Source organism: Balaenoptera ricei, chromosome X (assembly GCF_028023285.1).
Source record: "Balaenoptera ricei isolate mBalRic1 chromosome X, mBalRic1.hap2, whole genome shotgun sequence".
NCBI lineage: Eukaryota > Metazoa > Chordata > Mammalia > Artiodactyla > Balaenopteridae > Balaenoptera > Balaenoptera ricei.
In genome coordinates, this window is record NC_082660.1 from 32,475,880 (window position 1) to 32,547,968 (window position 72,089).

Genomic DNA, 72,089 nt, shown 5'->3' on the forward strand with positions numbered 1-72,089 from the left:
ACACCCACACACACCACAGAGGAGAGGATTCTAAAGGGGTCATGGAGGGCTTTCAATGATACCCAAGTACATTTTTCAGTTACTCCCACCATATGTCAGAAAGAAATCTCACTTTATATCAATGGCCTAGGTTTCCTGAAATTCATTTTTCACTGTTTGACAGAAAGAAAAAAGGGTAAATAGATGGTTACTACATGTATTTGACATTTGTTCCTTTTTTCCATCTTTATTGAGGTATAACTGATATATAACATTGTGTAAGTTTAGAGCACAAGAATGTGATGATTTGATACGCTTGTATATTGCAAAATAATTACCACGATAAGATTAGTTAACACATCCATCAACTCACATAATTTCCATTTTTGCTGTTGTGACAGCAATTAAGACCTACACTCTTATCAACCTTCAACTATGCAATACAGTATTATTAACTATAGTCACCATGCTGTACATTACATTCCCAGGATTTGTTCATTTTGTAACTGTAAATTTGTACCCTTTGATATCATTTCCCACACACCCCAGCCACCAGCCAATCTACTCTCTGTTACTGTGAGTTTGGCTTTTTAAAATTCCATGTATAAGTGGGTCATACACTATTTTTCATTCTCTGATTTATTTCACTTAGAATAATGCCTTCAAGGTTCATCCATGTTGTCACAAATGGCAGGATTTCCTTCTTTTTTATGACTGAATAATATTCCATTTTATATTTATATACATACAGCTGACCCTTGAACAGCATGGGTTTGAACTGTGCAGGTCCACTTATACTTGGAGTTTTTTCACCATATACATACTATAAGACTATACAATCCATGGTTGGTTGAATCTGCAGAAGTAGAATCGAGTATATGGAGGGCCAACTGTAAACTTATACTTGGATTATCAACTGTGTGAGGGGTCAGCACCCCATCCCTGTGTTGTTCAAGAATCACCCCCCTCTAGATATACATGTATAGATAGATAGATATAGATATAGTGTATATACACACAATTTATAATATATATCAAATTTTCTTTATCCATTTATCTGTTGGTGGACACTTTGATAGTTTTTATGTCTTGGCTATTGTGAATAATGCAATGAACATGGGGTTACAGATATCCTTTCAAGACAGTGATCTTACTTCTTTCAAGTATGTGTCCAGAAGTGGGATTGCTGGATCATATGCTAGTGCTATCTTTAATATTTCGAAGAACCTTCATACTATTTCCATATTTGTTATACCAACTTATATTCCTACCAACAGTGCACAAGGGTTCCCTTTTCTCCACATCTTCACCAACACTTATCTCTTGTCTTTTTTATAATAGCCATTCTAACAGGTATAAGGTGATATCTCACTGTGGTTTTGATTTGAATTTCTCTGATGATTAGCAATATTGAGCACCTTTTCATGTACCTACTGGCCATCTGAATGTTTTCTTAGGAAAAATGTCTAGTGAGCCTCTCTGCCCATTTTTTTAATCAGATTATTATTATTTTCTTTGCTATTAATTGTATGAGCTCCTTAGATATTTTGGATATTAACCTATTATTGGATATATGATTTGCACATATTTTCTCCCATTCTATAGGTTACCTTTTCATTTTGTTGATATTTTCTTTTGCTGTGCAAAAGCTTTTCAGTTTGATATAGCCCCACTTGCTAATTTTTGCTTTTGTTACTTGTGCTTTTGGTGTCAAATCCAAAAAATCATTTCCAAGTCCAATGTTAAAGAGCTTTTCCCTTATGCTTTCTTCAGGAACTTTATGTTTTAAGTCTAAGTTCTTAATTCAGTTCAATTTTTGTGAGTGGTGCAAGATAGAGGGCCAATTTCATTCATTTGCATGTGGATATCTCATTTTCTCAGCACCATTTATTGAATATACTGTCTTTTCCTCAATGAGCATTCTTGGTTCCCTTGTCAAATATTAGTTGATCATATGTACGTCAGTTTATTTCTGTGCTCTTGATTCTGGTCCATTAGTCTATGAGTCTGTTTTTATGTCAGTACCATTTTGCTTTGATTACCATAGATTTGTAATATAGTTTGAAATTGGGATGTATGATTCCTCCAGCTTTGTTCTTTCTAAAGAAACCTTTGGCTATTTGGGGTCTTTTGTGGATCCACACCAATTTGGGGATTGCTTTTTCTATTTCTGTGAAAAAATGCCATTGGAATTTTGATAGGGATTGCATTGAATCTGTAGATGGCTTAGAATAGAATGGATAACTAATCCAATCCATGAACCTGGGAGGTATTTCCGTTTATTTGTGTCTTCTTCAACTTCTTTCATTAATATTTTATAGATTTCAGTATATATGTGTGTGTGTGTGTGTGTGTGTGTGTGTATACACATATACATTTTTTTTATCTCCTTGGTTAAATTTATTTCTAAGTATTTTATTGTGTTTGATGCTATTGTGAATGGGATTATTTCTTTGTTTCTTTTCAGATATTTCATTGTTAGTGTACAGAAATGCAACAGATTTTTGTATGTTGATTTTGGATCCTGAGGTAAACTGTATTTGTTTATTAATTCTTACAGTTTTTTCAGGGAGTCTTTAGGATTTCCTATGTGTAAGATCATGTCATCTGCAAACAGACAATTTTACTTCTTTATTTCCACTTTACATGCTTTGTATTATTATTATTTTTTTACATAATTGTTCTGGCTAGGACTTCCAGTACTATGTTGAATAGGAATGATGATAGTGGGCACACTTGTCTTCTTCCTGATCTTAGAGGAAAGACTTTCAATCTTTCACTGTTGAGTATGATTTGGCTGTAGGTTTGTCACACATGGATGGCCTTTATTGTGTTGTGGTACGTTCCTTCTATATCCAAGTTGTTGGGGATTTTTTTTTTATCATGAAATGGTGTTATATTTTTTTCAAATGCTTTTTCTGCCTCTTGAGATGATCATATGATTTTATCTTTCATTCTGTTAATGTGGTATGTCACATTTATTGATCTGTGTGTTTTGAACCATCCAGGCATCCCAGGGATAAATCCTACTTCATCATGGTGTATGATCCTTTTATATTCTGTTAAATTCAGTTTGCCAATATTTTGTTGAGAATTTTTACATCTGTATTTATTAAGGATATTTGTCAGTAGTTTTCTTGTACTGCCTTTATCTGACTTTGGTATCGAGTTAAAGCTGGCCTCGTAAAATGTGTTTGGGATTGTTCCATCCTCTTACTTTTTTTTTTTTTTTTCTGAAGAGTTTGAGAAGAATTGGCATTAATTCTTCTTTAAAAATTTGGTAGAATTCACTCATGAAGCCATCTGGTTCTTGGATTTTCTTTGTTGGGAGGTTGTTTACTACTGATTAAGTCTCTTTACTCATTATTGATCTGTTCATATTTTCTATTTCTTAATCATTCAGCCTTGATAGGTTGTATATTTCTACAAATTTATCCATTTCTTCTGAGTTATCAAATTTATTGGCATATAATTGTTCATGGAAATCTCTTATGATCCTTTGTATTTCTGTGATATCAGTTGTAATGTCTACTCTTTTATTTCTAATTTTATTTATTTTGAGTCCTCTTTTTTTCTTGGTAAGTCTAGCTAAAATGTTGTCATTTTGTTTATCTTTTCAAAAAACCAAATTTTAGTTTTGTTGAAATTTTCTATTTTTTTCTTATTTCATTTATTTCTGTTCTTATTATTATCTCCTTCCCTCTGCTAACTTTGAGCTTACTTTGTTGTTCTTTTTCTAGTTCCTTCAGGTATAAACTTAGGTTGTTAATTCAATTTGTTTCTTTTTTTTTAATGTATACTATAAGCTTATCACTATAACTTCTTTCCTAGAACTGCTTTTGCTGTATCCTATAAGTCTAGGTGTTTTGTATTTCTGTTTTCATATGTTTCAAAATATTTTTTTAATTTCCCTTTTGATTTCTTCTTTGACCCATTGGTTGTTCAGGGGCATGTTTTTTAATTCCCACATATTTGTGAATTTTTCCAGTTTTCTTCCAGTTATTGATTTCTAGTTTCATACCATTGTGGTCAGAAAAGATACTTGGTATGATTTCAATCTTTTATCTTATTTTATTATTTTTTAAAATTTATTTATTTTATTTATTTCTTTTGGCTGTGTTGGGTCTTCGTTGCTGTGTGAGGGCTTTCTCTAGTTGCGGCAAGTGGGGGCTACTCTTTGCTGCGGTGCGTGGGCTTCCCATTGTGGTGGCTTCTCTTGTTGCAGAGCACGGGCTCTAGGTGCCTGTGCAGGTTTCAGTACTTGTGGCACGTGGGGTCAGTAGTTGTGGCCCGTGGGCTCTAGAGCATAGGATCAGTAGTTGTGGTGCATGGGCTTAGTTGCTCCACGGCATGTGGGATCTTCCCGGACCAGGGCCCGAACCCGTGTCCCCTGCACTGGCAGGCGGATTCTTAATCACTGTGCCACCAGGGAAGCCCTGATTTCAATCTTTTAAAAGATTAAATTAAATTTCTTAAGACTTGTTTTGTGGCCTAAAATATGATCTATTCTGATGACTGTTCCATGTACACTTGAGAAGAATATGTATTCTGCTGCTGTTAGATGGAATGTTCTATATACGTCTGTTATGTCCCTTTGGTCTAAAATATAGTTCAAGTCTGATGTTTCCTTATTGTTTTTCTATCTAGATGATCTATCCTTTGTTGAAAGTGGAGTGCTGAAGTACCCTATTATTGTATTGTTGTCTATTTCTCCCTTCAGATCTGTTGTATTTGCTTCATATATTTAGGAGCTCCGATGTAGGGTACACATATATTTATGATTGTTATATCCTCTTCATATGTCTCCTTTATCATTAGATCATGACCTTTATCTCCTGTTGTTTTTGACTTAAATTCTGTTTTTTCTGATATAAGTATAGCTATCCTTGTTCTCTTTTGGTTTCCACATGTGTGGAATATCTTTTTCCATGCCTTCACTTTTAGCTTATGTGTGTCTTAAGGCTAAAGTGAGTCTCTGTAGGCAGCATATAGTTGGGTCTTGTTTTTTTATCCATTCAGGCACTATGTTTTTTGATTGAAGAATTTAATCTGTTTACATATAGAATACTCATTGATAAGTAAGGATTTTCTAATGGAATTTTATTAATCTTTTTTCTGTCTGTCTCGTAGATCCTTTGTTCTTTTCATCCCCTTTTGCTGTCTTCCTTTGTGAATTGATGATTTTACATAGTGGTATGCTTTGATTCTCTTTTCTTGTAGCTCTCTGAACACCTTTAAAATAATTCTTTTTAGTTCTCTGTCAGGCAATTTGTGGATCTCCATTTCTTTGTGGTCAATTTACTGGAAGTTTTTGTATTCCTTTGGTGGTGTCATACTTCCCTGATTCTTTATGATCCCTGTAGCCTTACATAGGTGTCTGTGCATTTGAAGAAGCAGTGAACTCTTCTAGACTTTATAGACTGACTTCTATAAGGAAAGACCTTCCCCTGTGTGTTGGGCATGCTGGAGGATTCTGTGGCCCTGAATCCAGTGGTATGGAGCTCCAAGTGTGGGGGCCTATGGCAGCTCCAGGCCCTGGAAGACGTGTTGTATTGTCCATTGAGGCCTCTTGGCTCCATGTTATTGACAACTGCATGATCCTTAGAGCTGCAGGAGACCTGCAGTGGCTGAAAATGCTGTTGGGGCCCTCAGTGATACCTCCAGATCCAGTGGCTAGGGACTAGGGCAAGTGGTCCTTGTGGCTAGAGCCAGTGGTATGTATTGGGTTGGCCAAAAAGTTCATTCGGGTTTTCTATAACATCTTACAGAAAAACCTGAATGAACTTTTTGGCCAACCCAATATATGTTAGCCACACGGGCTGGCTGCTGGTACCTGTGTAGTAGCAGGGGCCAGATGTAGACACATGAGTGGCAAGCACCAAGGGCCAATGCCAACCAAGGGCACATGAGTAGCTTCAGGGGCCCTGGCTATTGGCATGCATTCCTGTGGCTACAGAGGTTAGGCATGGGTGTGTAGCAGTGCAGGCCAGTGACGGGAGTAAGCGCCAGATATGGGCCCACAAGCAGCTCTGCGGGCCTTGGCTGCTGGAGTGTCCAGGTGCAGCTATGGGGCAGCCACAGGTGCACACACAGTGGTGGTGATTGGCCACAGGGGCTTAAGCACCTGTACAGCCACAGAGGCTGGGGCTGTCTGCTGATGTGTATCTGGGGCTCTTGCAGGGCAGTACGGAGGGAACAGGGGAAGAACACAGGTGGTGGGCATCTTTGATTGTGAAGCTATGTGGAGAGAAAATCTCAGTGGTGACTTCTGCAGGGGGTCTGCAGCAACTTTGCTGGCCATTGGTTTCCTCAGTGATGAAAGCTGGAGGAGTCTGCAGTATCCCCAGGGGCTTCTGAGGTCCTCTGCAGAGCAGGGAACTGTGGTCCCTCCCGCTGTGTGGCTGATACTGGTGGCCCTACACTTCTTCTTCCTTGTTCCTAGCCACATCTAGATGTCTCAGCTTGTTTGTCTCTGGTTGGAGTGAAACCAAAGTGGGTTCTTCATGCAGTGCCCTGAAAGGCTGGGGATGTTGGTTGTTCACTCCACTGTCCTTTTCCCATTGAGAGGAACTCTCAGGCTGGGAAGTTCCATCTTGGCAATGAAAAATACCATCCTGGTGGATGGGATGATGCAGGCAAAATGAAACTACAGTTGACCCTTGAACAACACAGGTTTGAACTGCATGAGTTCACTTATACATGGATTTTTTTTTCAATAGTAAATACTACAGTACTACATGATCCATCTGCAGTTGTTGAATCTGCAGATATAGTGGAACTGCAGATATAGAGGAACCATGGATATGGAGTGCTAACTATAAGCTGAAGCCTTGCTCCTCCCGGGAAGAAAGTCCTCCAGCTGGGAGCCGGGGTGAGAGGGAGCCCTGCAGCAGTCTGGAGTGGAATCTGTACCTCACTGAACTCAGAGGGTCTAGGAAAGGAGAAGACTTGGTTCAAATATTTCAATCTTACCTCTCTTATGGGAACTATTAGTGATTTTCTTGAATAGATGTTTCTTCATTTGCTGTTTGCCCTTATAACCATTTCACCATTTGGGTATTTTTTTATTATAGTTGTCACCAGTTTCATTGGGGAGTGAGTCTGTGGACGTGCCTCATGCTGGAAGTCAATCTTATCCCACTCTTTCTTAAACTTTTATAACACTATGTTCTTTTCCATCATTGCATTTATGACACTATTTACCGTTGTTTGAGTGGTAAGCAACATTTGATGAATGTTGTTGCGGAAAGAAGACAACAGATTTAATTTTTAAGAAAGAATTGTGGTTTGGTAAAAACTGCATACAATTTAGTGATTACCACCCATTAGCTGGGTTACCTTCATACCTTGGTTTCTTAATGCATCAAAATTTCAGATTGTCTTTTATACATGATACAACCCAAGACACTCTCCAAGAATTGCCTGTTGGTCAGAGGGGAGGAGGAACCTGTGGATAGTCAGGGAGAAGGGAGGAGAGTTGTGCTACTTTTCAGGGAAGGGCAAGGTAGATCATTGAATCTTACAGTCAATCTTATAGGTGGTCCTTGGCTATAAAAGCCATTGTGGGAGTGTGCTTTCAGCTCTTGGCGGGGATCTTGTGGAAAGTAAGACTGTGTACTCATGATATAAAATTAGGTATGATTTACAAGGAATTGCATTGCAACACGGGGGCGGGGGAGGTGCTCAGAAGCCAGTGTCTGGGTGGCCACAACACACCAAATTCTTAATGTATCCAATTATAGTAAATTACTGTAAAACCAAAGAGCCCATCTGTCTTGTACATTTGGGCTGCTGTAACATAACATCACAGACTGGGTGGCTTATAAGCAACAGACATTTATTTCTCAGAGTTCTGGTGGCTGGGAAGTCCAGGATCATGGTGCCGGCAGATCTGGTGTTTGGTGAGGGCATCCTGCTTCACAGATGGCGCCTTTTCACTATGTCCTCATGTGGTGCAAGGGGCAAGGGATCTCCCCGGGCCTCTTTTATAAGGCCACAGATCCCATCCATGAGGGCTCTGCCCTCGTGACCTAATCACCTCCTAAAGGCCCCACCTCCTAATACCATCACCTTGGGCTGAGGAATATTCAGACCATAGCACCATCCAAGAATTGCCTTGTGGTCAGCAGTGAAGTGCAGGAATCATCAGGTCCTCGGGTAGCACAGGGAATCCCTCAGGGAGACCCAGCAGGGCAGTGGTGCATCAGCAGGTCGAAGCTGGCAGCGTGCCGAACAGAGTGACAGCATCTGCTCAGTACAGCCCTGAGTATCTTGGTTTCCACTGAGGCGCGCTTTTTTCCCATAGCCCCTGGCAGAAAGCACAGTCTTTCAGGGAGGGGCTATTTTCTTCAGCAGTGTTTGTTAAGAAGCCTGGCTGTGCCTCTCCTGGACAGCCCCTGTGGCCACCTCTCAGGGATGCTGTGGCTTAATTGTTCTGAGACAGAGGAATTGTTAACATTCAAATATTCATGGATTCCAAGACGGGACTAAACTAATGCCAGCCAGTTAACAAAGTACCCCAGGAGATAGGGATGGGGGCTCATGGTCTCAGAAATTGAAGGGGGTTCCTGAGGGATGTTATTAGAAACATTAGAACTGGATTAGAACGTACTCTCAAAACCAGCCCAGAACGCTCACTGCACTGAAGGTGCCGGGTGGCACCGCGGTGACACTTAGGCCTCCTCCGCCGGGTTTCTCCGCCACAGGGATGAGGCGGGGCCCCTGCTCTCACTGCGTTCACACGCCCTGTCCACCTACACCCCTGCACTGACCGTGTGCGGCTGCTCCTCCGTGCGCTGTTCACATCCCTTCCCCCCACACGCCAGCCCACTGTGCTTGGGAGATGCTCCTTCTCCCGTGTTTCACTTCATCCGCCCGGTCCTTCAGCTGTGCTGACGATGCTGTACTCCCCCTCTTTGTCCATTCACACCACTGCACTGCTGGTGCGGGGTCCTCTTTCCCTGTCCACATTCCCAGCTCGGGAGCACCGGTTCATCGACACCGTTAAGTTCCTCCCCTTCCTACTCTTCTCCTCCTCTTCCCTGTTACACAACGGCGCTACGCGTCGGGACGCGGTCTTTGCCCCATTCACATTCCGCGCCCAGATACCTCGCTGCACGATGGGTAGGACTGCCCTTTTGGTCTTTTCTCTTCTGTCCAGTCTCTCCACTGCACAGGCATTTTGGTGCTCCTTTTCTTTGTCCTGTTCACATCCTTTGTCCCCTTATCTCTTGGCTGATGGAGTATGGCTCGTGCTATAATCTGTGATCACATCGTCTGGCCAGTTCCACCACCGCATGAATGTGTGGGGTTCCTCTCTTCCCCATCCACATGCCCTGGCCGGTTATACCACTGCCACAATAAGCGGGGCTCTTCATCCTTGTTCTCCTCACATCACCTACCCAGCTACACCAGTGCACTGGTGAATGAGAGTTTTGCCCACATTTTGCTCTTCTTTGCTCCCTCCATGTCCTTTGTCCAGTCACACTAAGGCACTGATGGTGCAGGGCCCCTCTTTTCATGTCATTTAATTGCCTGTCTAGTTGTACCACATCACCACTGATGTGGGACTCCTCATGTTTGCCCTGTTCACAGTGGGAAGGTAGGGCTGGTATGGTTGAAGTTTAAAAACCTTATACTTTTATATCTGTTATAACATAAAAAACACTGTAGTATTGGTATAATTATAATATAATCTGGGGGAAAGTGCTTCCCTGGTAGAAATCCACATTAGTGATAAATTCCACTATTTGTCTAGCAGTGTTTCTCCATGCAAGGGCAGAAATGTTATAGAATCTACATCAGGGGCAGCAGCAGATTTTTATCCTTCTTGATAAAGATCATAGGGGTTTTTTTATTCAATTAAAATACTTTCTTTTTTTCACAATATTTAGTTTTGTTCATATTTTACTCTCCTTCATTTCCGACTAATTTCTTTCCAAATTGTACTTTTTTATAACAATTATTTCTTCATCTTCTCTTTGGGCATCTCAGACATACATATCACAAATTCCTTGTCAGGGTCTTCCATCAATTACTTTAATTGGAAATTGCATCATATTCTGAGTTTTTTATTTATATTTAGCATTTGGATTTTATTGTATAACTTTGAATTTTGCTTTTCAGACGTATTTTTGAATGGGATTTTTTTGTTAGTTTGTCTTGTTTTTTTCTTGTTTTCTATCTTGTTGTTTTCTTCCTCTTGCCCTGTGGTAGGCAGAATTTCTATGAATGGCCCTTATAGTGAGTGGGCTTTATGGTGACTCCAAAATATATATGCTCATATCCTAATTCCTGAAACCTGTGAATGTTACTTTATGTGGCAAAATGTACAATTAAGTTAAGGATATTGAAAAGAGGAGCTTATCCTGGATTATCTGCGTGAGTCCTAAATACATTCACATGCAATCTTATTTGTAAGGAAAAGGCAGATGGATTTTGGACAGACACATGCAATAGAGAAGGCAGTGTAAAGGTGAGGAGACAGGGAGGTACCCAGAATGCCAAGGAATCCCAATAGCCTCCAAAAGCTAGAAGAGGCACGGAATAGATTTTCTCTTTGAGCCTCCAGAGAGAGTGCCCTGCTGACACCTTGACTTTAGACTTCTGGCCTCCAGAACTGGGAGACAGTAAATTTTTATTGTTTTAAACCACTCAGCTTGTGGGAATTTGTTATAGCAGCTACAGGAAACTAATACAGCTCCAGAATTTCCGACCATATATCCTGGAACCTGTGCATGTGATGAGATAGCACTTCTGTGTTTGTGTTATGTTATTTGGCAAAGTTGACCTTTAAAAGGGAGATTTTCCAGGTCGGCCTAATCTAATCACCTGAGCTCTGTCTCTAGCGGGTGGCTGAAGAGAAAGGCAAGAGAATAATTCAGAGCGATTTGAAGCATGAGAAAGATCTGACACACTATTCCTAGATTTAACAAGGGAAGGTGCCATGAGTCAAGTAATGCAGGTGGCTTCTGGAATCTGAAAATAACCCCCAGCTAACAAATAGGTATTGTTTTACACTGCTAAGTTTATGGTAATTTGTTAGGCAACAGTAGAAAGTAAACATGCCCCCTCACTGTGTAGCTTCTTGTTCTATTTAGAGATTTTACAGTTGCTTCCGCCTGGTCCACAGAGCCCTAGGGAACCCTCCCTTCTACCACCCTTTCCAGAACAAGATTGGACATGATCATCTTCAGTTTCCAGCCCCAGTGTAATCTTGGTATTGCAAACCCATCTCTCAGCCAGGTGGAAACTTCATGCAGTTCATCAGCACAGCAATAACTCCCCAACAATGCTTTTGGTCTCCTTTTACAAGTGGAGGGAACACTCCTCAGCCTCTGAATTCAAGCATGGGATTTGAAAAATACTCCCATTCCCCAAAATACTTGTGTGATTCACCACCTAGAAACTGAATTGTTTTGCTCTTCCCTTTATGGTCCTTTTTTTTTTTTTTCCCCTGCCCCCATGGGATTTCATTCTAGTTGTGGGTGAGGTTATGCAAGGAGACAAAGGGTAAATAAACAGGTAAATAGATAATGATGCATATGATTAAAATAAAAGAGGGCTATGTGCTGGAGCAAGCCTGGGGGCTTCTCAGAGGAGGTGACATTTGGAGCTAAGATGGAAATGTTGAGAAAAGGCCAACCAAGCAGAAGGCGAGGGGAAAAGCATACCTGGCACTCACGGGAGAGGAAAGCACATGTGTAAAGGCCCTGAGGCAAGAACTGGTTTGATATATTTGAGTCACAGGCCTGTGTTTCAGAAGCCAACGTGGAAAATAGTGTGAGATGGGTGTGGTCTTCCCTTTATGGTCCTTGATGATTTTTATCTTGTTACTTTTGGCCTGACTATACCACTGTTTTCTATTTTAAGCATTATCATTTACTATCTCCTTGGAGTGGAGACATAATGTCGAAGTGTGAATTCACTGTACCATCTTGATGAGAAATCAAGGACTTTTATAAAGGATAAGAAACTCATGTATACCCTCATGGCCAGGTCCAGAGTGTATTACCTGTTTCTTGAGGAATTAAACACAGAATTTGGGCTTGAAACGGGGTCTCTCTAAGGCTATATATAATAGCATATAACATATATAAAATTTTGGGAACATGCAGACACAGGTATGTATATATGTGTGTGTTTACACATATGTATATCATTTGAAATGACTGCAATAATAGTATGAACTCGAATGGAGTGGTCCTGATCTGTGAATAACTCATGGCATCCAAGGCAAGTACAGGAGTCCTTGTAAAAGTTCTGGAAAAGGAGTGTCTTGCTATGGGTATTGCTAGTTGGTATCCTATACAAACATCTTTAGAATGAAGAGGAACAAAATATTTTCAAGAGAGAAGTTCATTTATATTCCAGCTATTATCAGTTCATTTCCCAAGACATCTTAATAACAACATTCATCACCATAATAACAATTTCATTTAATATATGCCCTTGAGTTTTCTATGTATGTTGCAGCATATAATAATGATAACTAAGGGGCCCTGTTCACTAAGAAATAACAGAAACCAAAACATGGCACAAAATCAAGTAGAATTGATGATAGTTGGTTTCTTCCTAGACAAATGAAGTTTAAAAGCTTTTTTATTTGTTTAATATCATATTTAAGTTGTACTTCTATCTATTTACTATTTTTTAACATTAGTAAAAGAAGACTATGCACAGATCAGGGAGACTGAGGATCTAGGGATGACTGAATGGTCTCTTAATGGGAGGAAATTTGTAGGGAGCTCTTTGGCATCCTATTAACTAAATGCCATGGCTGATGAAATTCATGGTTAAAACAGTAGGGAAAACCAGGACTTCTGAGACCAGTCAGGATGCCTCTTACTGTGAAGCAAAGTCTGGGCCTTGGAGGCATGGGTTCTGTACCCACTTACCTCTTATCCAGGTGCCCTGATGTAGAGCACAGCCTTCACACTGACAGGCAGCATCCCTGCCAAAAAGAAGAGGGTAAAATCAGTCACACACATATCTGGAGGAAAAGCATTTCAGATAAAAGGAACAGTCAGTGCCAAATCTCTGATGCAGGAACTTACCTGGGGTGTCTGAAGAGGACACCAAAGTAAGCAGAGAGGAGATAGTGGGAAATTGAGAAATGAGGTTATAAAGGGACCAGATTATATAGGGCCTTGTTAAACATTTTAAATGTTTGAGGTTTTACTCTCAGAGAAATGTGGAAGTGAAGCATTGGCAGATTTTATGCAGAGAAGTGACATGCTCCAATGGACTTTAAGAGGATCATTCTGGCTGCTGTGTTAAGACCAGACTGTAGGGCAGCAAGAGTGGAATCAGTGGGGAAACTGGGGGAGGCTACCATAGTAATCTGGGAGAGCAACAACAGTGACTGAATGGTAATTGTGTTGGAAGTATGTTTGTGACGTAAATTGTGGTGATGGTTTCACAAGTGTATATTTATTTACCCAAATTCATTAAGTTGTGTACATTAAATATGCACAACTTTTGTATGTCAGTTATACCTCAATGAAGTGGTTTTTTAAAAAAGAATTAATCGGATTCTGCATATATTTTGAAAGTAGAACTACTGGATTTCCTGACAGATTGGGAATAGGTGTAAGAGAAAGAGAGGATTGGAGAATAACATCAAGGAATTTGGTCTGAGCAACTGGAAGGATAGAGCTGGCATTAACTGAGACTGGAAAGAGCAGGTGTATGGGAAAGATTAGGAGTTCAATTTCAGACACGTCATTTTAAAAATGTCTGTTAGAGGGCTTCCCTGGTGGCGCAGTGGTTGGGAGTCTGCCTGCCGGTGCGGGGGACGCGGGTTCGAGCCCTGGTCTGGGAGGATCCCGCATGCCGCGGAGCAGCTGGGCCCGTGAGCCACAGTTGCTGAGCCTGCGCGTCTGGAGCCTGTGCTCCGCAGCGGGAGAGGCCGCGACAGTGAGAGGCCTGCGCACCGCGATGAAGAGTGGCCCCCACTTGCCACAGCTGGAGAGGGCCCTCGCACAGAAACGAAGACCCAACACAGCCATAAATAAATAAATAAATAAATAAAATTAAACTTAAAAAAAAAAAAAAATGTCTGTTAGATATCTACACAGGAATCATCAAGTAGGCAGTTGAACATTGTGAGTCTGAAGTTCAGGGGAAATGCCCATACTGGAGATATGATTATGGATTCATTATAATGTAGATGGTGTTCAGAACTCCAACTTGAAATTATATCAGCAAGGGGAGGAATGAAGAGATGAGAAGAGGTGTGAGGACTGATCCTTAGGGTACTCCAATGTTAAAAACGTAAGGGAGAAGAGGAGCAAGCAGCAAGGGGGATTGAGAAGTGATGGCCTGGGAGAATGAAAACCTCAGGACTGTGATGTCCCAAAAGCAAATGCAGAAGGTATTTTCATGAGATGGAAGAGATCAGCTGTAATCAAAACATGCTGACATTTCAAATAAGATTAAGACTAACTGGGACTTCCCTGGTGGCACAGTGGTTGGGAATCTGCCTGCCAATGCAGGGGACACAGGTTTGAGCCCTGGTCCGGGAGGATCCCACGTGCCGCAAAGCAACTAAGCCCGTGCACCACAACTACCGAGCCTGTGCTCTAGGGCCCGCGAGCCACAACTACTGAGCCCGTGAGCCACAACTACTGAGCCCACGTGCCACAACTACTGAGGCCCATGCTCCTAGAGCCTGTGTTCTGCAACAAGAGAGTCCACCGCAATGAGAAGCCTGCGCACCACAATGAAGAGTGGCCCCCACGCACCGCAACTAGAGAAGGCCCGCGCACAGCAACAAAGACCTAACACAGCCAAAAATAAATAAATAAATTTTAAAATAAATAAATAAAACTAAACTTTCTGGAAAAAAAAAAAGACTAACCATTAGCCGTTGGATATAGCAATATGGCAAGCAATAGTGACTGGTGGGGTTGTTCTGATTTGCTAGTTTGTTGATTGGTTCATTTACATAGACTAGAAAAATCATGCGTGAATGACAATGAGACAGTGGGTGTTTGGGCTTAGCTGAAACTACTCGTTTGGAAGTTGGCTGTGTTTTTAGAAAATCCTGACATTCAACAATGTACTCTGAAGGTGACAGTATATTCAGTAGTCCCATAAATGGTCTGCATTTTCTATCTCATGTGTTAAATAAAATGCATGAAAGTAAACTCAGCCATGACAAGTTAAGCATTATATTGGGCTGGCCAAAAAGTTCGTTCGGGTTTTCATACCATCTTATGGAAAACCCAAACGAACTTTTTGGCCAGCCCAATATTACTAGAAGACTGACAAAAGAGCCAATTAAGAGTATTTTCATTTAAATTTTGTTGAAGTCTTTCCTTTTTTGCCTTTATCAATAAAAAGTTGGAAGCAACCCAAATTCATGAACAGATGAATGAATACACAGAATGTGTTGTGTGTATATATATATATATATATATATATATATATATATATATATATATATATATATATATATATATATACAGTCAAGTATTATTCCGTCATAAAAAGAATGAAGTTCTGACACATGCTACAGCATGGATGAACCTTGAAAACATTAAGCTAAGTGAAATAATCCAGACACAAAATGACAAATATTGAATGATTTTACTTACATGAAATATCCAGAATAGGCAAATTCAAAGAGACAGAAAGTAGATTAGAGGTTACAAGGGCTGGGGACAAGGGGGAGTAGGCAGTTATTGCTTAATGGTTACAGAGTTTCTGTTTGGGGTGATGAAATAGATTTGGAAATAGTTACAGCAGTGGTAGTTGCACAAGATGATGAATGTACTTAATGCCACTGAATTGTACACTTAAAATTATGTATTAAAGTCCAGAAGTGCATTAGTCGTTTTTTGAAAAAGTGGCTCAAAACACATCCTAACAGGTGATCAAGTTTAAGAATCAATCAACTTTCATATATGAAAAACTCCACTTAGCAAATATCCCTCAAAATCACCTTCCATTATGGTGAAAGGACCTCCCAGGATGGGAGCCAGAGATGTGAATCAGCTTCCTAAAGCTTATCCGAGGACTGCCCATGACTCTTCAGTTCATCTTCCAACTTCAAGTACACAGTTTCATCATAGGGGTCACCTTGGCACTTGAAGTCCTTACATTCATCCTTGATGCTTTATGTAAAGTGATTCAGTGAAGGAATGTGATATGTTCTGGGAACTACCTATCTTGTAGTTTTTCATATCACTATCTCGTCTTTTTCTTAAAAAGTATCCTGGCTATTGTGGATAAACAGGGTTTTTTTTTTTAATAGCCTAGAGGAAATAACAGTAGAAGTGTCAACCCATGATAAACTCAATGTTATTAAAAGCCCACCAGGAAAAGTGATTTCCTGGTTGTATAAAAGAGTATTCTATCTCTCATAATTGATCACTTTTAACACTGAATCTATTTATGTAGAAGCACCACAAACTTCACTGTGCATCACTCTTATTGCGGATATCATTAATCATGTAATGAGACAACTTGGAGTTCAACCTGTAGAACAATTTGGCCCTGAGGCTGAGGACCAAGTCAGTCTTCCATTTGATGCAAGCAGAAAGTCTGTAGGGACCACAGAGTAAATGCTAGTTTGATTGGTTCCATGATATAATACATTTTCCCTTAAAAAAACCTTGCTTCATAAAGAATCAACCTTTTAAATTCAACAATGTCCAGTCTTTTCACAATTTATTTTTTTTCAAACATATGTAATTTATGGGTTTCAGTCCAAATAGTTATTCCAAAATCAGTGTGTCAGGAAAAAAAAATAAGCACTAGCATAAAAACAAATGCTTCATGTATTTGTTTCATCCTGAATAATATCATTGATAATAATGGGCATAACAACTTTGTGAGCCATTTTGTGGCCTTACAATTGGGAAATTAAATGAAAAACAAATGTGCATTCCTTGGGACTCAGTTTATCTGATGCATCTAATTACACTTTCAGAGTGTACTATTCACTACATAAAGGTTGAATACGATGTATGTAATTTTCATAACTGGCTATTGGAAATAATTTGCTAGAAATTAATCATGTAGAAAACTAAATGTGTAATTCTTACTTGAGGGAATAGAAGTATCTAAATATTTTTAAGATACTATGGACCATGACATAGACCATGAAATATATTATTGGTAAAATGAGCAATGATCATAATGAGAAGGGTTGGATTCTTGATCCCTTTTTAAAGAAACTATGAGAACTAAAGTAGCATCCTCCATAAAAGCACCTCCTGCTGGTTCCTTATGTGTTGTGGGATAAGAAGTGTATTACTCACTTGGGCCAAGTCCAGCTCCAAGTTAGGAAAAAATAAATTGAGTGAGTAGATACATGTGAGAGTGGGCATAAAGTCTTTTACTTTTGCTGGTTCTAATCAGGAAAAAAACCTCAAATTATGAGATAATTCTTCTTATAATATCTACCTCTTTCCCAAATGCAAGGCTGCATCAGATAATATTGCCCTGGTGCTTCTCCATTTGCATTAGAAAATTGGAGAGGTGGAATGACACAGAGGATCTTCTTATTTCTTTTCTGAAAAGACTGCACAAACAGTGCAATTTAGAACTAGAATGTGTGTGACTGCAATTTGGCTTGTTTGTTTAAAATATTACCCCCTTACCCTATAAGCCTTCATTAGGGTTTTGAAATAACTTAACAACTGGGAAAAGACTTACAGGAAGTAGAAACACTTAAGTAAGATAGATCTATCATCCTTTCATTTTTGGTGAAGACCTCCTTGTGTATAAAACTCAAAATGTGTCTAGGTTTTTCATGGCCACATAATATCACAACAAAGGACTCCTCAATACCATAAAAGAATAATATTTGAAGCCTTTATTGTTCTTCTTTCATTTGTTTTATTGGGTTTATTTTCTTTTTAGGTAGGGGATTGGCATCACTAAGTATATCTAGATTTTCCAGGGTAAATAAGTATTTATTATGAACTTACAGGGAAACAAATTTCATCTCTTCTAAATAGTTATTATATCTACTGGGGAATTTCCCTGAACGTTGCTGTAACAGAAGGCTTTTAGCAAGAAGACATTTGTCTTTGAGGAAGATATTAGGAAAAATATTCTGTACTGCTATCTCTACTATATGCAAGTTTAAAGGTTGATCATAAGTATGAGATAAAATTTTCTTCAACTTCAGTAATATATAGTCTTCCTATTCATTATTTCAGATTATAAGTCATTATAATGCCAGATTTTAGTCCCCATACTAATAATGATGATAATAGTATTTAATATATGTCAGGCATTTTGCTAAACATTTTACATGTGTTCTACCAATTAGTACTTCCAGCCCCATTTCACATGTAAGTACCTTGGATTTTAAAAGGCTATGTACTTGGCCAAAATCACATTGGTAAGAAATAGCAGAGCAGATCCTTGCTCTTAACTATGGAGTTACGTGCTAGTCTGCAGTTCACTTAATTTCTGTGGGTCTCCATTTCTTCATCTGTAAAATAGACTGGACTGCCTTTTATTCTAAAATGTCACAATTCTGGGATTTGGGGAAGCCCTCCAAAATTATGCAGAACCAACAACATAGTTTGATTTACAGATGACTCTGATAAGAGAGTTGTCAGTTTGATTTACTGATAACTCTGGATTTTTGTCAGTCTTTTTTGCAATACCTTTTATTCTAAGTGTCTCAAAGCCCTGTTACTTTTTTTGTTAAATTCCCATTAGAAAGTTTTGGTAAAGAATTCTGCTCTCCTGACTTTTCTTTATTTTCATTTTTTCTATCTTTAATGAATTGTCCCGGCCCAGTGAGGAAACAGGCTGCCTCAGCCAGCAGGGATTAATTAATTTATAAAGGAAGCTCAGGCTGAAGAAGTGGACTTTCTAGCTGTGTTCAGACGCCAAGCTTTCTCCTTTCAGCAGGTGCTCTACCTCCCAATTAAGAACTTAAATTCCCCATCCTATCCACAGCTCCTACATCTGATCTAAATTTTCTTAACTCTGGTGGTGTGAGGAAATGGATTCAGACCTCACTTGATTAATTACTATAAAAAGGGTTCATAAGGATCACCAAAAACAAATGTAAACTCAAAGCAATAATCAGGAATAAGTAAGGATCAGAGAGGTTAGGATTAAGCACAGCTGATATTTTGTAATAACCTATAAGGGAAAAGAATCTGAAAAAGAATACATATATAAAACTGAGTCACTTTGCTGTACACCTGAAACTAACACAACGTTGTAAATCAACTATACTTCAATAAAAAGCAAAACAAAACAATAAAAAATAAATAAAAATTAAAAAATAAATTCAAGGAAAAAAAAGAATTAAGCAAGCCTGGGCAGCTAAGCTTCATTTAAACTCCCTTGTTGCAAAACAATTTTAAGATGTCAATTATGAATAAATTGATCATTTCATACAGCATTTTCTAACATTGCTTTGCTATATGTCTCTGTTTGCACAGATCCTGTCTCACTACTTGGAGTATAAACAGTTTAAGCAAAGGCAAAAGAGATCAGCCAGTATTGTTTATTGAGCTACTATGTGTTACATACTTTGCCACTTATTCTAATTTAATTTTCCACACAATGTTGTGAAGACAGTAGTAGTGGACCATTTGCCAGGTGAGAAAACTATGGCTCACAGAAGTCACAGAAAAGCAGAACTTAGATTTGAACGTGGTCTTTTTACTACAAAGTCTATTATCTTTTCCACTGGGTCATGATATCTATTCCTATATATAACCCTTTTTGGTGTTTAGAAAGATCCTGAGCCTATAGCAAATTTGTAAAGGCAACATTAACGTTCAAAGTATCTTAAACATTATCTAGTCCAATACCTTCCTTTAGAAATAGGGATTCTGAAGCACGAATCTAAGTGACTTACTCAAAATGGATATTTAACAAACACTTGGAGGATGACAGGAAAACAGAAAACAAAAACAGAATTTACTTTATCTGCACTGAGACCAGAATTCATGAAACATCACAACTTAGGTGTAAGCCTGTTGGGGGCAACTTAGATGAAAAAAAATCCTTTCAAGTTACTGAATACAAGGATCATTTCATTTCAAGCTGTGAAATAAATGCATTTTTAAGTTTTATTCCCATTCACTTTAACCACAGGTCAGACAGCCTTCATTAAAGCAGAAATGTTACACAAATGAAATCAAATATAAGTGAAAATTTTCTGTCTACTGCTAGAGAGCAAGGACAATATTAAACACAGCAGTTTACAGGGCATTTTTGGAAATCTCTGAGGCATAAAACAAAATAAGTAATAATAGTAAATAGTAATAATAAAAAATAATAGACCTTGTAGACCTCATTTAATATTTCTCTCTCATCCAAAAAATAGATAAATAAAATACCATATTATCAGTCTTTGCTTCACACTCTATGCTAAAGAAGACATATCTTCCAGGTGAGGCTGGTTTGTTTGTGTGCTTGTTTTTTGTTTTTGTTTTTAAGTTGCAGACACTGGAAATTTCATAGTTCAACTATAATTTTCAATCCAGCTGTTTCCACGAGTGGACAACACAGGATAAAGCCAGGCAGTTAAGATTGCTGCCAGCGTCCATGTGCTGTCTTCCAGAGTGGCTATTCATTACCAAACCTCAAAGCTAGACCAGGAAGGAGTGAAGTCTGAGGTCTTGAAATTTCATTTTTCTCATTAAGGAAACAAAAAAAAGTCCGTACTTTTTATTGGAAGGCACTTAAAGCACACTGGCACAAGTTTGTGTGAAATTTTCTCTTAAAAATTCATAAGCAGAACTGTACCTAGTTTGTGTAAAATATTAGTTGAGAAAAGGTACATGTAACCAGACACCTAGGCACAGATCTATGGATTGCACAGATCTGGGAATGCTTGTGTTTTTCTACTTGAAGTAAAATGCCTCTCCTATTATTACTATTGTGAGAAGAATGCACTAAGGATGTCCCTGAATTAGCAAGAGGGCGTGAATGCAACCACAGGACTCTAGTGTAACGGACCTGCTTTGCCTCGGAGTTTTTAGCCTTCTCTTTTGGAAGTGTGCTAATAAAATAAAAACATCCTGCACTGAATCTAAAATAAATAAAGACGTATTTAGAATGGAACAGTCTTCCTGACTTCCTTTCCAACTTTCCTGTCTGTCTAAAAGAGAAATATTTTTCTTTGTCGGTGGCATACAACCATGATTAACTGCTCCTAACCAAGAAAATGGAACAGCAACTCTATGGCTCTCAGACTTTGCAAAACTGGTCTTGTCCAAAAAGTCAGAGGAAGCTCAGAAAATGTCTCAGTATAACCCATGGTCCTGGCAGCAACAATTTTCCATCATAAATCTCAGTAGGAAATACGGCTTTCTGTCCTGTTTCTTTTACTACTCATGTAGCTTGTTGCCAGTGCAACACCCTCCTGTGCAGTCACCCCAGCATGGCCATGAAAATAGTGTTTCTACTTCCCAATTTTGTATGTATGAGGATGTAAAACAAGGTAACTGATGCTACCAATTCCCACCTTGACTCATATCCCACCTGTTTTTATTCCCTGTTTCCTTGACCGGAGCAAGGATGGTGGACAAAAACTGGGAACATGATGTATGTCCAGCATGAGGAATTAGATTGCCTCAACTAAATTATCACGTGATAGAAGCACAGGGCAGCTTGGGGCCCAGCTTAGATAAATGAGTGAGTCTTTTCCATCTATAGTTGGTCTGTCAATATGAATTTTTAGCAGTAAGGAACCTCAGTCTTGGGACAGATGTAATTCACAGATTCCACTTGCAATGCAGCGTGTGTCATGGGGTTCAGAAGCCAAATTCTCCTGTCGAATTCTCTCAGCTGCCAGTACAGGCGCTGTTTACCCCAAATCCATTTCCCCCCAGGATCCCCATAATTAATACTTAGAAGGAAACCTTGCTACTTGGCTCAGATTAACACTTCCAACTTAGAGGTCTGTTTTGTGCAGGATTTATATTTCTTCCTAGTATATTCCTGGCATTTTGGATGAAGTAAAGAGTTCCCCCATGAAGAGCAAGCCTTTCTCTCTAATGCCAGCTCTGAGCCAGTTTTAACCTCTAATTCAGTCCACTGAGACCCCAGTCTGACTTGAGAATTTGCATGTGTGCCTCTTCTGTGAGCCCAACAGCTTCTCATTGCTGACTTCTTTGCCCTCCTGTACTTGGTGCTGCTTCCTTTATCAATTCATGGAGTTTCTCATTCAATCATTACATACCCATATTATAGGCAGGGAAATTGTTTTAACTTATTTGTTAGTGAAAATGACATAATTAGGACTTGTCTAGTGCTCTATTTTTATTGAAAGGGACTGAGCTGCTAAAATAAAGTTGTTTAAAATCTGTCTTTTTAAAAGTAAGTGAAAAGCTTTCTTAAAACGTTTTGCTTTACTGTAAGAACCTCAAACCTCCAATGATTTGTTCAGATTAAGTTAACTCTTCTTTTGTGTCTGAGTCGTCCAAGTGGGGCTTTCAAGTGTTTTCATTGTGCAAACCCTCGTAATGATATTTCACAATAAGTGGTTGTGTCTGCTGGAGTTAGGAGTGAAGAATAGGTCAGTAGGATATCTTGAGAAAGTTACGGAGAGTAAAGAATTTTCTGATTTGTCTGGCTGGGGATGGAGGTTATATTAATTTAAGGAGCAGAGCCTCTGCTCTGTATTTTCATCTTCCCAGGTTTTAAAGTAGGCTGGGCTCCCCAAAGAGAACCATGAGTTCTAATACATACAGACTTTCAAACGTTTTTCTCCTTTTGGAAGCTGGAGCTGAGTCTCTGGCTTCAGATGGCCTGGTGTGAATCCTAGTTTTGCCTTTTCCTAGCTATATGCCCATGGTCAAGTTACTTAACCTCTCTTAGCCTCAGTCGCCCCATTCCTGAAACTGGGATGATTATAGTCTCTAACTCATAGGGTTGTATTGAGAATTAATGAGAAATGAGATGAGATCATCTTCATCACTGCACCATAAGCAAGTTCTCAATAAACGTTTCTTGACATAGGAGGTTGTGAATGTCCCAACTAGGGTCACAGAATAAGTTTGAGAAGCACTATCTTGGAGCCATCAATATCTAAAGAGAAACAAATGACCCATGAATTATAAGAAAGAAGATTTTAGAGCAATCTAATAAAAGGGAATTTTATAAGCTTTTCTGTGGCCTACCAGAGTGAATGTAAGTTAAAATTTCCCTCATAATCAGCAATGAACAATATATTCATAAGCTCTGACTTATCTTACATGGCTTCTCCATTTAAATTTGACCTGGTAGATCAACATTAATTATTTTAAGAAATAAAATAAGCTAATCAAATTTAATTTTTTTTCTTAATACCCTTATGGGGGAAATTAATCAAAGGTCCAGAGTTCAAATCTGCTTGCCAGGATCTGGCTAACTAGAGCAGGAAAATGCCTTAGGCTCTTTCTTTACTAGTGGCAGACTTGCTGCTAAGTCCCCTCAATATACATACATACATAATAGTATACATATATACGTATATATGTATATGATGTGAATTTATGATGTGAAAATTAATCCCAGAGTTAATCCTGGGGTAGAGATAGTTTTTCCAGTAAGATGTGAATTAGAAGCATTCTTCAAGCAAGTGAAGTTGTCTGCAATGAAAAGGGAGAAAAATCAAAATAAAACAGTGAGAATACGTGGCTTTGCCCCCGTTTCTCAAGCTTCAGCTAAGCCCGCGCTGCGTGTCGCCTCAGGGAGCGCTCACCTAGTGAAGAAGCTCAGGGTAAAGGCACGGCCGCCAAAGCAGGAGTGAGAACGACTTGACGCCGGGAGGGAGACCCCAAAGAGGCCGCAGCCGCAGGAGGCCGGAGTCCTGGCCGCTGTCGGCCTTCCCCAAGGACTTCGACCGGGCCCCTCAGGCTGTGCACCAGCTGAGCACTGCACGCCTCATGCCCGTCCTGCCTCGCCAACCCAGTCGCCCTCTTGCCAGAATGAGCTGAAGTCTGAAAATTACTCAGCAGGACAAGGCATAGCACAGGCCTCTTCTCTTGTGGTTTCACTTGCCAATGACCACTATCTTGATAATTCTGAGCTCTTCTCACAAGTGTCCATCCAGTGGCATCTACCCTAGAAGGGGAAACTGAGGCTGAGACTGGTAAAGTAATTTGATGAAGAACTGGTACTTACATTGTGTCTTCCTGAGCTTATTAAAATATGGATTATTATTGTACCCTACTGTAGTCTGAGTCTGGTCATGTAAGCAATCCCAAGACATGGGCACCATCATTACTGTTTTATAGATGGGAGAATGGGAGCTCTGAGAATCAAAGCTTGTACCCAGGTCTGCCTGATGACTTTCTGTGCTCTGAATTCCCTCACGTGGCTGCCTCTTGAAAGAGCCGTGTGGCTGACAGGGTCTTGGGGTTCTGGCCGAGTGTCAGGCCTGTGCCTCTGAGGTGGGAGAGCCGAGTTCAGGATATTGGTCCACCAGAGACCTCCCAGCTCCAGGTAATATCAAATGACAAAAGCTCTCCCAGAGATCTCCATCGCAATACTAAGACCCAGCTCCACTCAAAGACAAGCAAGCTACAGTGCTGGACACCCTATGCCAAACAACTAGCAAGACACGAATACAACCCCACCCGTTAGCAGAGAGGCTGCCTAAAATCATAATAAGGTCACAGACACCCCAAAACACACCACCAGATGTGGTCCTGCCCACCAGAAAGACAAGATCCAGCCTCAGCCACCAGAACACAGGCACCAGTCCCCTCCACCAGGAAGCCTACACAGCCCACTGAACCAACCTTAGCCACTGGGGGCAGACACCAAAACTAACGGGAACTACAAACCTGCAGCCTGCGAAAAGGAAACCCCAAACACAGTAAGTTAAGCAAAATGAGAAGACAGAGAAACACACAGCAGATGAAGGAGCAAGGTAAAAACCCACCAGACCAAACAAATGAAGAGGAAATAGGCAGTCTACCTGAAAAAGAATTCAGAGTAATGATAGTAAAGATGATCCAAAACCTTGGAAATAGAATGGAGAAAATACAAGAAATGTTTAACAAGGACCTAGAAGAACTAAAGAGCAAACAAACAATGATAAACAACACAATAAATGAAATATAAAAATTCTCTAGAAGGAATCAATAGCAGAATAACTGAGGCAGAACGGATAAGTGACCTGGAAGATAAAATAGTGGAAATAACTACCTCAGAACAGAATAAAGAAAAAAGTATGAAAAGAATTGAGGACAGTCTCAGAGACCTCTGGGACAACATTAAACTCACCAACATTCAAATTATAGGGGTCCCAGAAAAAGAAGAGAAAAAGAAAGGGACTGAGAAAATATTTGAAGAGATTATAGTTGAAAACTTCCCTAATATGGGAAAGGAAATACTCAATCAAGTCCAGGAAGCACAGAGGTCCCATACAGGATAAATCCAAGGAGAAACATACCAAGACACATATTAATCAAACTACCAAAAATTAACTACAAAGAAAAAATATTAAAAGCAGCAAGGGAAAAACAACAAATAACATACAAGGGAATCCCCATAAGGTTAGCAGCTGATCTTTCAGCAGAAACTCTGCAAGCCAGAAGGGAGTGGCAGGACATATTTAAAGTGATGAAAAGGAAAAACCCTACAACCAAGATAACTCTACCCAGCGAGCATCTCATTCAGATTCGATGGAGAAATTAAAACTTTTACAGACAAGCAAAAGCTAAGAGAATTCAGCACCACTAAACCAGCTCTACAACAAATGCTAAACGAACTTCTGTAGACAGGAAACACAAGAGAAGGAAAAGACATACAATAACAAACCCAAAACAAGTAAGAAAATGGTAATAAGAACACACATATCGATAACTACCTTAAATGTAAATGGATTAAAGGCTCCAACCAAAAGACACAGACTGGCTGAATGGATACAAAAACAAGACCCATATGTACGCTGCCTACAAGAGACCCACTTCAGACCTAGGGACACATACAGACTGAAAGTGAGGGGATGGAAAAAGATATTCCATGCAAATGGAAATCAAAAGAAAGCTGGAGTAGCAATTCTCATATCAGACAAAATAGACTTTAAAATAAAGACTATTACAAGAGACAAAGAAGGACACTACATAATGATCAAGGGATCCATCCAAGAGGAAGATATAACAACTGTAAATATTTATGCACCCAACATAGGAGCACCTCAATACATAAGGCATATGCTAACAGCCATAACAGGGGAAATCAACAGTAACACAATCATAGTAGGGGACTTTAACACCCCACTTTCACCAATGGACAGATCATCCAAAATGAAAATAAATAAGGAAACACAAGTTTTAAATGATACATTAAACAAGATAGACATCATTGATATTTATAGGACATGCCATCCAAAAACAACAGAATACACTTTCTTCTCAAGTGCTCATGGAACATTCTCCAGGATAGATCATATCTTGGGCCACAAATCAAGCCTTGGTAAATTTAAGAAAATTGAAATTGTATCAAGTATCTTTTCCGACCACAACGTTATGAGACTAGATATCAATTATGGGAAAAAGTTTGTAAAAAATACAAACACATGGAGGCTAAACAATACACTACTAAATAACCAAGAGATTACTGAAGAAATCAAAGAGGAAATCAAAAAATACCTAGAAACAAATGACAATGAAAACACGATGACCCAAAACCTATGGGATGCAGCAAAAGCAGTTCTAAGAGGAAAGTTTATAGCAATACAAGTCTACCTCAAGAAACAGGAAACATCTCAAATAAACAACCTAACCTTGCACCTAAGGCAATTAGAGAAAGAAGAACAAAAAAACCCCAAAGTTAGCAGAAGGAAAGAAATCATAAAGATCAGATCAGAAATAAATGAAAAACAAATGAAGGAAACAATAGCAAAGATCAATAAAACTAAAAGCTGGTTCTTTGAGAAGATAAACAAAATTGATAAACCATTAGCCAGACTCATCAGGAAAAAAAGGGAGAAGACTCAAATCAACAGAATTAGAAATGAAAAAGGAGAAGTAACAACTGACATTGCAGAAATGCAAAGGATCATGAGAGATTACTACAATCAACTACATGCCAATAAGATGGACAACCTGGAAGAAATGGACAAATTAGTAGAAAAGCACAACCTTCTGAGACGGAACCAGGAAGAAATAGAAAATATGAACAGACCAATCACAAGCACTGAAATTGAGACTGTGATTAAAAATCTTCCAACAAACAAAAGCCCAGGACCAGATGGCTTCACAGGCGAATTCTATCAAACATTTAGAGAAGAGCTATCACCTATCCTTCTCAACCTCTTCCAAAATATTGCAGAGGGAGGAACACTCCCCAACTCATTCTACGAGGCCAGCATCACCCTGATACCAAAACCAGACAAAAATGTCACAAAGAAAACTACAGGCCAATATCACTGATGAACACAGATGCAAAAATCCTCAACAAAATACTAGCAAACAGAATCCAACAGCACATTAAAAGGATTATACACCATGATCAAGTGGGGTTTATTCCAGGAATGCAAGGATTCTTCAATATACGCAAATCAATCAACGTGATACATCATATTAACAAATTGAAGGAGAAAAACCATATGATCATCTCAATAGATGCAGAGAAAGCTTTCGACAAAATTCAACACCCATTTATGATAAAAGCCCTGCGGAAAGTAGGCATAGAGGGAACTTTCCTCAACATAATACAGGCCATATATGACAAACCCACAGCCAACATTGTCCTCAATGGTGAAAACCTGAAACCATTTCCACTAAGATCAGGAACAAGACAAGGTTGCCCACTCTCACCACTATTATTCAACATAGTTTTGAAAGTGTTAGCCACAGCAATCAGAGAAGAAAAAGAAATAAAAGGAATCCAAATCGGAAAAGAAGAAGTAAAGCTGTCACTGTTTGCAGATGACATGATACTATACATAGAGAATCCTAAAGATGCTACCAGAAAACTACTAGAGCTAATCAATGAATTTGGTAAAGTAGCAGGATACAAAATTAATGCACAGAAATCTCTTGCTTTCCTATATACTAATGATGAAAAATCTGAAAGTGAAATTAAGAAAACACTCCCGTTTACCATGCAACAAAAAGAATAAAATATCTAGGAATAAACCTACCTAAGGAGACAAAAGACCTGTATGCAGGAAATTATAGGACACTGATGAAAGAAATTAAAAATGATACAAATAGATGGAGAGATATACCATGTTCTTGGATTGGAAGAATCAACATTGTGAAAATGACTCTACTACCCAAAGCAATCTACAGATTCAATGCAATCCCTATCAAATTCCCACTGGCATTTTTCACAGAACTAGAACAAAAAATTTCACAATTTGTATGGAAACACAAAAGACCCCGAATAGCCAAAGCAATCTTGAGAAAGAAAAACGGAGCTGGAGGAGTCAGGCTCCCTGACTTCAGACTATACTACAAAGCTACAGTAATCAAGACAGTTTGGTACTGCCACAAAAACAGAAATATAGGTCAATGGAACAGGATAGAAAGCCCAGAGATAAACCCACGCACATATGGTCACCTTATCTTTGATAAAGGAGGCAAGCATATACAGTGGAGAAAAGACAGCCTCTTCAATAAGTAGTGCTGGGAAAACTGGACAGGTACATGTAAAAGTAGGAAATTAGAACACTCCCTAACACCATACACAAAAATAAACTCAAAATGGATTAGAGACCTAAATGTAAGTCCAGACAGTATCAAACTCTTAGAGGAAAACATAGGCAGAACACTCTATGACATAAATCACAGCAAGATCCTTTTTGACCCAGCTCCTAGAGAAATGGAAATAAAAACAAAAATAAACAAATGGGACCTAATGAAACTTCAAAGCTTTTGCACAGCAAAGGAAACCATAAACAAGACCAAAAGACAACCCTCAGAATGGGAGAAAATATTTGCAAATGAAGCAACTGACAAAGGATTAATCTCCAAGATTTACAAGCAGCTCATGCAGCTCAATAACAAAAAAACAAACAATCCTATCCAAAAATGGGCAGAAGACCTAAATAGACATTTCTCCAAAGAAGATATACAGATGGCCAACAGACACATGAAAGAATGCTCAACATCATTAATCATTAGAGAAATGCAAATCAAAACTACAATGAGGTATCATCTCACACCGGTCAGAATGGCCATCGTCAAAAAATCTACAAACAATAAATGCTGGAGAGGGTGTGGAGAAAAGGGAACACTCTTGCACTGTTGGTGGGAATGTAAATTGATACAGCCACTATGGAGAACAGTATGGAGGTTCCTTAAAAAACTAAAAATAGAACTACCATACAACCCAGCAATCCCACTTCTGGGCATATACCCTGAGAAAACCATAATTCAAAAAGAGTCATGTACCAAAATGTTCATTGCAGCTCTATTTACAATAGCCAGGACATGGAAGCAACCTAAGTGTCCATTGACAGATGAATGGATAAAGAAGATGTGGCACATATATACAATGGAATATTACTCAGCCATAAAAAGAAATGAAATGGAGGTATTTGTAATGAGGTGGATGGAGTTAGAGTCTGTCATACAGAGTGAAGTAAGTCAGAAAGAGAAAAACAAATACAGTATGCTAACACATATATATGGAATCTAAGGGAAAAAAAAAAGTCATGAAGAACCTAGTGGTAAGACGGGAATAAAGACACAGACCTACTAGAGAATGGACTTGAGGACACGGGGAGGGGGAAGGGTAAGCTGGGACGAAGTGAGAGAGTGTCATGGACATATATACACTACCAAATGTAAAATAGATAGCTAGTGGGAAGCAGCCGCATAGCACAGGGAGATCAGCTCAGTGCTTTGTGACCGCCTGGGGTGGTGGGATGGGGAGGGTGGGAGGGAGAGAGATGCAGGAGGGAGGAGATATGGGAACGTGTGTATATGTGTAGCTGATTCAGTTTGTTATAAAGCAGAAACTAACACACCATTGTGAAGCAATTATACTTCAATAAAGATGTTTAAAAAAAAAAAAAGAGGAAAAGGGGAAAAAACAATATATATTGCTCCCAAAGTCCACCTCCTCAATTTGGGATGATTCGTTGTCTATTCAGGTATTCCACAGATGCAGGTACATCAAGTTTTTTGTGGAGATTTAATCCACTGCTTCTGAGGCTGCTGGGAGAAATTTCCCTTTCTCTTCTTTGTTCGCACAGCTCCTGGGGTTCAGCTTTGGATTTGGACCCGCGTGTAGGTCACCTGAGGGCGTCTGTTCTTCGCTCAGATAGGACGGGGTTTAAGGAGCAGCTGTTTCGGGGGATCTGGCTCACTCAGGCCGGGGGGAGGGAGGGGTACGGAGGCGGGGCGAGCCTGCGGCGGCTGAGGCCAGCGTGACGTTGCACCAGCCTGAAGCGCCCCGCGCATTCTCCTGGGGAAGTTGTCCCTGGATCATGGGACCCTGGCAGTGGCGGGCTGCACAGGCTTCTGGGAGGGGAGATGTGGAGAGTGACCTGTGCTTGCACACAGGCTTCTTGGTGGCAGCAGCAGCAGCCTTAGCATCTCATGCCCGTCTCTGGGGTCCGCGCTGATAGCCGCGGCTCGCGCCCGTCTCTGGAGCTCCTTTAAGCAGCGCTCTTAATCCCCTCTCTTGCCTGTTCGGCAGCTCCAGACCTTTTCCTGGACTCCCTCCCGGCTAGCTGTGGTGCACTAACCCCTTCAGGCTGTGTTCACGCCGCCAACCCCAGTCCTCTCCCTGCGATCCGACCGAAGCCCGAGCCTCAGCTCCCAGCCCCGCCCGCCCCGGCGGGTGAGCAGACAAGCCTCTCGGGCTGGTGAGTGCCGGTCGGCACCGCTCCTCTGTGCGGGAATCTCTCCCCTTTGCCCTCCGCACCCCTGTGGCTGCGCTCTCCTCTATGGCTCCAAAGCTTCCCCCCCTCCACCACCTGCAGTCTCTGCCCGCGAAGGGGCTCCTAGTGTGTGGAAACCTTTCCTCCTTCACAGCTCCCTCCCAGAGGTGCAGGTCCCGTCCCTATTCTTTTGTCTCTGTTATTTCTTTTTTCTTTTGCCCTACCCAGGTACGTGGGGGAGTTTCTTGCCTTTTGGGAGGTCTGACGTCTTCTGCCAGCATTCAGTGGGTGTTCTATAGGAGCAGTTCCACGTGTAGATGTATTTCTGATGTTTTTGTGGGAAGGAAGGTGATCTCCGCGTCTTACTGTTCCGCCATCTTCTCCTCTCCTCTTTTACTTTTTAAATAAAAGAAAAATGGCAAATCTATATGTAATCCAGTTATAGAGTCTAGAAATATAGACACTGTAGGGCTTCCCTGGTGGCTCAGTGGTTGAGAGTCTGCCTGCCAATGCAGGGGACACGGATTCAGGGCCTGGTCTGGGAGGATCCCACATGCTGCGGAGCAACTAGGCCCGTGAGCCACAATTACTGAGCCTGCGCGTCTGGAGCTTGTGCTCCGCAACAAGAGAGGCTGCGATAGTGAGAGGCCCGCGCATCGCGATGAAGAATGGCCCCCGCTTGCTGCAACTGGAGAAAGCCCTCGGACAGAAATGAAGACCCAACACAGCCAAAAATAAATAAAATAAATAAATAAAAATTAAAAAAAAAGAAATATAGACACTGTAGAATGCTATCAAAGACATCTTCAATTTGCAAATAACAATAAAATAATATCTGTTTTTCAAAATTTAGGGACACTGAAGATTGATATGCAGCACTCTTCAGTACGGATTATTAATTAGAGGAAAAAGCAAATAGCAAAACAATATGTACTTTATTATCACATTTATGTTATTTACCTAAATTTCGTTTATGTAAAGCAAATGCACAATTATATCCATACAAAATTAATTCATAATAAGGTTATATGGTGGTGCAGGTAACAGAGGATTGAAAAGGCAAGACAGAATTTTGTTTTGAGTGTACTGTTTGAAATGTGTGCAGTGAGAACAGTCATAGAGCACCACTTTAGTACTTTAACTCTCATCAGTAGCAAATCACTTGCAAAACATTTCAGCACCTCCCTATGCTCCAGGCTCCTCATCCATAAAATGACAATTTCTAAGGTTCTTTCCTGCTTATTTTAATTATTTATCCAGTGGTCAGATGTCAGGCGGCAACTGGGTCTGGCCCACATTAACCTAGTGGGCCCATGCTGGTTCTTAGCACTCCTCCACTACATGATTATATGAAGTGATACAGTGTTTCCAATGGGAGTGGCAAGACCACTTAGCAATGTGTCTATACAAGGCTCTTTCCTATAGAAAGTTAAGTCTTTTAGAAAAGGTTTCCAACTGGCTGGAGAAGGGACCCAATGGGAAGGTGACTTTTGTTTTGTTTTGTTTATGTTTCTGTTTTTTAAATTCACGGTGCTTCATCTTCACCACCCAGCATCCAGCCTGAACTTGGACTCAGTCTGTATGAGAGTCACACAGGGGGGGCAAATGCATAGAGATTGGCAAGGAGGTGGCATCGTCTAGGAAGTAATTAATTAAAAAGACTGGAGCCAAGATATGGACCCTAAGTGAGAACTGTGGGAACCACTTACCCCAGAAGAGAGGGACCCCACAGAGCCTGCTCCTGTTGTCAAGCTTGGAAGACTCCCAGCAGAGGTGGCTAGAAATGGCCTCAGGAATCTAAAGGTAGTGATGGAGGTCCTTGAGTTGAGGAGGTGCAGCCTCAGGTTAACAGAGGGAGGAGCCTCAGGCCATGTAAGCCCCGGGTAAGACACTGAGTCAGAACTGAGGAATGGAGGGCACTCTAAGAGTTCCGCCACCACGTTGGCGATGGGGAGCTCCGGGATGACTATTAGACAGAGGCTCCCTCTGACTTCGTCCTCTCGCGAGTCTGACCCGGGTGAGGGTCTTGGTGTATGGGGTACAACCTCAGCTCCGCGGAGGGAGGAATCCTTGCTCCTGCAGTGATTCTGGGTGAAGACACCGAGTGCGTTAAGTACCCCAGAATATAAGGAGCCCCACAGAACCTCACGCCTGCTGTCGGCCTCGCGAGAGCCAGGCACCACTTGGCGTGGGGGGAGGAGGCGAGGGGGAGCAGAGCGGAAGGAACACCCCCTGACTTCCGGGAGGACGGTTGGCGAAGGCAGATATCGAAAGCTGAGGGCTCTCTTCGCGGAAGGAGGCGCCCTGGGAGTGGTCGAGTGTTAAGGTGAAGACATTGAACGAGGGAACTAACCACCCCAGAAGAAAGGGGCGGCCCGCTGAGTAAAGCCCCGTCCCTTTTGTAATCCCGGGGAGCCCCCCGAGTAACTAACTAGGGCCTCAGGAATCTGAGGGCAGCGCGGGCCGCTCGGGGCGTGGCCACGAGTCAGCAGAGGGAGGAGGCCCTGGCACGGGGGAGTTTCAAGGGAAGGTGGGGAAGGGGAATGAGGTGACCAGCTCCGCAGAATAGAGGGGACGCTGCAGGTAAAAGTGCGGCCCCCCGGCTCCAGCCCTCGGCGCCGCGAGAATAACTGTCAGACTGAGTTGCTCCCTGACTTCCACCTTGGGTTTGCAGGAAAGTGAGGCCTGTTCTGGGGACTGCTGCCTCGGGTGAGCGGAGGGAGGAGCCTCAGACCCTGCCGGGAGTCAAGGTAAGATGTTGAGTGGGACTGAGGAGATTTCTTCCCCAGGATGGAGAAGGGTCCTCAGAATTCTTCTGTGAGTCCCAGGAGGAGGAGGAGCTGGCCAGGAGTGACTTCCTCTGACTTTTGGGGTATGAGGATGATGACGATATTGTTCTGAGAGGTGTGGCCCCAAGTAATCAGGCCCTGCCAGGAATCAAGTTAAGATGCTGAGCAGGGACTGGGGGAATCACACCCTGGAGAACAGTGGGGGCCCCATAGAACCCTGTCCCTGTTGTCAGACTGGGTAGGCCCTGGAATAGTTGTCAGACTTCCGTGCTTTCTGATTTTGGTTTTGGGAATCTGAGGGCTGTTGTCTCAAGTTAACAGAGAGAGGTGTCTCAGTCTCTGTCAAGGTCAAAAGTCATGACCTTTAGTGAGGATTGTGGGGACCACACACATCAGAACAACAGAGCCCCAACAGACAGCTGTGCTCCTTTGTCACTTCTGGGAGGCCCAGGCAGGTATGGCCCAATGAGCGGCCCCTCACTTCTCTCCCCTGTCTGTCTCCTCTGTGACTTCCTGGCTGAGAGGCTCTGAAAAAAGCTGTCAGTGTGAGGCACCTCCTTTCTTCGTTGTAAGTCAAGTGTCTCAAGAAGATTTAAGCCTCTTTTTGAGGTGACAATCCTTGGGTCAGTAGAGGAAGGAGTCCCAGATACTCCCTGGGATCACAGTGAGGACTCTGAACAAAGACGGAGGGGACCACCCACCGCAGAACAGAAGGGATCCCACAGAGCTTGACCCCACCTGCCCTGTTATCAGCTTTAGGAAGCCTTGGGCTAGGTTGGCTGGCTGCACCCTGAAGAGCCTTCTCGCTCTCTCCTTTGCTTCCTACAGTTCAGGACAGGAGACCTGTGAGGCTCGAGTACTGCCCTCAGGAAAAGATGGATGGAAGGCACTCTTTTCAGAGCTGCCACAGTTGAGTTAACAGATGAGGCCACTCACATCCTCCCTTTCTCCCTAGGTTGTGGTCCTCTTGTACCCACTCTCCTGCCCACATTCCTGCCTGCTGCCACCGACCAGAGTGAACATGTCTCAGGGTCAAGAGATTCCACACTGCATGCAGGAACAACACCATGCCCTCAGTGAACCCCAGGGCCTGGAGGCTGCACAGGTCTCCGAGGCTGTGGAGGAGACCTCTCCCTCCTCCTCCCATCCTCTAATGCCTGGCGATTTGAAGGAGGCTCTGGCTGCTGGGGCACCCAGCACTCCCCACAGTCCTCAGAGTACCTACTTATCTTACATTGTCATTGCAACCATCTCATCAAGCAAATCAGAGGAGTGCTCCAGCAGCCAGGAAAAGGAGGCTGGGTCAGCTTCTTCAAATCCCCTGTCAGAAACTGAGGACTTGCCCACAGACCCTCTAGATGAGAAGGTGACTTTGTTGGTGCAGTTCCTGCTGAGAAAGTATCAAATGAGAGAGCTGATCACAAAGGCAGACATGATTGATGAGGTTATCAAAGAGTACAAGGATGACTTCCTTGAGATCCTCAGGAGAGCCTCTGAGTGCATAGGGCTGGTCCTTGGTATTGATGTGAAGGAAGTGGATCCCAGCAGCCACAGCTATGCCCTCGTCAACAAACTAGGCCTCACCTATGATGTGAGGCTCAGTGGTGACGAGGGCACGCCCAAGACTGGCCTCCTGATAGTTATCCTGGGTGTGATTTTCATGAAGGGCAATCATGCCACTGAGGAGGAGATCTGGAAAGTGTTGAATATGATGGACTTATATTCTGGGAGGAGGCATTTTATCTTTGGGGAGCCCAGGAAGCTTATCACCCAAGATTTAGTGAGAGAAAAGTACCTGGAGTACCGCCAGGTACCCAGTAGCAATCCTCCACGCTATGAATTCCTGTGGGGTCCAAGAGCCCATGCTGAAGCCAGCAAAATGAAATTGCTAGAGTTTTTGACCAAGATCCATGGATCTGACCCTACTTGCTTCCCATCCCAGTATGAGGAGGCTTTGAGAGATGAAGTAGAGAGAGCCTCAGCTAGAGTTGCAACCAGGGCTGGCAGTGCTGCCATGGCCAGGAAACGTTCCAGTGCCATATCCAGTAGCTCCTCCCACCCCTAGTGAGGTCTGAGGCCAATTCTTCACTTTGTCATTGAAGAGAGCAGTCAACTTCCTAAGTAGTTGAGAGCTGGAGTGTGGCTGTTGGGAAACTGTATACTTTCTGTCCCTCTTCTATATAGTTAACATGGAGGTTTATTTTCTTTTTGGAGTGAGTTAGTTTTCATATGTTCCTTTTAATATAACATTTCATTAGCTTCAGAATCTAAGTTTATGAATGACATTGGTCATACATTTATTGCTATTTATGGAATTTAAGAATACAAGTTTGTTTGTAAAACAAATTGTAAAACTGACCATCTTCTTTTGTGATCTGGAAAAGATAACATGACATTAGAATAGGCATTTCCTTGGCATTGTCAAAGAACTCAGCAGTAAAATAGTTGGGATCAAGAAAAAACTAAAAGATGGTCAATTCTTGGCTTCCCTTATCCTGTTTAATCTGCTGTTCTGTAAAATTAGATGACATATATATGCCTTTGCTTATCTTGTTTAAGAATGTAAGAGAAATAAATCTTAATAAATTAGACCTCGTGTACAATGGCTCATTTATTCCCCAAACATTAAATCAGCATGTGCTCTTTGGAAAGCACTGTGTTAGTACTGAGCATGCCCAGATAAACAAGACTTACTACCCACCCATAGAATTTTAGAGCCTAGGAGCAGGAATCATGTAAAGACAATGGTGGATATCCTTTAATACCAAAAGAAAAATTAAAAAGGAATCAGGAGCTGGGGAGTCCATATGAGGGCTGTCAAATATAAATGTCCTGAGACAAGGCAGGCTGAGGCCTTGGGAAACTGCAAGTACTCCATTGGGAGTTAATTTAATTTAATTTTTTATTTTTATTGGAGTATAGTTGATTTGCAATGTTGTGTTAGTTTCAGATGTGCAGCAAAGTGAATCAGTTTTATATATATATATCTCCATTCTTTTTCAGATTCTTTTCCCATATGGGTCATTACAGAATATTGAGTAGAGTTCCCTGTGCTATACAGTAGGTCCTTGTTAGTTATCTATTTTATATATAGTAGTGTGTATATGTTAATTGAGCTCTATGATACACTAGATGAGGCTGGGGAAGTGGTGAGCCAGGGGTGTGTCTCAGAGTTGAGAGACTTGGAATGGAATGGAAAACTGTTCTTACCAGTTACTTTGGGATCATGGGTAAACCAGATCCCTCCTGGGATAAGAATGGAAGAAGATACCTTGCATTATTGTCCAAATGCAGTTGAACATAGTACACAGATTAGGCATTTTATGATTATCATGAACAAGGAGTTTGTGAGAAATAAAGGTGATACTTTCTTGAGCTGAGATACCTAGAGGCCACTGGGCTGGCACTCTTTGCCTTGGGCTGGGAGGTGCAGTGTCCGCACCATTCAAGGGACATTTTAAATAGGTTATGTTCAGTAAAATTTGGCAAAATCTAAGCAAGGCCTGTATTTTTGGAGGAGGCAAGTGAATGAAAATAGGGATGGACTGTTGGAAGGGCAACTGGGAGGGAGGGAAGGAGTTGGTCCTTGACACAAGTTCTAGGATCCAGTTGGGAAATACTCCCCCAAACCCAAATTAAATAATGCATCCCCTAATAAAGAAGATTTAGTAAGGCTTTCTTGGTAAGCAGCAATTTTGGCTGATTTGGTGTGCCATGTCCCAGAGCAGGGCATATTCTCTGACATCTGCTGGATAAATAAATCCCAGAGGGGAAAGTGCTAGTTTCTGGGGTTAAAATAATCATAATAATAACTGCCATCATTAAAAACCCATTGCATACCATGCCCTGTACCAGGGGCTTTACATACAATACATACATTCTAACAGTCCTACATACAAAACCCTTTCACAGATGAAGAACACGAGGCTTAGAGAGCTTGGGAATGTTCCCAAGTTCACAGGCCTAATATGTGACAGAGTTGGAACTAGACCTCTGGTTTGAATTCTTCTAGAGCCCATGCTATTCCACTCCTCTTAGCCTGAGGTCACCATTCTGTCTGTTAACTCATTTCTTACTACTCCATAATGCCTCTCAGGGGATAAAAAGTACCTTGTAGCCAAAATACTAAAAGTGGGTATAAAGAAAGGATGTGAAAATGAGAATCAAACACAATTTGGAGATTGTTTGTTGGATTCATTTGCCCAGGGTGCTGTTACCTCAACACCAAGGTTCCTTGAGAGCTGCCTCTGATCAGTAGCTGGCACGTGTGTTCAGTCCCAACACTTTCCCACATTACAGCTCCCTTCCCCTGGGTCTTCCCCAGTGTGCCTTCCTGGCTAACTCTGTAACCTGATCTGCTGACCAGCTCTTCACTGCATCCTCCTCTGAACATTGCATCCTGATCCCAGTAGAACAGACAGCCCAGAACCACCTTCCTTCTCCCTGACAGAGTATTCCAACTTCCTGCAAGCATTCTTGGCTGACATTTACTATGGGATCCCTCTGATAGCAACAGCCCCTTCTATGTAAAGTTCTCTTTGAACAGTGAAGTTTAGGTACATGGTCAATCTCCTATGGGCTTCTTGGCACAGAACATACTAGTTCCTGGGATGTAAACCTGAAGTAAGAGAAGTTTTTGAAACCATATAACCATTTTGACGTTTGCAGTAGGATTTTAATGGGGTGCCATATTTGAGACTAGCCACTGAAAAGAGACAGCAATGAGTGAGCATACGTTGGTGGTCAAAAACCAAGGCCTCCCCCTTAAGAGGCAAATGGGGCAAGGTCATGGAGATCACTGTGTAAGCAAACAACCAACGTAACTGGGCTGGGAACTATCTTTATGTCTCCTGGAGACAGCTATTTCTTACCTTGTATGCAGTGTACCTCCTCTACTGAGGATGGGGCTTTGTAAATGGATGGGGTTAGTGAATGACGGCAGACAGTTGAGGCAGACCATGAGTACCATGCGTAGTAGAAACGGATATACAATTTCAAGGAGGGGGAAATTGGAGGGGGGATGCCTTAGTGGCTAGTTAGCTCAGTGACTGTAAGAGGCTAGGTATAGACATGTCTTAAAAAACAATCAGGGGGTATCCTTAAACCCAGACTGCCTTCTATGCTTCCTGAATTTTTGGCATAGCAGAGGTAAGTGTCCTGGGGCTGTGTTTGCTGGCCTGTGTTGCGACTAGATACTGCCTTGGATAGGGGATTGGGAAAGGGTCAGACGTTTGCAGAGTGTGTGGTGCACTTATAGAGATGGCACACTTCCTTATTAAACTGACAGGAGATTATGGAGATATGTGAGGTCCAAAGAGGGAAGCATTATGTACCATCCTGTTGGCAGCATCCCCACCTCCAAGATGAGGGTATTAGGGCTTGGAAAGGAGACACCCATGGGAATTCTCAAGTTAGGTAAGGAGTTGTAACACTTTGGGTTTCCTCTGTGGAGGCAGAGACCCTACCAGGATTATTTTGAATCAGTGAATGTTACCTCTGGTACTCTGAGTCATTGATTCACCTGGAAAGCACTTATTGAACTTATGCTGAAGGCAAACACTAAGTAAACAGAACAAAAGGAGATGGCAAGGCACTTGATTCAGGCTGTAGATGTGAGGATGGTGAGGAGGAGACAGATTGAGTTTTAGGAGTTGGGGACTATGTGAAAGGGTGGGAGAGAGTCTGTAATGACCCTGAGTTCTGAAGGTTAGCTGACTAGGTAGAAGCTCTTCCTCTTAGCTGAGACTGAGGATAAAGGAGGAGGAAGAGTTGGTGGCAATGTGAGTTGGAGGTAGAGACGAAGGAGGGTGTGGTGGATGAGGTCAGTGTGGGCCACATATGGTGAGGTTCTGCAGGCTGTCCAGGTGGAGACGTCCAGTGGGCAGTAGAAAACATAGTCCTGGCTATCGGGAGAGGGTCCCTGGCTGCATCTGGAGAGGTCATGTGAGGCCATGGGTGGAGGTAAAATCAAGTATTGTGCATATAGTGGCCTATATTCTGTCTCCTCCCCTGCAAACACTGTTGGAAACCAAAATTACACAAAACTTAATAAGTCCAGGGAAGAGTTTAAAGGGAGAAAGTACTCACCCAGAAAACCATCAGTAAGAGAAAGTTTTCCTGTGTTTCCTGTAGCTCTCTTTTTTAAGCATGTACTTGTGCCTTTGCCTATAAATTGCCCATGCCTGTGTATTTGTGGCTTATAGTATATAAAAAGTTATATAGCATGAATTTTCAATCTCAGATCCGCCCTCTCAGGTGTCTTCTACTCTTGATAGCCTTTGTTCAAGGCTAAGCTTACACCCACAATACACAGACAGTTATCTGCTCTAACTAATGTGTCTGTTCTAGGCAGCTGGCAACTCTGCAGTAGCTCAAGTTTCTCATGACATAGAGAGCAAAGGACTGGAGGCAGTCTTGGGCCCATGTCCCTGGAAGTTGGAATTTCATGACATATCTTTTATCTAACCGGGAGACTGTGATTGTCAAAATTTTAGATATGAGCCCACTCATTCCAGTTGAAGCTTTCCCCAGAAATCCGATCCATGAACATAAGGAAGGCCGAGCAGTCTGGGTAAAGTGGGGACTGCAAGCCCACAGCCCTTTCTTCCCGCTGAGGACAGTGGGCCCTGACACCCACAGAACTCTTGGGTGCTGCCTGAACACTGCTGGGAAAGCTTGGTGCTAGAAGACCCTGCCTCAGGCATGGACTTCATCTAGGGTTGCCAGCCGTCCTGGACACACAGGACACATCCTCGATGTGACTTTGTCCTGCATTCTATATTGGCTTTGTCAGGACACCCTAAATGTCCTGTATTCAGCTTTTTTCAATAAGTTACAACAATTCAGCAGTTAGAGCTGTTTTTCAACCACAGTAATTGGCGATTAAATCACTTAAGGCGACACTAGCTGAAAATCATACCTCCACAAATAAAGATCTGGTCTCTCCTGCAGGTTTGGCTGAGGGAAGAGCCAAAGGGGTGCCAGGGGCGGGGGCGGGGGGCAGTATTTAGAATTAAAGGAAATTTTCACGAAAGAAAAAGCTTTTTTTGGCCATAGTCCCAAGTTGTGAACAGGTAACCACCATTAATTAGATGTAGGATCAGTAGAATCAGCTGTCAGTGACTGCCTCTCTTGCAGTACCTAAGCTTCTGAAAGCAAATCAACGACAGCACCAGGCTTCTGAAAATCAGCCGGGCAGTGATATCCCCAGGAGCCCCATCCTGGGTGTCAGCCAATCAGTGATACCCCCACCCACACAGTCCTGAACATCAGCCAATCAGCAACAGCCTCACATTTCCAGACAGCGTCCAATCAGCAAGTTCCTCTGTCAGGTAAGCCGCGCTTCTGGAAGTCAGCGGGCCCGTAGCAGCCGTACTCTAGTGCCGCCACTGAAAGTCTGTCAGTCTCTAAACACTCCCGCTTCTAAGTGCTCGGCAATGCTTGAATCCCCAAGCTAACCAAAACCTTGTATAGGATAGGCTCTGGCTTTGTTCTGGAAGACTGCGCCTGGTAAGTACTGCTCCCCCTATAAGGAAACGGGAGGGGTATTTTTGCATCAAATATCAAGTTCAGTTTATTCATAGTTCCTGAGTTCACAGCCCTTTCAACCATTCAGCTCCTGTTACTAACTTGTTCGGACTTGTGGGTGACGAACACACTGACTGTGGCCCTGAGATTTTCAAATTCAGTCTTTTTTCATGTATTTTCTTTTGTGTACATTTGAACCTCGAAATGCCCAAACACAAGTGTAAATGTCGTGACGAATTTTATGAACAGTGCAACTTTATTAAATGAGAAACAAGTCCTTTCAAAGATTTTTGTGCAGTATGCAGCTGTTCATTCAATATAGAAAATTGTGGAAAATCAGTTATAAACCAGTAAATATACTACAGCTGAGCATGCTAGCTGTTTGATTCCATCAACTAGTAACAGTGACATTAAAAAAAGATAATGTACTCTTTTTGTTTAAGAGACATTCAGATTACGAAGATAAAATCACAGCAGAAATTAAAATGACCTTCTACACTGTATATCATCATCAATCTTTCACTTAAAGTTGGAAGCAAATTTTCAAGTGCCACGATTAGATCTACTACAATAATGAAAATAGCTTAATTTACATTACAGAGATTATCAAAGATCTAAATTCCTCACCTTTTTACGTCATGGCCACAGATGCATGTAATAACAATACCTTTTTCCTTCGCTTGTGAAAGAGTTTTCTATTGTGAAAAAAGCCTTTCTATTGTGAAAAAAGGCTTTCTTATAAAGTTATTGTGAGTAAAGTCCTTTGCAAATGTGACTTCAGAAACGGTAGCAAATTTTTGCAGAGTTCCTTTTTTTTTTTTTTTAGTTAGGAGTTACTGAATTAAAGGGGCTAAAGTTGACATAAAGCATGCATGAGTCTATGTTGGCTGTATTGCCCATATTCTACATAATGCAATTCAAACAGCACCTGATGTCCTTTTTGTTGAAATTGAAGTAATAATCATAAAATGATTCTTACTTCAGCATTTATATTCTTTGAATTGAATTACTAAAGGATTTTGGTGATTTTGTTAGCATTCAGAATTCTTCAGTTTGCATTCAAATATCCACTGGCTCTCTTAAACAAATGCAGGTGAAAGAATCTTCAGTTTATTTGAAGCAGTGATACTTTAATTCTGAAGAAAGGACGCCCCCCCCCATTCTTGTTGACTTCTTAAATAAGCCACAGAGCAAAGTATACTTATTTCTTGTTCATAGTTATCAATATTTATCTAGCATTAGGATTATGTGCATTGAAAGAAGATCAAGCAGTTATTAAAGTACTCCATTGATTAAAGGAACTTGTTGAATGTGTTAGAGAAAGAATTGATGAAAAATGTTTCCCTTTGTGTGACAAGGCTGTTCTTAAGATTAACACCATTACTTATGAACATGAAAAGAAATTCTGATTTGAAATGGGTAATTATTATGGAATTTGTCAAGACTATCATTTGGAATGGATCTCATCACTTGAAGAATTTGATTTAGTACCATGGATGTTACTGAATAGTCTTCCAGCACAGGAACAAGAAGAGGATAACGATTGATGATTATGATCTTTTTTGTCAATGGATGACATTAAAAAAAGAAAAAAAGTTGAGATGCAACACAATCCTGAACAATGGAAAAGTGAGCTACGCTGTAAAGATGGTATTACGTGATTCGACGAAGCAAATTTGAAGAGCAGTTCTCAGAATTGTTAACTACGCCAGTACCTGTTTAGTATACCAGCTCATAATGCTAATGTTGAGCATATGTTCTCATTAATTAATTTTCAAAGGACAAAATAATGAAGTAAGTTGAAAGTGACCACTGTAAAAGCTATGAAAGCTATGCTACAATGTAACTGGAAGACAGACTGAAACTGCAAGGAATTTTATAAGCAAATTTTGTGAAACAAGGAGCTCTTAAAGAGAGGTAAATCATCAGATCAGGGGAATATAACTAAAGAAAGAGGCATATAACTTAGGTGTTTGTAATTTAATTCCAATAAACAATAAATAATGTTTTAGTATATCCTATGAAATGTTTTTTTTCTTTTTATTTCAATGTGTATATGCATAGAAAATGTTACAGGTGGAATTGTGTTTTCTCAAAATTCGTATGTTGAAGTCCTAACCCCCAGTACCTCAGAATGTGATTGTATTTGGTGATAGTTTTTAAAAAGAGGTGATTAAGTTAAAATAAGGTCATTAGAGTGGGCCCTAATTCAATATAACTGGTATTCTTGTAAGAAGAAGAAATTAGGACACCTATACTCAGAGGGAAGACAATTTGAAGACACAGGGAGAAGATGGCCATCTACAAGCCAAAGAGAAAGGCCTAACAAGAAACCAGCCCTTGCCACCACCTTGATCTTGGACTTCTAGGCTCTGAAATTATAAGAAAATAAATTTATGTTGTTTAAGACACCCAGTCTGTGGTACTTTGTTATGGTAGCCCTAGCAAATTACTACAGACAATTAAAATAATTCAAATTTAACTAGGTGCTCTGAGTTTTAATTTGCTAAATCTGGCAGCCCTAGGTAAGGGAGAACAAGAGGTAAAGCTGCCTCAACACTCACCCACCCTCAGGAACTGCAAGGAACACTGCCTGGATGATGAGCAAAAGATGGCTTGTAGTGCTCTCAAATGGTGAAAAACAAATGACTCTAATCTCAAGGCACTTTTCCCAACTCAGTTTCATGCTACCAGACTTCTGATGCAGAAACCTAAGGAGAAAAGTGCAAGAAGGCCAACATATAGATTGATCTCATTTGTGAACATAGATGCAAAACTCCTAGATGTAATAATAGTTTATTTCACCTGCAACATATAAAAAGAATAAAACACTTGAAGCAAGCTAATTTATCATTAGAAAGTCAGGTGATGTAAATTATTGCTTTATTGTAAGAAGATTCATATAATCATTTTAATGAAAGAAAGCATTTGATCAATTTGAACATATATTCAAGATAAAAAAAAAAAGGAAAAATCCTTTTAGCAGCCTAGTAATAGAAGGAAGTTCTTTAGCCTGCTAAAGATGATCAGTCATTGGTGAAAGTTTGAGAGATTTTCATTTGAGATAATGATGTTCTATGCGGCTATTCAACATAGTATGGCAGATCCTCACCTCCATAATAAAGCTAAGAGACTATAAACAAAATATATTGAAATTGTACAGGATGAAACAAAATTGTCATTATTCACAAATGAAATGATTTTGTATGTGAATAATCCAAACTTAATCTAAGGAAAAATGTATCAGAAATAAGGAAAAATGTATGAGAAATAATAAGAGTTTTCTGGATATTAATTCCTTATAACAAAATCAACTGTATTTCTACATATCAGGGAAAAAGCTGAAATATAAAATTAGAAACACCATCTGCAACGGGACTAAAACTTCCAAGTACCTTGGAATATATCCAAGACAATGTGTATATGATTTTTTTTAAACATCTTTTTTGGAGTATAATTGCTTTACAATGGTGTGTTAGTTTCTGCTTTATAACAAACTGAATCAGTTACCATATACATATGTTCCCATATCTCTTCCCTCTTGCATCTCCCTCCCTCCCACCCTCCCTATCCGACCCCCCTAGGTGGTCACAAAGCACAGAGCTGATCTCCCTGTGCTATGCGTTTGCTTCCCACTGGCTATCTGTTTTACGTTTGGTAGTGTATATATGTCCATGCCACTCTCTCACTTTGTCACATCTTACCCTTCCCCCTCCCCATATCCTCAAGTCCATTCTCTAGTAGGTCTGTGTCTTTATTCCCGTCTTGCCACTAGGTTCTTCATGAACTTTTTTTTTTTCCTTAGATTACATGTATATGTGTTAGCATACTGTATTTGTTTTTCTCTTTCTGACTTACTTCACTCTGTATGACAGACTCTAACTCCATCCACCTCACTACAAATAACTCCATTTCATTTCTTTTTATGGCTGAGTAATATTCTATTGTATATATGTGCCACATCTTCTTTATCCATTCATCCAATGATGGACACTTAGGTTGCTTCCATGTCCTGGCTATTGTAAATAGAGCTACAATGAACATTTTGGTACATGACTGTTTTTGAATTATGGTTTTCTCAGGGTATATGCCCAGTAGTGGGATTGCTGGGTCATATGGTAGTTCTATTTTTAGTTTTTTAAGGAACCTCCATACTGTTCTCCATAGTGGCTGTATCAATTTACATTCCCACCAACAGTGCAAGAGGGTTGCCTCTTCTCCACACCCTCTCCAGCATTTACTGTTTCTAGATTTTTTGATGATGACCATTCTGACCAGTGTGAGATGATATCTCATTGTAGTTTTGATTTGCATTTCTCTAATGATTAATGATGTTGAGCATTCTTTCATGTGTTTGTTGGCAATCTGTATATCTTCTTTGGAGAAATGTCTATTTAGGTCTTCTGCCCATTTTTGGATTGGGTTGTTTGGTTTTTTGTTATTGAGCTGCATGAGCTGCTTGTAAATTTTGGAGATTAATCCTTTGTCAGTTGCTTCATTTGCAAATAGTTTCTCCCATTCTGAGGGTTGTCTTTTGGTCTTGTTTATGGTTTCCTTTGCTGTGCAAAAGCTTTTAAGTTTCATTAGGTCCCATTTGTTTATTTTTGTTTTTATTTCCATTTCTCTGGAGGTGGGTCAAAAAGGATCTTGCTGTGATTTATGTCATAGAGTGTTCTGCCTAGGTTTTCCTCTAAGAGTTTGATAGTGTCTGGCCTTACATTTAGGTCTTTAATCCATTTTGAGTTTATTTTTGTGTATGGTGTTAGGGTGTGTCCTAATTTCCTACTTTTACATGTACCTGTCCAGTTTTCCCAGCACTACTTATTGAAGAGGCTGTCTTTTCTCCACTGTATATGCTTGCCTCCTTTATCAAAGATAAGGTGACCATATGTGCGTGGCTTTATTTCTGGGCTTTCTATTCTGTTCCATTGATCTATGTTTCTGTTTTTGTGCCAGTACCATACTGTCTTGATTACTGTAGCTTTCTAGTATAGTCTGAAGTCAGGGAGCTTGATTTCCTCCAGCTCCATTTTTCGTTCTCAAGATTGCTTTGGCTATTCGGGGTCTTTTGTGTTTCCATATGAATTGTGAAATTTTTTGTTCTAGTTCTGTGAAAAATGCCAGTGGTAGTTTGATAGGGATTGCATTGAATCTTTAGATTGCTTTGGGTAGTAGAGTCATTTTCACAATGTTGATTCTTCCAATCCAAGAACATGGTGTATCTCTCCATCTATTTGTATCATCTTTAATTTCTTTCATCAGTGTCTTATAGCTTTCTGCATACAGGTGTTTTGTCTCCTTAGGCAGGTTTATTCCTAGATATTTTATTCTTTTTGTTGTAATGGTAAATGGGTGTGTCTTCTTAATTTCACTTTCAGATTTTTCATCATTAGTGTATAGGAATGCAAGAGATTTCTGTGCATTAATTTTGTATCCTGCTACTTTACCAAATTCATTGATTAGCTCTAGGAGTTTTCTGGTAGCATCTTTAGGATTCTCTATGTATAGTATCATGTCATCTGCAAACAGTGACAGCTTTACTTCTTCTTTTCCAATTTGGATTCCTTTTATTTCTTTTTCTTCTGATTGCTGTGGCTAACACTTCCAAAACTATGTTGAATAATAGTGGTGAGAGTGGGCATCCTTGTCTTGTTCCTGATCTTAATGGAAATGGTTTCAGTTTTTCACCATTGTGGACGATGTTGGCTGTGGGTTTGTCATATATGGCCTTTATTATGTTGAGGAAAGTTCCTTCTATGCCTACTTTCTGCAGGGCTTTTATCATAAATGGGTGTTGAATTTTGTCGAAAGCTTTCTCTGCATCTACTGAGATGATCATATGGTTTTTCTTCTTCAATTTGTTAATATGGTGTATCACGTTGATTGATTTGCGTATATTGAAGAATCCTTGCATTCCTGGAATAAACCCCACTTGATCATGGTGTATGATCCTTTTAATGTGCTGTTGGATTCTGTTTGCTAGTATTTTGTTGAGGATTTTTGCATCTATGTTCATCAGTGATATTGGCCTGTAGTTTTCTTTCTTTGTGACATCTTTGTCTGGTTTTGGTATCAGGGTGATGATGGCCTCATAGAATGAGTTGGGGAGTGTTCCTCCCTCTGCAATATTTTGGAAGAGTTTGAGAAGGATAGGTGTTAGCTCTTCTCTAAATGTTTGATAGAATTCGCCTGTGAAGCCATCTGGTCCTGGGCTTTTGTTTGTTGGAAGATTGTTAATCACATTTTCAATTTCAGTGCTTGTGACTGGTCTGTTCATATTTTCTACTTCTTCCTGGTTCAGTCTCGGCAGGTTGTGCATTTCTAAGAATTTGTCCATTTCTTCCAGGTTGTCCATTTTATTGGCATAGAGTTGCTTGTAGTAATCTCTCATGATCGTTTGTATTTCTGCAGTGTCAGTTGTTACTGCTCCTTTTTCATTTCTAGTTCTATTGATTTGGGTCTTCTCCCTTTTTCTCTTGATGAGTCTGGCTAATGGTTTATCAATTTTGTTTATCTTCTCAAAGAACCAGCTTTTAGTTTTATTGATCTTTGCTATTGTTTCCTTCATTTCTTTTTCATTTATTTCTGATCTGATCTTTATGATTTCTTTCCTTCTGCTAACTTTGGGGTTTTTTTGTTCTTCTTTCTCTAATTGCTTTAGGTGCAAGGTTAGGTTGTTTATTTGAGATGTTTCCTGTTTCTTGATGTAGGCTTGTATTGCTATAACCTTCCCTCTTAGAACTGCTTTTGCTGCATCCCATAGGTTTTGGGTCGTCGTGTCTCCATTGTCATTTGTTTCTAGGTATTTTTTGATTTCCCCTTTGATTTCTTCAGTGATCACTTCGTTACTAACTAGTGTATTGTGTAGCCTCCATGTATTTGTATTTTTTACAGATCTTTTCCTGTAATTGATATCTAGTCTCATAGCGTTGTGGTCGGAAAAGATACTTGATACAATTTCAATTTTCTTAAATTTACCAAGGCTTGTTTTGTGACCCAAGATATGATCTATCCTGGAGAACGTTCCATGAGCACTTGAGAAAAATGTGTATTCTGTTGTGTTTGGGTGGAATGTCCTGTAAATATCAATTAAGTCCATCTTGTTTAATGTATCACTTAAAGCTTGTGTTTCCTTATTTATTTTCATTTTGGATGATCTGTCCATTGGTGAAAGTGTGGTGTTAAAGTCCCCTACTATGATTGTGTTACTGTCAATTTCCCCTTTTATGGCTGTTAGTATTTGCCTTATGTATTGAGGTGCTCCTATGTTGGGTGCATAAATATTTACAATTGTTATATCTTCTTCATGGATCGATCCCTTGATCATTATATAGTATCCTTCTTTGTCTCTTGTAATAGTCTTTATTTTAAAATCTATTTTGTCTGATATGAGAATTGCTACTGCAGCTTTCTTTTGATTTCCATTTGCATGGAATATCTTTTTCCATCCCCTCACTTTCAGTCTGTATGTGTCCCTAGGTCTGAAGTGGATCTCTTGTAGACAGCATATATACGGGTCTTGTTTTTGTATCCATTCAGCCAGTCTGTGTCTTTTGGTGGGAGCCTTTAATTCATTTACATTTAAGGTAATTATTGATATGTATGTTCCTATTTCCATTTTCTTAAATGTTTTGGGTTTGTTATTGTAGGTGTTTTCCTTCTCTTGTGTTTCTTGCCTAGAGAAGTTCCTTTAGCATTTGTTGTAAAGCTGGTTTGGTGGTGCTGAACTCTCTCAGCTTTTGCTTGTCTGTAAAGGTTTTAATTTCTCCATCAAATCTGAATGAAATCCTTGCTGGGTAGAGTAATCTTGGTTGTAGGTTTTTCTCCTTCATCACTTTAAATATGTCCTGCCACTCCCTTCTGGCTTGCAGAGTTTCTGCTGAAAGATCAGCTGCTAACCTTATGGGGATTCCCTTGTATGTTATTTGTTGTTTTTCCCTTGCTGCTTTTAATATATTTTCTTTATATTTAATTTTTTATAGTTTGATTAATATGTGTCTTGGCATGTTTCTCCTTGGATTTATCCTGTATGGGACTCTCTGTGCTTCCAGGACTTGATTAACTATTTCCTTTCCCATATTAGGGAAGTTTTCAACTATAATCTCTTCAAATATTTTCTCAGTCCCTTTCTTTTTCTCTTCTTTTTCTGGGACCCCTATAATTTGAATGTTGGTGCGTTTAATGTTGTCCCAGAGGTCTCTGAGACTGTCCTCAGTTCATTCTTTTTTCTTTATTCTGCTCTGCAGTAGTTATTTCCACTATTTTATCATCCAGGTCACTTATCCGTTCTTCTGCCTCAGTTATTCTGCTATTGATCCCTTCTAGAGTATTTTAAATTTCATTTATTGTGTTTTTCATCGTTGCTTGGTTCCTCTTTATTTCTTCTAGGTCCTTGTTAAATGTTTCTTGCATTTTGTCTATTCCGTTTCCAAGATTTTGGATCATCTTTACTATCATTATTCTGAATTCTTTTTCAGGTAGACTGCCTATTTCCTCTTCATTTGTTAGGTCTAGTGGGTTTTTACCTTGCTCCTTCATCTGCTGTGTGTTTTTCTGTCTTCTCATTTTGCTTATCTTACTGTGTTTGGGGTCTCCTTTTCACAGGCTGCAGGTTCGTAGTTCCCGTTGTTTTTGGTATCTGTCCGCAGTGGCTAAGGTTGGTTCAGTGGGTTGTGTAGGCTTCCTGGTGGAGGGGACTAGTGCCTGTGTTCTGGTGGATGAGGCTGGATCTTGTCTTTCTGGTGGGCACGTCCATGTCTGGTGGTGTATTTTGGGGTGTCTGTGGCCTTATTATGATTTTAGGCAGCCTCTCTGCTAATGGATGGGGTTGTGTTCCTGTCTTGCTAGTTGTTTGGCATAGGGTGTCCAGCACTGTAGCTTGCTGGTCGTTGAGTGAAGCTGGGTCTTGATGTTGAGATGGAGATCTCTGAGAGATTTTCGCCGTTTGGTATTATGTGGAGCTGGGAGGTCTCTTGTGGACCAGTGTCCTGAAGTTGGCTCTCCCACCTCAGAGGCACAGCCCTGATGCCTGGTTGGAGCACCAAGAGACTTTCATCCACATGGCTCAGAATAAAAGGGAGAAAAAATAGAAAGAAAGAAACAGGATAAAATAAAATAAAATAAAGTTATTAAAATAAAAAATAAAAAATAATTTTTAATGAAAAAAGAATTTTTAATGTAAAAAAAAAATAAAACGGACGGACAGAACCCTAGGACAAATGGTGAAAGCAAAGCTATTCAGGCAAAATCTCACACAGAAGCATACACATACACACTTAGAAAAAGAGGAAAAGGGGAAAAAATAATATATCTTGCTCCCAAAGTCTACCTCCTCAATTTGGGATGATTCGTTGTCTATTCAGGTATTCCACAGATGCAGGTACATCAAGTTGTTTGTGGAGATTTAATCTGCTGCTCCTGAGGCTCCTGGGAGAAATTTCCCTTTCTCTTCCTTGTTCGCACAGCTCCTGGGTTTCAGCTTTGGATTTGGACCCGCCTCTGTGTGTAGGTCGCCTGAGGGCGTCTGTTCTTCGCTCACACAGGACGGGGTTAAAGGAGCAGCTGCTTTGGGGGCTCTGGCTCACTCAGGCCGGGAGGAGGGAGGGGTACGGATGCGGGGCGAGCCTGCGGCGGCAGAGGCCGGAGTGATGTTGCACCAGCCTGAGGCGCACCGTGCGTTCTCCCGGGGAAGTTGTCCCTGGATCACAGGACCCTGGCAGTGGTGGGCTGCACAGGCTCCTGGGAGGGGAGGTGTGGAGAGTGACCTGTGCTCACACACAGGCTTCTTGGTGGCGGCAGCAGCGGCCTTAGCGTTTCATGCCCGTCTCTGGGGTCCGCGCTGATAGCCGCAGCTCGTGCCCGTCTCTGGAGCTCGTTTAAGCGGCGCTCGTAATCCCCTCTCCTCACGCACCAGGAAACAAAGAGGCAAGAAAAAGTCTCTTGCCTGTTCGGCAGCGCACTGCCCCCTTCAGGCTGTGTTCACGCAGCCAACCGCAGTCCTCTCCCTGGGATCGGACTGAAGCCTGAGCCTCAGCTCCCAGTCTGGCCCGTCCTGGCGGGTGAGCAGACATGCCTCTCGGGCTGGTGAGTGCTGGTTGGCACCGATCCTCTGTGCGGGAATCTCTCCGCTCTGCCCTCCACACCCCTGTGGCTGCGCTCTCCTCCGTGGCTCCGAAGCTTCCCCCTTCCGCCACCCGCAGTGTCTGCCTGCGAAGGGGCTTCCTAGTGTGTGGAAACCTTTCCTCCTTCACAGCTCCCTCCCACTGGTGCAGGTCCCGTCCCTATTCTTTTGTCTCTGTTATTTCTTTTTTCTTTTGCCCTACCTAGGTACGTGAGGAGTTTCTTGCCTTTTGGGAGGTCTGACACCTTCTGCCAGCGTTCAGTGGGTGTTCTATAGGAGCAGTTCGACATGTACATGTATTTCTGATGTATCTGTGGGGAGGATGGTGATCTCTGCATCTTACTCTTCCGCCATCTTCTCCTCTCTCCTATATGATCTTTACAAAGAAATTTTGTAGCCTTATTGAGGAAAAATTTTAAAGATTTAAATAATTGGGAAGATACGCTTTTTCATGAACTGAAAAACAAAAAAACAAAACAAAAACCCAAAGCGAACATTGTTATGTGGTCTCCATTTTGTATTTATTTTATATTTTAATTCCTACAACATCGTGTGAGATAGGTGTTATTGCCTCGAGTTTAAAGATAAAGAAACTGTGGGTCTATAAATTCATGCAGTAAGTAGCATGGCCAGAACCTGAATATATATTTCTCTGTCTAAAGTCCCTGATTTTTTCACAGTACCACTGGAGTAGACACTGTTAATGCCCTACCCAGACACTCTCAGATACTTCTTACCAGCTTTGTGCATTCCTTTCCAGGCTTCTGCATGCCTTGCCACTGAGGTGTCATATATTTGACCTTCAGAGGATTACCCTTGGGCATTGGAGTCTCCTTGTTCACACAGAGTCAGGAACGTCTAGCAATTTTATATCCCTCCCATCCCCTGCAAAATTCCCAGACAATCCATGGCCTCCTTCCCAGTACAGAGAACTGGAAGTGCCTAGCAATTTCACATTCCCACATCCAATCTCTGAACGGTCCCTAGCCAACGACAGAACAGCTCCTTTGCTTCAAAGCTGAAATAACTTTGAGGTGTATTTTATGCTCCAGGGCCCCTGTAGAACTAGGGTGAGTCTAAGACCTCAACAAAAATTATACACTTTCTGGGCCTCTTCTCCTTTTCTATCCTGCCTCCTTCACTCCCTGAATAGTTTCTCCTGGGAGTAAATCCTTAAAAACACTTGGATCTGAAACCTTAGTTCATTTGGGAGAATATCATCTGCTAAACCTACATTATGAGAGAGATTTATTTCAAATTCACAGTCCAGATAGTAGCCCCCAAATTAAGTGAATATGCTTTTTACATGAGCTTTATAAAATATGAGTATAGAATTGGTTGTAATAATGTTAAATGATCATTCAGTTAGAATACTGTTCATATAATTCAATTATCTTTGCCAAGTGGTTTTATCTACCTGGCTTTCAGTTTTCTCCTTTGATAAATGAGTGTATTGGATCAGATATTCTCTAAGGCAGTGGATCTCAAAAGGAGGCAGTTTCATCCCCCAGAACACATTTGGTAAAATCTGGAGACGTTTGAGGTTGTCACAACTGAGGAGGAGTGCTGCTGGTACTTCTAGTGGGTAGAGGCCAGGGATGCTGCTAAATAACCTGAAATGCCCTGGACAGCCCCTACAGCAACAAATCATCCAGCTCAAAATATCACTAGTGCTGAGATTGAGAAACCTTGATCTAAGGTCTTACTGTCTCTAAAATTCAGTGAACTATTAATTCTTAGTTTACAGTATGTCAGTTCATCATTTTTGTGATCAATGCATTTTCTGTGAGAAACCAGTCAACTCAGTCAGCTTGATACTAACCAGTTAGTTACTGGTCTGTTTATAAGCAATTGATGGTCAGTTAAGGTAGACTACTTCTGCATGGGCACATAGCCTTTGTAACCTAACATTCAATGACCTACTTGCTGCTCTAGAAAATACTTTTTTAAAAATGTGAAACAGGGGATAGAGAGTACCTAGTGAAAGTAAATACAATGGTAATTTCTTTACATAAAGTGGCATGGGCAAATTAAATAAAGTATGTAGCATGCCATTTTATGACACAGTAATCATAGACAGTTTAATTAAAGAGCTATATGAGTAGTATGCACTTTTGACTTTTTATATTAATCTCAGTAACTAAGAGAAACTAATTTAATACTCCTGATTTGCTGTTATTAATAGAGCAGGTTTCCAATGACATTTGCCATGTTATAGTTTTCTAGAACAGTGAACACATTAAAAGTAGCTATAGTTAGAAGTTCATTGGTTATATTTACAAAAAAAGTACCTATTCCAATTTTTTTACTTGACGTATATCATGGTCATTGTGAATCGCTTGTGTTTAATGTGCCATTAAACACCCTAAATTAAATGACGTAATGCTACACTATCTACTTCTGTATTTTATCCATTTTAAAGCTTAATTGCTTTATAATGAAGCATAATGTAGAGTCAAATACGGGAGCAAATGAAGAAGAAATTATTAAAATTCCATGATGTAATTAATTCCACATACTTTATAAAAGATCTCTTTCTATGAAATCATCATTGTGTAAGAAATAAAGAAACATGTAGAAGGACAAAGTATTTTGGATTAATAATGAAGTACATGAGGTGGATGAAGAAAAATGAAATAAAAACATAAAATCTGGACTCCAAAGGTTAGAGGCTTGGTTCTGCTGGCTGGCTTTACTCTTGTTTCTAGGTTCAGAAAAGGAATGTAAATACAGTAAAATAAGCCTAGAGGGCTGTAAAATGATTCCACGGTGAGATGGATTAGGTTAAACTGCTTCACCCAAATACAGCACAACAATGATATAACAAGCTCCCAAGGGACAAATGGAAAATTCCCTCACTGGTGCTGTGTTCAATAGCGGAGCATTTAAGCTTTTGGAAATCAAAACTATGATATCATGTTTTGTGTGTCTTTCTCAAACTGCTACTTGATATTTTATTATTATATTTCTTTATGATCAGGATTTTGTGGACTGTACCTTGAAGATCAATAATTGGAAATGCAGAGATAAGTTTATATAAGACAGAAAGATATAATGTAGCAGTGCTGTGGTCTGTTTCTGTTCCCCCAAAATTCATATGTTGAAATCCTAATGCCAGATGTGCTGGTATTAGGAGGCAGGGCCTTTGAGAGGTAATTAGGCCATGAAGGTGGAGCCTAATTAATTGTATTAATCTTGTAGTGCCTCACAAAAGAGACTCCACAGAGGTCTCTGACCCATTCCACCATGTAAGGATACAACCAGGAGATACATCCAGGAAGAGGGCCCTCACCCACCCACCCATGCTGGCACCCTGATCTTGGACTTTCCAGCCTCCAGAACTATGGGAAATAAATTTCTGTTGTTTATAAGCTACCCAGTCTATGGTATTTTGTTATAGCAATTCCAACTGACTAAGATAAGCAATATTCAAACTATCTATTTTTTTTCTCATTTTTCTCATGACCCATGGGAAAAATAGCCTACCAATTCCCATGAACAATACATAGCACATTAGTTATGTATCCACATACCTTTACAACTCAAGATAATTTTTGAATGAAAGTACTTGTGAATGTTTTAATTAAATGGTTAGCTATCTATTTTAATATAAGAAAAAAGGTAGGTCTATTTATAGAGTGTACATAAAGCTTGGAGATGTGGAAAAATATGTAGAATATAATCAAGGACATCTTCACTCTGTAAAATAATAATGCTGTCTGTGTTTCCAGACTTCATGAATACTGATATGGAACAATCTCTAAGATGTGTTATTAATCGGGGGGAAAGCAAATTGCAAAACAATATGTACTACTATATTATTACATTTATATAACAGTCAAATGCACGTTTATATCCATATGGGATGAACTCATAAGAAAATTATATGGTGGTAGGGATGAGAGAGGGAATTGAAGGGAATTCAAGAGAGAATTTTATTTTGACAGTATGTTTGAAATTTTTACAGTGTGAAAATGGTTATAGAGCACCAACCACTTCAGTATTTTAACTCTGATCAGCAACAGATCACTTTCAAGCACTTCATATCTGACCCTGATGCTTCAGTCACTGTGAGTATGAGGGTGGACTCATTTCATGTGAAGGGTCCTGGGCGAATTGTTGGAGATTTAGGTTATAATCCTCCCTCTGGTACAAACCGCCTGAGTGATCTTGAGCTAATCACCATTTCCCTAAGCTCCAGTCTCCCCATCCATAAATAATGATTTCTAAGGTCTTGTCTTGCTTTACTATTTCAGCTGATCAGAAGTCAGGTAAAAGTATGCACCAATCCAGTGGACCTATGCTGGCTGGCTCTTAAAACTCCTCACTTCATGGTTGTGTCACACTATCCTTTTGAGAAAGTGAAAATTAGCACTGCTAGTAAAAGAGTGCCTCCAATGGGACACGGACAAAGTCAAGTAAACAGTGTTTATACACAGAAGGACCCACCACAACTGAAAATAGGACTAATGACCCCTCTTTGTAAGTGATTTTTGCTTTTTTTATCAGTGATGTCCCCAGGCCAGCATTACTACCCTACCTCATGAAAAAAGATTACTGAGAATCTAATTACTAAACTGCTCCTTCTTCTTGACAAGACCCTATCCAAGACAGGAGTCCATGATCTCCCTTGGAAATATCAAGCACAAGTCCACACCTATAAACAGCCCCTCTTAAATCACCATTATGAGGTGCCCCAAGGTTTCATGTGGGGTATGTCCTCATTTGCTACAGCCTACTAAATAAATCTGACTTTGACTGCAGATATGTGCCTGGCTCTTTGACTACTAGGATTTGACACTTCCTTTTGACCATCAAAAATATCATTCATGTAACATAAACCGCATCTTTTGTCAAAAGATACTTCTTTTACTGAAAGAACACCCTTATTTTGAAATGCTATTGAAATAAAACATACAAACAATAGCAAGAGGGGTTAATCTATATCCTTGAAGACAGTTTTATTTATATTCTCAAATTATCATCCCGTTCCTCATACCTACATCACTTCATTAATCATCTAGGCCTTTTTTTCACTGGTAACTTTAACATATCCACAAATTGTAGTCATTTACATTCGGAAACATGATGAACATCCTTTAAGAGATTTGTATTAGTTATATATTGCTGTATAACAAATTACCCCAAAATTTACTGACTTAAAGCAACAAACATTTATTATCTCACAGTGAGTTGTGGGCTAAGAATTTGAGTGGCTTAGCTGGATAGTTCTGGCTGGTTCAAGGTCTGTCATGAGATCCTGAATCTTTCCTTCAACCTCACGGAGACTAAATAGGTGGTTTAATGTAAATTAATTTCTGAGCAATCTATTTCCTTATTAACATGTGTGCCATTGAATAATTGTAATCCAGTCACAGACATTTTAGTATGTATTTTCCACACATACATGTCATGTGAAGGCCTCATAATAACCCTGTGGATCCAGTTTTCAAATGAAGAAACTGAGGCTTGGAGAATTTAAGTATCTTACCCTGTATCGTATAGCTATGGGGAGATAGAATCAGGATACGAAAAAAAGTTTTGTTTAACACCCAAACAATACTTTTTGTACAAGATCAGAGCTTCTAGAGAAAATAATTTTTTAAAAATAAAGAAGAAGAGAAGAAGTAGGAATATTTGTTAATTGGGTCCTTACTTGATAACATAAATGTTTACATACATCATTACGCTTAATCAAGTCCATTCTCTTGTTTAATCAAGTCTGTTTACAATTGCTAGTCCAGAAATCTCTCCGTTTTGGTAAAAATTCCCTTCAAAATATTTTCCAAATAAGCAGTAAACTCATATCACCAGGAATGCCAAAATTCTCTCATCCATATGTGAGCACTGTGGTCTTTTAAAGGGGAAGTCATTATATTTTGTCTCAATATCTTTTGCATCACTTTTTTATGTTCTGTTCCTCCTGAATACTTCTCTATCACATTTTTCTTCCTTCTGCGGAATAGAGAAAGATCAAATATGTTATTTATACCTTTCAGTAAAATGACTACAGTGAGAAGAAGTTTCTGTCAAATATTTTGTTTCTTCTCTGCTTTGGCATTTTGAGGCAGTTATTTCTAACTGGCTATTCAGAAGAGAGCAAGAAGGAAAGAATTCAGAGAAAGGTACATTGAGTAGGACCTAAGTCTTTCGATATTTAATGTGAAAAAGAAGATTAAACTGCACTTAATTTCAGATAGTAGTTTTCAACACTGAAAGGTATAGATATCAGAGAAAGAGGAAACATCAGAAATACAGTTTATGTAAAACTATACTAAACAGGGTTACTTGTGTGCTCTCATATGCAGTTTGAAATATCTATCAAGTGAAGCTATGCATTTTCTTTGATCACAACATTAAACATTAAGCTAACAGTGCAGTGGAAGTAATTCAAGATTTGGAGTCAGCAAGAAATGATTTCAGGTTCTAGTTTTACCATTACTGGTTATGTAACCTTGGACAACCTGTCTGTGACACTTTGTGTATCTGTAAAATGGAAGTAATAATCGTGCCTATTTTTCCTGGTTGTGGTAAAGATTAGAACTAACGTAGATAATTTGCCTAATACAGAGTAAAAGCTCAGGAAGTGACGCTTTAATGAGTCTTAGTTTACATTTATTTATTTGCTTATGGAAAAAATGTGCTAATTTAGGAGAGCTAGAAAGAGAAATGTTTCTTCACCCCTTCCTAGCTACTCGGTTCTTAGATCTCCAGTACTTGGACCTCCACCTGTTCTTAGATCAATTTACCCTCGCCCAGTAAGTGCTTCTTCTGAAGCCGGAAGCTGCTTTGAGAAGCATACCTCCTTTTAAGAAATAACTTCCTTTGTGCAAAGTTTCCAGATGTCAGGTAGGCTTACCTCACATATGTTTCTGGTTAGTAGACTGCAGATTTTAGATTATTATTTTCTTAAATGTAAGCAAGACTTTCAAAATGAGTTCCCAATCAAAAATACTAAGGTATTCACGTTAGCTAGCTTGATAAAATGGATATGTGTGCTTGTGCTTCCAATCCTCGTTGAATGTGAAGTTGACAGACAAGAAAAATCCTTTTAAACTTTACAGATATAAGCTTTTATTTGCTTAAAGCCAGAAAAATACCCCATAAGAATATGTAACTAATTCTTAATCAGTTTTTGAAATTCTTCTGTATAAACGGCTGCCAAAAATAAATGATATATTGATAGATCTTTATAGACTAATATTTAAATTACTTGCATGTGCTCAATCATGAACTGTGAGGAAATGAAAACTTATAAAAGACTGATTATTTCAAGTCAATACTGACTAGTTTGTTTTAGCAGTAGGAAAGTATAAAATCTGGCCTGTTTGAAGATACAAAGTTTGAGAAACTTTAAAGGAATTTACCCTCTCCCAGTTGTCAGTAGGAATTCACCAACCTATGGGGACTCAGCTCAGTTCCACACAGGCTTATGTTTTAAATTCCTTGTTTATTTGGTATAGAAAGAACCTTTTTACAAAGAGTGATTTTTGGTTTTCCCCAAATCCCACCTCTGTGGATTTCCCCTGCAGTTTTGGAGCTTGAAAAGTACATTATAGTCATCCACCTCTCTTTCTTCCTATAAACCAGTGTTCACAGTACACTGCACCAGGGAGTTCACCCTGAAACATTCACACTCCTAAACCTTCATTACCCAGGATTCAAACTAGGCTGAACACTGTCATACTCCTGACAGCTCTGCACATATTCTCTTGCATTCTCTGTGGTTATAATGTGTCCTCTGTATATTGCTGTGGGGATAGCACAATTTAAGCTAATCATTGAATCGGGAATTTGAATCTTCACCTGAGTCTTGCACCCAAGAGCAGGGGGTAATGTTGGAATTACCTATAGCAAATCAATTATGAAAAATAAAATGGAGAAATGGAAATACAAATGAGATCTAAATAAAAAGTAATATAAATTGATGAGCTGGACTTCATTAAAATTAACAACTTCTGCCCTGTGAAAGAAGATATCAAGAGAATTAGAAGGGAAGCCGCAGACTAGGAGAAAATATTTGCAAAAGATGCATCTGATTAAAGACTGTTATCCAAAATTACAAAGAACTCTTAAAACTCAACAATAAGAAAACAAACAACCTGATTAAAAAATGGGCCAAAGACCTTAACAGATACCTCACCAAAGATATACAGGTGGCAAATAAGCATATGAAAAGATGTTCCGTATCATATGTCATCAGGGAAATGCAAATTAAAACAACAGTGAGATACCACTACATGCCTGTTAGAATGGCTGAAATCCAGAACCCTGACAACAGCAATTGCTGGTGAGGATGTTCTGCACAATGTACCCTCCTCTCAATTTTATTGTAAACCTAAAACTGCTCTAAAAAATAAAGTCTTTTAAAAAGTAATATAAAAGAATTGAAGTTCTTGCTAGACCTTAATGTTTGTTATATTTGTTGGAATGGAATTTTCTGAAGGTCTTATTTATAAATGTACCATCCATAGCCCAATACTGTGGCTGGCATAAAATAGGGACTGAAGTGAATTGAAATTCTTTATCCAAAATGAATTCCTTTTCTAGAAAGGAAAAACTGACCAAATTCATGGAAATCTATGTTCAAATCTAACTTCTAATTTGGTACCAGAGCTGGTCAGGTGTTTAGACTGAGCTTCTTGCCAAAAACTACCAAAACTGCCAGATGAAATATTAAAAGTACCTTCTTGAAAACATTGCCTAGATGATAAAACAGAAAGAATGATATGGCCAAACTTAAGAGAAGGCTGGAACCAGATAATTAGCCTGAGCATAGAAGCCAGTTTTGCCCTAAGGGTATTTGCTGAATTTGACTTTAAATTTTCACAATCTTGGTTTAGGATACAAAGGGCGAAATGCAGGCCTCCCAGAGGCTGGAGACAAGTAGGACTCTTCCCCTTGTAAATTTGATACCACAAGGGCAGGGTAACCGAAAACTAAGGTTAAAGCTGCCTACTCTGTATACACCCTCAGGAACTGCAAGGAATACCACTGCCTGGATGATGAGCAAAAGATGGCTTCATACGAAGTGCTCTGAAATGTTCAAGAACAAATGACTCTAATCTCACACACACTTTTCCAAAGGACAGGACAAGGGAAGACTTCCCAATTCAGTTTCATGTTACCAGATCCCTGATACAGAAACCTGAGGAGAAAAGTACAAGAAGGCCAACCTCACTCATGAACGTAGATGCAAAAATCCTAGACACAATAATAATATAAGTGGAATCTTCAAGGTATAAAAGGATGAATACACTGGAGCAAGTTAATTTACCATTGAAAGTCAATTAATGTAAATTATTGCAGTATTACAAGACGGAAAATTCATATAAGTAATGAAAGAAAGCACTCTATAAAATTTAACATACATGCAGAATTTAAAAAGAAAAAATATTGTACACTTATAATTTTGTTCAGGGCTAGATATCATGTTAAGTGTTTTTTCCACAATAAAATTTTTAAAAAGGGAAAAAAAAAACTTGTTAACAGCCTAGGAGTAGAACAGAGATTCTTCAATCTGCTAAAGAGTGACACTTTGAAAGATTTCGATTTGAGATAAGGATGCTCTACACAGTTATTCAACATTGTATGGCTGGTCCTCACTTCCACAGCCTTAAGGTAAGTAATTTAAGAAAACCCATAAATGGAGAGACATACATTTTCCTGAATTGAAAAACTCAATATTGTCAATATATCAATTCTACTCAAGTTGTTTTATAGAGTCAGTGGAATCCCAGTCAAAATCTTGAAAGTACTTTTGTGAAATATGAAAAGATGGAAAGTTGATTCTAAAATTTATATAGAAGAGAAAAGTGGTAAGGAAAGTCAGGACTCTCGTAGAGAAGAATAAGGTGCAGAAATTTTCTGACTAGATGTTGTGGCTTATTATAAAGCTGCGGTAATCAGGAATGTGTGGAATTGGTGCTTGGATAGAAAATAGACCAAATAGAATAGAAAGAGAACACAGAAACAGACCAACTCATATATGGGCACTCCATATATGAAAAAAAGGACAAGGAATATTTGCTGATCAGCAGGGAAGAATAGACTACTGAAGAATGTTTCTGGCTTAATTTGGAATCCATGGATAAAAAAATAAAAATTAGAAACAAGACAGGGATATCCTTTCTCACTACTCCTATTCAACATTGTTCTGTAAATCATAGCTCATTCAATAAGGCAAGAAAAAGAAGTAAAAGTATACAGTTTGGAAAGAAAGAAATAAGAATATGTCTATTTGCAGATGACATAATTGTCTATATAGAAAACATGAAAGCGTCTTAAAAACAAAACAACTCCTGGAACTGTAAGCAAATTTAGCAAGGTCTCAGAAACAAAGTCAATGTACAGTAGTAGTCAACTGCTTTTCTATATACCACCAATAAATAATTTGAATTTTAAATTAAGAAATCTGTACTTTTTAAAACAGCACCAAAAAAATGAAGTGCTTGGGTATAAATCTAACAAAATATGTGCAGGGTCTATATGTGAAAACTGCAAAACACTGAAGAAAGAAACCAAAGAAGATACACATAATTAGACAATCTGTGTTCATGGATTGGAAAACTTGATACAGTTAAAATGTCAACTCTTCCTAATGTGATCTAAAGATTTAATGCAACTTCAATGAAAGTCTCAGTAAGCTTCTTTTATAAAAAGATATCTATAAACTGATTCTGAAATTTACACAAAAAGGCAAAATTACTAGAATAGCCAAAACAATTCTGAAAAGGAAGAACAAAGCTAGAGAACTCACATTACCCAGTTTTATGATCTACTATAAGGCCACAGTAATCAAGGCAGCCTGGTATTGGCAAAAGCATAGACATAAAAATCATTTCCAGGTAAGTTTAGTTAATACATAAACTAAATATGTTATACAATGGAATATTACTCAGCCATAAAAAGAAACAAAGTTATTTGTAGTGAGGTGGATGGACCTAGAGTCTGTCATACAGAGTGAAGTAAGTCAGAAAGAGAAAAACAAATACCGTATGCCAACACATATATATGGAATCTAAAAAAAAAAAAAATGGTCATGAAGAACCTAGGGGCAAGATGGGAATAAAGACGCAGACCTACTAGAGAATGGACTTGAGGATATGGGGGGGGAGGGTAAGCTGGGACAAAGTGAGAGAGTGGCATGGACATATATACACTACCAAATGTAGAATAGATAGCTAGTGGGAAGCAGCCGCATAGCACAGGGAGATCAGCTCTGTGCTTTGTGACCACCTAGAGGGGTGGGATAGGGAGGGTGGGAGGGAGGGAGACGCAAGAGGGAAGAGATATGGGAATATATGTATATGTATAACTGATTGACTTTGTTATAAAGCAGAAACTAACACACCATTGTAAAGCAATTATACTACAATAAAGATGTTAAATAAATAAATAAATAAATAAATATGTATTAGTTTTTGATTTCTGCATAACAGGTTACCACAAACTTAGCAGCTTAAAATGACATCCATTTATTAGCTCACTTTCTGTAGTTCAGAAGTCCAGACACAGCATGGCTGGGCTCTCTGCTCAGAGTCACACACATACATCAGGCTAAAATCAAGATGTCAGTCAGGCTATGTTCTTATCTGGAGCTCCGTCATCTTCTAAGCTTATGAGGTTGTGGTGGAATTCAGTTTCTTGCAGTTTAGGCCTGGGTCCCTGTTTCCTCGCTGGCTGTCGGCAGATGGCAATTCTCAGCTCCTAAAGGCTGCCTACATTACTTGCTGTGTGTACCCTCCATCTTCAGAGCCAGCAATAGATAAGCTCCTTTGTATCAAATCCCTCTCACTTTTTGAATCTCTTACCAGGAAGAGTGCCATCCTGAGGCAGGAGATAGATGGCTCCAGGCTGGACATTTACAACTGGCCTCCTATTTCCTATTTACATTTCTTGAGGCGAGAAAAAGATGGGCTTCAGGCTGGACACTTACAACTAGCCTCCTGTTTGCATTTCCTGAGACAGGGGATAGGTGGGTTCCAGGTTAGATATTTACAACCAGCCTCCTGTTTGCTCTCTGAAATGGAAGTAACAACAGAAACAGGGTAAATAACCAGGCTTTGTCTCCTGTGGACACCTTAAGATAACAGTCATGGCAGGGACAGAGAGGGGCTAGACCCTGTTTGAGTAAAGGATCAAGAGGTCATATATTTCCCATCCCTGGGGTAAGGGAGACACTGCACATGCGCAGAAAGGCTCCTTGGGGGTCAAAAGTCAGGGGACAATGCCAGGCCATAATGAGTCTTGCTTCTCCCAGATGCCTTTGTGTTGAGATCCAACTTGGCTGAAGGGTGCATGCACACGTAGGGGGAGGGTCCTAAAACAAATTAGCCAGGGGTACAAAACAAGATGATTGGCCAGAAGGTAAACAAAGCCCCAGAAGAACTGGCCTATATAAATGACTTGACCGCCTCTTTACTGCGCTCCTCCTCATTAGGGAGGACGCCCACACCCTTTCTCTACGGGTGTGCATCTCTGCCTTGCTTCTGTCTTAACAAACTGTTTCTGTGTGTGCTCTCCCACTTGTTGTTGTGCTGTGTCTCTAATAATAAACTTTGTACCTGTTTTTACAGTTTTTGCCTCCATGAGAAATGCATTTTTCACTGGGGGCAAGAGCCAGGGGGTCTGGTGGCTAAGATTCCTGGTTTTCATTCAAGCTACCCAGGTTCAGTTCCTGGGTAGGGAATTAAGATCTTGCTTCAAGCAACCGCTCACTGCTGCCTCTCCGAGATAATCCCTTTTAAGGGTTCAACCGATTAAGTCAGACCCACAGGTATGAACTGACTTGTGTCATCCCAAAATTCATATGGTGAAGCCCTAACTCTCAGTGTGACTGTATTTGAAGATAGGGCCTTTAAGGAGATAACTAAGGATAAATGATTTATAAGGGTGGAGTCTTAATCTAATATGCCTGATGTCCTTATAAAAGGAAGAGATGCTGGAAAAGCATGTGCTCAGAGGAAAGGGCCATGTGAGAACACAGCTAGAAGGCAACCATCTGCAAGCCAGGAAGGGAGGCCCCGACAGAAACCAACCCTGGTGGCACACTGATCTTGGATTTCCAGCCTCCAGAACTGTGAGCAAATAAATTTCTGTTGTTTAACCCACCAAGTCAGTGGTATTCTGTTATGGCAGCCTGAGCAGACTAATATATCTGCTAAGAATAATCTCCTTTTCTTTGAGTAAATTGTGCCATATAAGATAAACTAATCATGGAGTTGATATCTCATTGTATTCACAAGTCTCTCCCACACAAGATGTGTGGATTATAGAAGGGTGTGGATCATTAGGCGTCGTTTTTTAGTCTGTCTATTACAGCTTATAGCAAAAAAAAAATATGGAAGCAACTCAAATGTCCATCAATAGGAGGATGAATAAACAAAGTATGGTACATTCATACAACAAGTTACTACTCAGCAATGAAATGGAAGAAGTGTTGATGCACACAACAGCTTGGATAAGTGCTGAGTGAAAGAAGCCAGTCTCAAAAGTTATACACTGTATGATTATATATACATACAATATGTAATTATATATGTATATATATATGCATATATATGATATATAATCACATATAACCATATATATATATATATATATATATGTGGCATGGCATTCAGAAAAAGACAAAACTATAAGGATGGAGAATAGATCAACGATTGTCAGGGGTTTGGGTGGGAAACTATTTGACTACAGATAGGCTGTATGAAAAAGTTTTCTGGGGGCATGGGACTGTTTTCAACCCTGATTATGATGGTAGTTACGCAAATCTAAACATGTGTTAAAACTCATAGACCTGTACAACAAAAAATCAATTTTACTGCATGATTATTTAAAAATAATAAAAATAATTTACCTCTAAGGATATCTTATAAATTCCATGAAGTGACAAAATGAAACATTTTGTAACTTTTAAATTTATTGATAATAAAAAGTAAAACTTTATAGCTACAATCTTGACACTTGAATTATTAAAATTCAGAAAATATTTAGAGATGTAGAGCCATTGGATTAATAATTTAAATTTTTTTTACAACCAAAATGCTAAATTTTCAGATGAATTCCTCAGGAGATTGTGGCCATTCCAAGCTACATTAAAATGTGGTCAACTTTACCACTCCAGAAAAGGGTCTCGACTTGTATCACATTTTACCGAATCACACCTGGAACTCCTTGTTGCAATGTGTTAATCCACCAAAGCAGTCATACTATTGTCTATTACTCTTTTAGTTTCACCATCACATCTTTACTCCACACAGAGGTACATTTTATTTCAATGCCTATGTCAGATTGATAACCGGAAGTGATATGTCACTCTAAAATGAGGAAAGCTGTCCACAAGCAGTTGCTCGAGAAACTAAAAATACATTTTCACAGCTGACGTGTTAATGGGGAAATTAACTCTGCCAGCAACGTGAAATGAGAAACTCAAGGCATTTTGAGCATTTGAGAGGCAGCTGATCTCCATTTCACTGGTATTTACCCTTGCTGCGCTGGGACCTCTGGCTGGGGACCAGCCTGCGACCTCTACTGTGACTGTAAGGCCCCCAGTCCATCTCTGTGCTGAGGGCAGAAGACTGGAGGAACCAGCAGGGCTTTCAAGATACATCCTTCTTCCTACCTCCCGCGGAGAGAGAAAACAGCGCTTTTCTGTGAGGGGAAAACCTGCTACTCTATGCACGAATGAGCTAGATGTTGTCAATAAAGCCTTCGGAAAGAAGGAAGCCTAAAAATAATAACCAGCTCACTTGGCAGATTTCCCAAGATATTAAAGCAGCATCCTCAGTTTCAAGGCCACCGTCTCCACCGATTTCTCCCGAAGTTCACTAGGTCAGGGACCTCTAGTGCCCGGAGGAGCCGGTCAGGGAGGAGGAATGTGGGGGGAGAGTGAGGAAATGGCTACAGGACTCGAAGATACGAAGATACACGGGATAAGAGGCTCAGCCTTGCCTTCGAGTTACTACGGCTCTTTCTTCTTGGTCCTGAGTTATCCTTTTTGTCTATTTTCATTGACTGAATAATGGCATCCTTGCAAAAATTCACTCCACCCGTTGCTCTGTGATCACAGAAGGGCAGATGTATCGTAACTGGATCTTCATTCCTGTCTGAGGTGGAGCACGTCACCGCTTTCAGAGTAAATGAAGAGGATATACTGAATTCAGAGCAAGAGTCTCCTGTAAATGAGCACACCGTAGTCTGGAGCATCGCCTAAGTGTAGACTGAGTGTAAATGGCCTTCGGTGGGGTATGTAAATAATTCATTAGGCAGGAAATGAGAATCGGCCATTTTACTATTAGAAACATAGTGAGATTCTTTTTTTCTTTGTAAGAAAGCTTTTCATGACAGAGGAGAATCAATCATCTGATCAAATGCCTTTTCGGCCTTTTGAAACAGCAGAGTGCTAATGCATTTTCCCTTCTTCCTCTTCATAAATGTGAATTCTTATTACAAACACTCTATTGTTGGTAAAGAGAAACTATCAGTCTGGCTTCAGAGTGAGCAGGACACTCTCGGAGGTTCATTAGAAGTATAGCAGATTATTATATATATTATATACACTAATTATATATATGGTAGATCATATATAGTATATACGGTATGGCATATATAGTATATACTCTGACCTTATGTGCAACAACTTAACCCCTTCTCTCAATATTTTTAAAAAGAATTTTAAAGTCCAATACTTCAAGAGTAGGATTCTAATTCATTACAATGAAGGATTTTTTTTTCAGAGTATCTGAACTGGCAAATCTGTACTTGAGCAGCATCGACCTTCTGAACTCTTTCTCTAGTCTCTCCAACCAAAAAACAGGAGTTTCCCTAAAATTCCCTGAGATTAATTATCATATAGGCATACACACACACACCTGTATTTGTTGTATTAACACTTTTCGAATTTAAATCATTCCCAGAAGGGAAGGTTCAGTTACTTAATAATCAGTTATTATTCCTTTAACCTTGATTGGGAGGAAAAGGGGAGAAAGTTAGACAGAGACAGAGGCAGAGGAATTAGGAAAAGTTGGTTCGAAAAAAAGAAATTTGAGACAGGGGCAGCAGGAAAGAATTTCCCTCTTTGGCCTACAGCGTTTACCGCAAGTGTTGCTGATAAAGCCTTAGATGAGAGATTTCTGGGGATTTGGGGCTGGGAAAGTCCTGAGGTGTCAGCACTTAACTCAGGTGTCTGTGATTCACAGGAGCCTCCTAGAATTATATTACAAGAAAAATGTAATGGTGTCTGTCTTGGATTTTGTGATTTTTACCATTTTCTTTGTGTTGTTCTATACATTCCACAATGTAGAAATTATTCAAATATTAAATACTGTTAAAATGATCATTCACACAATTTTAGGTGTTATCATAGATTCAACTCTGGCTCCAAGCAGGGCTCACCGTTTAATGAGTTACTCCTCAGAATTGTTAGCACCTTAAAAAATAGCACATTGATTTTTCATGATTATATAAATAATATTATTAGGGAACTTAGATAAGCTAGGGGAGTGAGAACAGATTTAAAGGATGTACCTATGACTTTATTGTTCCAATATCCACAGTTAACCAACGTTAATACTTTATATATTTTCATATTTTTATTATAGAACTAATGATGATAATAATAATAATGGTTAAGTGTTTTCTTTGTGCCAGACCAGTCTTAAGTATTAAATGTATTAACTAATTTACTGTTTACCCAACCCCACTTGTATGTATATCATTACCTCCATTTTACAAGTGGGGAATCAGAAGCCTTGCACAATTGGGTAACTTGGCTAAGGTCCTGTAGTTAGAGATACAGCCGGGATTTGGGCCCAGGGGGCGTGGCTTCAGAGTCTCACTGTTTAACCACTCTAAGCTGCCTTAAATGCGTGCGTGCGTGCGTGTGTGTGAGTGTGTGTATATCTTGGGTGACTCATGGATTTAACCAATATACAACTTAAGGCTTGTAGCCCAAAGCTGCTTAAAAACCAGTCAAAAGGGTAAGTTGGGTAATCTTCCCTTGTCACCATATGGACATTTTGACAGATTCTATGACTTATTTGCATCTTCTCACCAAGAAAACCTCTCAATAGAAAGCCCCAACACTTACCGTCTGCTGGGTTAAAATTGTTCTCCTGTCTATACATCCCTAACCAAACCTGGATTTTATGTACCCATCTAAAAAGAGAAAGTTGTATTTCAATTTTGTATTTCTTTCATTGTATTTAATTTTGAGCATCTTGCCATGTGATTGCATTTTTTGTGTGTGGTTAGTGTGACTAAGGAACTGAATTTTTAATTTTATTTATATTTTTTCCAGCTTTATTGAGATATGATTGACGTATAACATTGTATAGGTTTAAGATGTACAGTGTGTTGACTTGATACAATTATATATTGTAAAATGATTATACAGCATAGCATTAGCTTACTCCTCCATCACATCACATAATTACCATTTCTTTTTCTGTGATGAGAACATGTAAAATCTACTCTCTTAGCAACCTTCAAGCATATAATACAGTATTATTAACTATAATCACCATGGTGTACATTAGATCCCCAGAACTTACTCATCTTATAACTGGAAGTTTGTACTCTTTGACCAACATCTGTCCATTTCCTCCACCCCTCAGCAACTGGTAACCACCATTCTAGTCTCTATTTCTATTAATTGGGTTCTTTTATCATATAGTATTTATCTTTCTCTGTCTGACTTACCTCACTTAGCATACTGTCCTCAAGGTCTATCCATGCTAGATACCGTACACCTTAAACCATACACAAAAATCAACTCAAAATGGTTTGAAGACTTGAACTTAAGACCTGAAACCATAAAACCCAAAAAATAAACATAGGAGAAAAGGTCCTTGACACTGGTCTTGGCAGTGATTTTTTGGATCGTCAAAAGGCAACAAAAGCAAAAATAAGTGGGACTACATCAAACTAAAAACCTCCTTCTCAGCAAAGAGAACCAACAACAAAATCAAAATTCCATTCCTATGAAATGAGAGAAAATATTTGCAAATTATATATCTGATAAGGGGTTGGTTAGTATCCAAAACATATACTTGTACCACCTGATAGCCAAAAATTAAACAGTCTAATCAAAAAATGAGCAGAGGTACAGAATAGACATTTTTCCATAGAAGATGTACAAATGGCTAAGAGCTACATGAAAAGGTGCTCTACATCATTAATCATCATGGAAATACAAATCAAAATCAGAATGAGATATCACCTCACATTTGTTGAAATGACTATCTTCAAAAAGACAGGAGTTAACAAGTATTGGTGAGGATGTGGAAAAAGGGAACCCTAGTGCACTATTGATGAAAATGTATATCAGGCAGCCACTATGGAAAATATTATGGAGGTTCCTCAAAAAATTAAAAATAGAACTAACTATATGATCCAGCAATCTCTCTTCTGGGTACATATCCAAAGGAAATGAAACTAAGATCTCAAAGAGATATCTGAACTCCCAAGTTCATTACAGCATTTTCCATAAGAAAAGCATTTTTCCAAGATACGGGGAAAAAACCCTAAGTTTCTATCAACAATGAATGGATAAAGAAGACATGATTTTATTTATGCATATATATATATAATTTATATATTTCAATTATATATTTTATTTATATATGTTATATATATAATATGTGTATATATATATATAATATATATATATTTTATATATATATATATAATAACATCAGCAAGTGTGATGCCTCCCGCTTTGTTCGTCTTTCTCAAGATTGCTTTAGCTATGCAGGATCTTTTGTGGTTCCATAAGAATTTCAGAACTGCTTTTTCTATGTGAAAAATGCCATTGGCATTTTTTTTTTATTGGAGTATAATTGCTTTACAGTGTTGTGTTAGTTTCTGCTGTACAGTGAAGTGAATCAGCTATATGTATACATATATCCCCTCCCTCTTCGACATCCCCCCCCATCTCACCCATCTAGGTCATCACAGAGCACCGAGCTGAGCTCCCTGTGCTATACAGCAGGTTCCCACTAGCTATCTATTTTACACATGGTAGTGTATTTATGTCAAACCTAATCTCCCATTTCAGCCCACCCTCCCCTTCCCCGCTGTGTCCACACGTCCATTCTCTACGTCTTCCTTTCTATTCCTGCCCTGCAAATAGATTCATGTGTACCATTTTTCTAGATTCCATATATATGTGTTAGCATACGGTATTTGTTTTTCTCTTTCTGACTTACTTCACTCTGTATGACAGACTCTAGGTCCATCCACGTCGGATAAAGAAGATGTGGTACATATATATAATAGAATATTACTCACCCATAAAAAGAAATGAAATTGGGCCATTGGAATTTTTATAAGGATTGCATTGAATCTGTAGATGGCTTTGGATATTATGGGCATTTTAACAATATTAATTCTTCCAATCCATGAGCGTGAAGTATCTTTCCATTTATTTGTGCCTTCTTCAATTTCTTTCATCAATGTCTTATGGTTTTCAGTGTACAGATCTTTCACCTCTTCAGTTAAATTTATTCCTAAGTATTTTATTCTTTTTGATACTATTGTAAATGGATTTGTTGACTTAATTTCTCTTTCTGATAGATCACTGTTAGCATACAGAAACACAGCTGATTTATTTCCTTCCCATCACCAGATCCTTCCTTATGTCACCAGGGTTTTGGCAATACCTGTGTCCCTCTAAGGCCATGCCTCATTTCTGATAGCCGCTAGTGTGCATGACTAGTTCTTACCAGACTCTCCTAACACCCTTTCTTCTCTGTGCCACCTCAGGCATAAGAAGTAATGCCTCTCAGCTGACATTAGTCTTTGGGGACTTCATAATTGCTTGTTTGTTCTTTAAACCTGCCCAAACCTATGAAAATTGTCCATTCATTATGTTAAATTTGACCATTTGATGGAGGCTTTTCTCTACTTCTGGACGCCTATCTGATACTCTCATTTATCCAACGGTTCTTATAAAGAAATGTATGGTATAAGCTATGCAAATAGAGTTATCATTAGTAGAATGTAGGCTTTAAAATATTCACTAATAACTGTCACAGAGAGAATACAGCAAATGCATTTAGTAAGAATTTTTTCAAGGGGAGTAGACCCAGAACCTTCTATCTATACATTCCCTACCCTCTATCTTCAAGGGATCACCTACAGCCAGACATTCTAAATTCTGAAGCCCTGAGATCAGCTTTACATTTAATTTCTTTTCACCCACATGAACAGCCAGTTGCCAAGTCTAGCCATATTTTCTGTGGCAGTGCTAGATTTCATGCAAAGCTCCTTGTCCAAGTCCTGACTCTGGCTTTCTCTAAACCACGATATAATTTAAAATTATTTTCCATTTGCCATTTTAGATATTTTGCATTGTCACTCACAGAAATTCAGGAGCACCCCAGGGTTGGATATAAACTTGTAACCTTCAACATTTCTGCCTACAAAGTGTCAATAACATATTTGTCCTTATCTCTCTTTATCTTTTTACCCTGAAAATTCTGTTTTTGTTAATCCCTTGAAATGAGGTCCCCCTTTTAAACCTAACAACCTTTGAATAAATCATTCCAAACTTATGGGTACAATCCTCAATTCTTTTTTTTTTTTTTTTTTTTGGCTGCGTTGGGTCTTCGTTGCTGCGTGCGGGCTTTCTCTAGTTGCGGCGAGCGGGGGCTACTCTTCACTGTGGTGCGCGGGCTTCTCATTGTGGTGCGCGGGCTTCTCATTGTGGTGGCTCCTCTTGTTGCAGAGCACGGGTTCTAGGCGCACGGGCTTCAGTAGTTGTGGCATGTGGGCTCAGTAGTTGTGGCTCGTGGGCTCTAGAGCACAGGCTCAGTAGTTGTGGTGCATGGGCTTAGTTGCTCCGCGGCATGTGGGATCTTCCCGGACCAGGGCTCGAACCCATGTCCCCTGCATTGGCAGGTGGATT

The 72,089-nt window shown here is 39.8% G+C and overlaps 1 protein-coding gene across 1 annotated transcript; it reads left to right on the forward strand.

Annotated features, from left to right (window-relative positions):
• Window positions 1-34,552: 34,552 nt before the first annotated feature.
• LOC132357421 (melanoma-associated antigen B16-like) lies at window positions 34,553-35,596 on the forward strand. Its single transcript, XM_059910843.1, has one exon. It carries the CDS (start codon window positions 34,553-34,555, stop codon window positions 35,594-35,596), a length of 1,044 nt encoding a protein of 347 aa, XP_059766826.1.
• The last annotated feature ends 36,493 nt before the right edge of the window (window positions 35,597-72,089 follow it).

Coding starts and splice junctions, on each gene's coding strand:
- LOC132357421 (XM_059910843.1), top strand. CDS start 34,553: ATGTCTCAGGGTCAAGAGATTCCACACTGCATGCAGGAACAACACCAT.